Source organism: Centruroides sculpturatus, unplaced genomic scaffold (genome assembly GCF_000671375.1).
Source record: "Centruroides sculpturatus isolate CEXI.00-Female unplaced genomic scaffold, Cexi_2.0 scaffold62, whole genome shotgun sequence".
NCBI classification, from domain to species: domain Eukaryota; kingdom Metazoa; phylum Arthropoda; class Arachnida; order Scorpiones; family Buthidae; genus Centruroides; species Centruroides sculpturatus.
Genome location: NW_019384388.1, coordinates 831,484 through 903,572, shown reverse-complemented (window position 1 = coordinate 903,572; position 72,089 = coordinate 831,484). Strand labels below are relative to the sequence as shown.

Below are 72,089 nucleotides of genomic sequence, written 5' to 3'. Positions count from 1 at the left end.
AACATAGGTCCATTCTGAGGTTTTGCCACAGTCAATATGGGAACAAAGCTGAGATTAAGGATTCTCAAATGTTATGTTATTCTTGTGTGCATTGATCATAACTCTTTATTATAGTGGCTATCTGCACAGGCAATCCTGACCACTATACCAACAATTGTGCATAGACTCAACATTTGTTTATCCTAAGATGTCCCTGATTAATTTTGTCTAGAATTTCTTTTCATAATTGTGTTGGAAAAATTATATATGATCCTTTCATCAGCAGGCATTCTTCTGATATTTCTACTCTATACGGTCAACATGCTCTTCATAATTTGTTCTTTTTGTGCCTTTCTGCCCATCTTCTCTTACTATATTTATTTAATTTTTTACATATTTTTGCCTCCTGTTGCAATTTCCAGATCTCAGCCAGACAAGAGGCTGATGCTAATGCTTTACATAGTTGCTCTCACATAGACTCTTATCCCATTATTCAGTTTGTCACTTTCTGTTTGTTGTAACATTCAGCATGATAAAATATCTGCTGTCCTGGGACTGTGGGGATGACATAAGAGTATTTTGTGCTTTTTGTGGAGAACATTGAGATTAAAGGTTTGTGATCAGTTCGAAAGGTGATCATCAGTCCAATAATACAATTTCTGAATCTTTCACATGCCAAACTAATGTGTATCCCACTTCTTTTATTCGATTTTACTGCCTTTGATAGGTATTGAACCTCTTTGCTATACACAATTGATGAAAATTAATTGTCATCTTGTTTCTGTTTAATAATCATCCATATTGATATATCCATTTTGCCCCTACTCCATATGATGACATATCTGCCACGATCACCATTTGTCTTGACGGATCAAACCATACAAGCACCAGTGTGTAAGTATCTCCTGCAGCTTATCAAATGCTTGTTCTTGTATTTTGCTCCCCAGGTATTTTTTTATGTAACACATTTAAAATAGTTGTTTTCTATGTAAAGTTAGTCCCATTATAAACAGTTAAGTGCCCCGTAGCTTGGCTAACTGGAACATTTAGCATGTTGTTAAACAATGTGGTTTCGAATCCCATATGCAGTCAAAATATATATTTCTGCCTTCTTTCAGATAATTTAACCCAGAATTTACATACAATCTTTTAAGTATTATTATTTAAATATAAATTTCTGTATACAGTATTGAAATTTAAAATATTCAGAAGTTATTACTTGTAAGTGTAACTGGTGCAAGTGTAATATGTGCAAGTGTAACTGGTTTTAGAGCACCTCTCTAATTTAGAGCAGTGCTTTATTTCAATTATATTCACATTTATTTCATTTTATTTTTATTCTGTTTATCTTTGCATAATTTTTATTTCATGTGTACCACTATTGTGCACTTCATATGTTTTAAGGGCTTTTAAGATGCTGGCAAGGGTAAAAAAAAATGTTGCGACCCGGTAGCTCTCTGCTACCCCCCGAACTCCCGGCAGAACTCTGTTAGGTTGCATGTATGCCCATAGTATTATATCTTATCATAATTATGTGGAATATATATTTTTAAAGAGAGCACTAGATGTATCGATCTGTTTTGTCACAACATCAAAATGCAAGCAATAATACTCACGGTCTTGTATCAATTAGACTAGTCAAAAAGTTGCCACATTTTTGTTTTGACAATTCTCCACAAGAATTTGGTGGTTTTTGGTTACTTTTGAAGCACTTTTGACAAATGTACTGATTGAAAATATCTGGCAACTTACCGTTCACACCTCCAGTCGGTTTGTTACGATGTTTAGGTCTTTCGTACATTAGTTGCTTTTGTGCGTAGGTTGCAGGCGAATTTTACAAATAACTTTGTGTAGGCTGTAGTCTTCAGGTGAGGTTTTGGAATAGTTTATAACATTACCAGAAATAAAGAAAATTATATGATGATTTTGATATAAAATGTTTGTTCCAATACTATCTAACTACAAGATCATACGATTGCATGACTTACCAGACTTTTACAGCATTGTTACCCATCATAAGAACTGTAAGTTCTTATGATGGGTAACAATGCTGTAAAAGTCTGGTAAGGCTTAGTAATGTTGAATAATCTTATTACTAAATACTTGTCTAAATTACCAAACTATTTTCAGATATATTAAGGCAAATTCTATTAGCTAAATAATTATGGAATTTTGACCTGATGGTAATATTATTTGTTATCCAATATAGCCCACCGGTGGCAGAATGGATAAAACCACCAAACACCGTAGTCTATTTATGCCCAAACAAGTAGTACAACCACTGGAATTTTCCCCATAGATACTTGTTCTGGGCTGATCTGCCATGGGAGAAATGACTCCAAGTGTCACGTCGCTTTGCTCCATCAATCAACAATCTCGTATAAAACTTAATAAATTTAGGAAATTCTGGAAAGAAAGATTGATCCGGAATACAACTCAAACCCACGACTCTCATATTCTAAACAGGCACACGCTACCACGAAAGATTAATAAAGATAAATATCCAAAATTATAAAATTTAATTATAAAAATACAACGTAGGACACTGAATCCCAAACGACAAAAGAACAGTCAATTATTGGCCATTAAATGATATTAAAACTAGTTTTAAAATCTAATAATAGAAAAAAAAAATTTGCTTAGACATTGATAATTTAAAATATACAATACAGAGAGATGGTTTAGGACAAAAGATTAGTCCTAAATATTTTATTATATTACTATAATTTGGTATTATTTACACAAAATCCATTTGGCAAGAAATTTATTTTTAAAGTAGACAAAATATTTTATTAATCTTGATATTTATTCGGTTGCTTTCATCCATAGTAATGTAATATTAAGATAATGTTTGAAAGGAAAACTAATACAATTTAATGTTTTTATCTCCATAATGGATGAATGAATATCAAAAACATAATTTCAATTAGCTGTTGGGCTAAAAAGTCACCAGTAAAGGTATTTTGTGTATTATATTTCTCCTCCTCTGATTATTTTTAAGCTCGGCGATATACCATTATTGCATTTCGCCACGGAACGGTACAAGATTTAAAACAGAAAAATCTGTCTAAATTGTTCGGACCCGCCTCGAGACCTTTATCGATTCGACGCGGAAATAATTTATAACTAGTTACGGATTTCTCGAGAAAATTTAAGAAATTTTCTAAACGACGTTTCGATTTGCAGCAACTATTGATGGAATCGAAAGCATTATTGGGTAACAAAATTTGCCTGGAAACTTAATTATAAATTTGAGGTATCGTGTTTACAATGGAAATTAATTTAAAATTTTTGTTTCCTGCAAAGGAGTCTCGATGACAATTCACTTTCGGATAGATTTGAATTGTTACAAGAGTTATCATATTTCAAAGAATTTAATATTTATTGCTATAGTTCTTTAAGATTATTTATTTATGAGGCCAAAGAAATTTGTAGTGGTAACTTTTTTGTTTGTAGATGTAATTAAATGTGCTCCTTGGAGAATTTAATACAGTTTATTGTTACAAATAAAAAGCCACTTTCAGATTACTTATACAATTAACAAATCGTACAATGTCATAATTACAAACATCCACGGTTAAAATAAGATTCGAATAACGAATAAAACTGCAATTAATGTTGTTTTCTCGATTATTAAGTAACTAATAATTTTGATTCTCTTCCCGGTGCAGATTTAGACGACAGAGTGGCAAAAGACGGTCTCTCTGGCCTGTTGAAAGAGGAAATTCCGGAAGGACCGTCGGAGAATCCGCCCGGGAGGCGTACTTTTAGCAGTTTCGTATCCATCCGGACCTTCACCACCGCCGACGGGGTAAGCCAGCATCCGAGACGTAAATTCGAATTCGGAATTAGTTTGTAAATTTTTAAGGTCAGAAAACACAAACTCTTAAGTTTGAGGGTACATAGAATGTAGGTAGCAACACACAGAATTTTATATTAATGCATTTTCAATCACAGTAATATATTTTAAACCCGCATTACAGTTGATTCTACTTAATGTTATCCTGTGGTCTATACCGATAACAATAACCGATTGATAATATTGAACAGAGTGAGTTTATAAGTGGAAATTCTGGTTTTATTGAGTGGTTGAAAGGTGACGTGGGAACAATTAATGAATCTTCAAGTACAGAATTTTTAATTAATATGTAATTCATCCCGTATTGTTTGTTGGCTAGCACCTTTAATACCAGCAACGATTAACGTTTAAAGCGCATTATCAGCCAGGTATTGAGGCAACGACGACTTAAAAATGCAAAGATAACGATGGTCGTTAAGTGGAGTTTCGATATCCGGCCTTAGTAACCGGAATTTTGGGGAAAGTAGAGAATTTCTTTGGAAATTGCCATCCCTTATTAACGCTACAGGCTTTTATCCAAAATAATTGATTAATTAATGCAGTGGGTGTGCGAAGTTTACATTCCTCCAACGAGTGCCGCTTTCCGAACGGATTAGTTGACTTCCAGTCTAGGGCTGTTGGACCGTTGGACAGCATCCATTAAAAAAATTCCTGGCTTACGGGAATGAGGTACTTTTATCCATCACTTCGTTTTCGGTTAGAGTCTGTAGTCGTATTTCTGCCGACTGTCTGGTTGTCGACTGTGGCCATTAGGGCTCGATCCACACAACCGAATACTTACGGTCCCGTCAAATGTTTATTAATTTGTCTATTGTACCGGATCGAAACTGGAACTTTACTCAAATCGACACAACCGATAAGTATGTGGCCCGATCTCCGGCGGCTGGGTAGTATCCGTTGGGTGTAAAGTTAACGTCGATATTCGATTGATTAGTCGGGGTTAAGCGTTACATCAAATGCGACTTCGCACCGATTGGTAGGAGGTAACGATTTACTTTTGTCAACGAATGTACAAAGAATTTGGTATTATTGTTAGGTTACGAACTTAAAATGCTTCGAATCTAACAATGTTAGGGCACCGGATATTTTTAGCCATAAATATGGAAATTTTGTGGCATTTTACAACGGATAACGGCTACGAATCCTGCTATCGTTACGGTATTTTAACTTATCATCTGCAATTACAATGTACAGATTGTACTGTGGTTGTTATCGTTAATTTAGAAGTAATTAGACTCTTCTTCCAAAACACAGAAATTTAATTCTTAGGCTAAACCGGAGACCAACGTTTTTGATTACAAGGAACTCCAAAGCCGCGTAACATACGTATCTAGTATACACGCCCTTATCCGGAAAGACAACCCGTGGCAGTAAAAATTAAATTTTATGGGGAGGGAGAAGTCGCCAAGGGTGGCGGGTTCCCCACCCCTGGGCCAAACCGAACCGGGGGCGATAATTTGAAAATTAGCTCCTGTTTTTTAAACGTTCAAATGTCATCCTAACGTTTTCAATGTTAGGCGGGAGTTCGTCGACACGTTTAACGCACGCCGCGCGTTTTATGCGGGGTCCCGTTCGAATTTCGTAAGAAAACCGAGCCTAATCTTACACAAATTTCTCCCGATGGAAATATTGAAATTGTAACGTAGTGTGTTACCTTACCGATCGTCTAATAATCCACCTGTACGAAAAGTAGGCCCGTTTCTATCCTTTATAAGTTAACGTGTAATGCATCGGCGGATGCGGTTCGGACCGGGGGATGGTAGTTCGAACAGCGCCGATTGGGACGGTCCCACTTTGAATTTACAATTATTCTACGACTATATTTCGGACAATTTACTAATGGAGGTTAAAACGTTACCATGACAGTAAATTTTGGTTTTAATCTCTACCGCTGCTGGAAGTTTTCCACTTTTTGCACTGGCCGGTGTATTTGTACAGTATTGTAGCCGTACGTACGTCATTCGGAGCGATTCTACTTTTCTCTACTGTCTATCTCCTCCCTCCCCTCCCTCTTCCCTTACCCTCTTTTCCGCCAGCTAAATACTGTACCTCGTTTATCGCCAATCGCTGGAAATAACAGAAGTCGGTGGTGAGGAGAACGCCTTCGGTCTGTCCTTTTAACACAAAAGTCGACCGGGTTTCCGGCCGCCGTCGAAATCTCCGTTCCCTCGTCCTCTCGATATGTTAAGTAATCGACTTCAGGATCCGTCGGGACGTTAGGCGCTTCGGTCTTAGGCGGGACGGCCCGTAACCGGTTGACCCGGGTCGAGACGATAAAAAACAACGGGAACCGAATAATTCCCAATCCAATGTTAACGGAGGTAGTTGGTGGCTACCAAATCGCGATTTTGGTCCACCCGCCATCTTTTAATAATACCCGGGTCCCCGGGGAATAATCGCCGTTCTTCCACGGCTTCGGTTCTATTTCGTAATTGCGCCAGGCCCGTTTAAAGCGCGTTTTCGGAGGAAGGGAGCGGCGCGGGGTTCCCACGGCGCGGACTCTTCCCGGTAATAATCCCTCGGCGCGCCGTTTGGGAAAAAACGGGGAGGGAGCGGAAGGACGTAACCGTCCGATCGAAAGGTTTACGGCCGATCGAACCGCCCGGACTGCGCACCTCCGCCATTTCCGCCTCCGCCGGCGTTATAACGCCGCACTTTCCTCGAATTAACGCCGCCTTTCTATTACCTAATTAGAAAACGGAAGAGAGGAGAACGGTGAGGGACGAGCGAGGAAACGTCGACACCCTGGTACGCAGGAGCGTGGGAGACGCCACCCATTCCGTGGTCACCAAGACTCAGGCCGGCGGTCGGACGGAGAAGAGGGAGGAGTTCGTCAACGTGGACCAAAGTAAGTCGAAAATCTTCCCCCTTCCATCCCCAGTCTTCCTTTCACTTTCCCTTTTCTTTTGCAGACGATCCGGACTCCTTCGAAGAGAAGTGGCGCGGCTCGACTTCCCTCCGTCCCTCCTACTCGGACATCTTTCGTCGGCTGTTCGGATCCCACCCCCCGCGGGACTGAGGTCGGACCCCTCTCCTTCCTAGACGCACTCTGACGTAAAGCGGATGTAATTTATTAACTCGTGTGGAAAATAAAGATAGTTTGATTAATGGTTGTGCCGTCGGGGATCTTGCAGTCGTCGCTTTTTCTCAAACACTGTTGGAAGATAGTGATTTCTTGTTTGTTTCCAATAAAACAACAAAATCACTAGTCTTCCACACAGGGAGTGAGGCTCCATTCTCTCTTCTGTCTCCTCCTTCGCCCGCTGCAAACACAAGAAAACAACGTCTCAGAAACAAACGCTGGCTAAGAAATCGACCGACCGACTAATTTTCCGCGCGCCTCCTTCCCTTCCGGGTTCGAAGGTCGATTCGACCGGAAGTGGAATAGTCGCGAACCTCCGGAATAAAAGGAGAGGGTGAAAAATCGCCCGCCGGCGGATCGATATCCGAGGAGGGAGGAAACCGCCGAATTTCGGCTCCTTTCGTCGAAAACGGCGGCCGGCGGCGTGACCTTTCCCGACGCGCTCCGGGTTTCGGGTGGGGTCACGGTTTCTACGCCGGACGACGTCGTTCCGTCCCACGTGCTTTACCCGGGGCGTCCTTCGGCCTTGGCTCTTTCCGTACGGAGACCCGGGGCCGGGGCAAAACGTCTATTCTAACGAAATTAGGCGGGTCCGAGACTTACGTGCCGACGTCGGGGTGGAAGTAAAGCCTTACGGATAATAGGAAGACAATCTAATTAGTCGGTGGATTTGGTGGAAGCCTTTCCCGTGACTGGCGACTCACGTGGACGGCGGTTTTCCGCAGTCCCTTCCCGCACCTTCCGTCTCTTTCCACCCCTCGGCCGCCTAATTGACCGTCCGCGCGTGGCGGAAGATTGGAGGACTTCGACTCCACCCAACGGACAGGTGGAGTCGAGTTACTACTCGACTACTACCTTCGATTTTATCTTTTCGGATCGGAACGTCGGCGCGCCAGATGGCGACACCGTCCCGCGGGGGACCTGGTCTTCCCCAAAATCACCCGAAAAATATTTAGCGGCTTGGGCCTTTCCCAACGTCTCTGGCTTACCCCGTAGCCAGCGTAAACTAATTTAATTTAAACTCGGCACGCGCCGTCGATTCCTCCCTTCGTTAACGACTCTATCGATCGGACCGATCTCCGACCTTTTGGAAATTTCCAGAAAAATTGGAAAAACTGACCGGCGGCAATTAGACGAGCGGCCCTAACTAATCGATGGCGCGACCCCAATGCCCGCTTTAAATTAACGGGGGTGGAAATTAAGTGGCGGAGATGGCAACACTACCTGGTGGGGTTCCTCCGGCAAAGTTTTCCGGGTCCGGCGTGGCCTGGTCCCGGGCCGAAACTGAAAGAGAAAGACGAGATTTAGAAAGAGTCTTTGGTCAATACTCGAATAAAGTAACTTTTTTTCCACGTAAATGTTTTTGGAACGGCAACAAACGCCATCGATTAGTAATTGTTTGAAAGCGTTTTCCGGTTGCTTGGCAACGCGCAAACACAACACCGTTCGACGCCGTTTTCTCGGCCCAAAGTAAGGGGAAAAAGCCACGGGCGAGAAAGTCGGGCCGGAAACGATTTTCCGAAGACGGGTTGGAAAAATCTCACCTGAGATCCCGGAGCGGGGGCCACCTGTAACGAGCGGGATGACGGTGGCGCAGGGGGACGTGGCGCCCCCCGGCCAGACACGCCGTCTCCCCGGCGCTAGGCACGACGGGAGCCCAGCCGGCGTCATCCCGGGACGAAACCCGATTGGTTATTTTATGACTAACATCGGGACGCGTTTAACCCAGTTGCAACCATTTGGTTATTGATCTCCGCCGGTGCCATGTGCCATGTGGTATCTGTACCTGGTTCTACTTTGCGTTGCCTAGCAACCTTACCGACAACAAATTCGCCCAGTCGTCTCCTTAATAGCGGCTATCACGCGATGGTAACCTTCCAGTTCTTAACCGGGCGCAAATACTTTTATTCGTCTCCGCCGTCCTCCGACGCTCCGCGCTGGCAAACGGGCACCGACCTTAGAAAAGAGCCCGGCGGTGGCCCGGTCGAGGGAGCCAAAAATTCCGCGGAAATCTCGAACGAATCTGGAAAATTTCCATTAGAAAGTGCAGAGTTGTAAAATACTGAAGTCGGGGCCTAAGGCTAGAAGAGAAAGCGAAATAAAAGCGAAACAAGTGGATATCTACCTCGTGTCGGACGGGACCTTGCGGTACTCGAAGCCGGTCAGCTGTTCTGATGTGTCCGGACGCTGTCCCTACTTTTATACCGTTCGACCTCCGCCGTGACCAATTGCAATTCGCCTTTTAGTCACGAGATCGTCCGGGATAACGCCGCGTGCTTCTATAGCAGTAAATATTCGGATGATCGAATTAGATTTTGAGCTCGGAAGCGGGCAAACATTCGAAGGCGGGGCCTTGTGGGTCCGATATGCTCCCCGCAACAGGTATACTCGCATAATGGTCTCTACCTGTCTATACTGTACCCTGGGTTGCCAAGGTAACGGCGCCTTTTCAAATCCAAACAATCCGCCGTGCGCCCAATCTATATCGAAAACCGTCTGAAATTCTCACCGTATTCCACCCGAATTAAGACGAGAGAAAAAAAATTTTAAGCCTTACCTAATCCCGCGCGACGAATTTTCCGCCGACCAAAAAAATGGACGTAGTTCCGCCCCTGTAAAGGTTTCTTTCCCGCAGACGAGTCTGTCATGCGGGGAAGCCAAACTTCGTATCGAATTACGTCGATGCGGAGAAGTGTTTTTTCGCCTATAAATTTCCGCAAAAAGACTTTTTAAAATTCGCTTATTGGAAAATAAGGGCGTTAACACTATTTAGCATTTGCCATTTTCTCACGAACGGATTAAAATTTAAAGTTTAGAAAAGTGGAGACGGATTGGCCGAAGTCTGCGGCAATAACTCTTACCTTTCGGAGGTGGTTATAACGACTTTTTCAACTTTAGAATCATCACGCCACTTCTTTATTAAATATTTAACTCCTCCGACGGTTTAAAATCGGAATGACTAAATTTTTAAATGGTCGAAAAGTCGGCGGTACACCCCTGTATCGTTTTAATTATCGCCACGTTATCTATCGAACTATCCGCATTATAGATGCAACAGTTTCTCATCATCTCATCACGCAACCTTTTCCTCTTTTTTTTTCCTGCAAAAAATGCAACAACCGTTCTTTAGAAAATAAAGAAAAAAAAAAGTAAAATTTTATAACAACGAAAGTGTAATTTATATATTATTCACGAAGGTTTTCGATTTAGCTTGGCTCTCTCGGAAAATATCGAGAATATATATATGCAACCGGAAACACATTTCGTGCACTTTCGCTTATTTTTTCCTTTTATCGTCATCGACATCGGAAACATTCGTAATAGAGCCGCGCTGTTATAATAGTAAAAGAACAAGGCCAAGATCAGATAACAATAACCCGTACTACCGCTACTACTACTACTACTATAGGATTAATCAGGCCGAAAGTCTTTTTATGAGTTATAGAAATTATAAAAAATTTATCGTCCCAGAAACTTAAATGTTTTATTATGATCGAAAGAAGAAGAAGAAAATAAAATTACATTTATCTTATAAAATAATTATTAAGGATGAAGATCGATAAGCGCTCCGCCCCCCCTTCTTCCTTATAAATTACCGTTTCCACCCCCCCTCATCAATAAAAGTTAGTTATTAAATGAATTAAATGTTCGCTGATTTAATTTGTTATTGTATTCTGTTAAAAATAGTCGTCAAAAGATCCATTGTATGTACTGTAAAGATAATTAAAAGGAGTAAAAAGAGGAATAATTAGAGCAATATTATAATGATTTATAAATCTATAAGTGAAAAATTACGCTGCTTGTTTTCTAGTTAACTATATCGGGCTTTTTCCAATTCTCTAAATATCGTATTAATTAATATATTTTATATTATTTACAGTGTAATGATTTAAAGGCACGCAAATTTAGTATTTTTTTTTTTTCCGGTTTCAAGATCAAAAACCTTTCGTTTAAAAAACCGATAAAACTGGAGTTTAAAATTTTAAGGGTCTTTTTCATTATTTATTGATAAACTGATGTTTTAACGATGGAACGGGACGTATATTTTAAGCGGATGATAGAAAAATCTTTGAAATAATTTTAAGGGTGGAAGTGATCTCGTGATATATTTTTAAGCTCTTATCTTAAGGGTATTTTCGTCCTTAAAAACTCTTAAAAATCACATTTTTAAATTATTTTTCCTCTATTATTCGCTTAAAATATATCGATAAATATGAAAAACACGCGCTCTTGTGATTTTAAGGTTATTTTATTCGTTTTTAAATGAAAATTTTTGAGGAATCGAGAAATTAATTAGAAGTTACTTTTATGTCACATATTTAATAGTTTATTAAACGAAGAAATTATTTAAAAATAATTTATTCCTCCCAAGAAGAAGAAAACTTATTTTTTATACTTCACACAATACTATTTACATAAACAAGATAAACGATAAGTTTTTATTAACGACTGTCAGTCTGTCCGACCGTAAAGCTTTAGTAAGAATAGTAAATGGCTACTAAGATTTGATCAATTAGCATCGTTTCTTTATCACTCTATTTTAGCCGCTGAAAGAGAAATCGAATCCGAAACCTAATTGGGATAATGGGTAGATCAAACTAATTCCATTGGAAGTATAAAGATAATATAAAATCATTTGTTTAAGGACGTGATGATGGTGATAATCCTATATATACTGTATATAGTATCGCTGAAAAACTTAACGTATCTTTATAAATTAGTTTAAAAGTAAAATATGGAATTTTAAATCAAAATTATGTAATAAATATAAAAAGGGATGGCCTAGAGTTCAGTTAATAGTGTTTGTTTCGCACGCTCAGACAAGCATGAATTTTAAACCGAGAACGATACATTTCCTTCATAGAATGTACTAATTATGTATACAGTATATATATATAAACAGATCCTTCGACGGGACGGGAAATTAGTCGTAATCTATATAATAAAGTGTTAATTGTAACATTAGAAAATCAATTTAAGCAATTTCAAGTATATAAAGAGAGAGAAAATGATTAACAGTCACTTAAAGGATGGAGAGGCCTCTGACCGTCCTCCATAGCCTTATATAGGCCTATACACACACACACATGCTGGTAAGCAGGCTATACATACTTTATATAACTTATTTATAGGTATATTCTGTTTTATATAAGAATACGTGCTGTTCTTATATAATTTTATTATATTATACACGCTGTTCTATATTCTATTTCCCTATTAAACGAGTTTTTAAAATAGTTTTTGAAATATTAGATTTTTTTCAATTAATCTTAAAAAATAACAAAATCATAAAATTTGTTTATTGTTTTTCTTTTCTGTAATACTACTCCTTACTATTTCATATTCTTCACAAAAGGATTATTTATAACCCTCTTAGGAGAAGAACAGAATTCGATTCTTCAATCACTTTTAATAAAGGAAAAAAAAAAAAAAAGAGGAACATCGTCCTCAAAAATTTACTTAGAATTATACTCTAAAATAAGAAAAATAAATCGTCGTGGTTGTTCTTTACAGTTTTTATATTTTTTTAATAAGCTTTAATAATTACATTTTTTATCAATGCCTGTTGATGTGTGCACCTCTTTTAAAAATTTAAGTTTTATGGTGATAAGAGTAAGATTCTTCACCTCATCGGATACATTAATTGGTAATTCTTTAACGTCGAAAATAGAAAATTTAATTGTATTGAAAAGTTTAGCTGCCAGCAGTCGAGTCGAGTGCATTCGTTTTTTTATTAAAGACATTTTAAAAAAGCGCATTTTTTCTGTCTTAATAAAGATATGTAATTGCAGATTTTTGCGAGAGTGAAATAATTAATGTCTGTCACGTGTTAAATAAATGGATAATGAAAATAATTAGCGCCGTAAAGTACTTGGCGTCGCTAAATCGAAATGGTAGAGGCGAGCGAATAACTTTTAATGTAGTTTCGGGTGTGAGAAGTGGATCTAATTAATCAAAATGATCGAGTCGCGTTATCCGATACTGCAAATTCCCTTTTTAAATATTGAATTTTTTGGATTTCCTCGCTTAGTACGGTGCCACTGAGAGGTTAACACAGGAAGGGCTTTTACTCGAGTCCCAGAATTTTGAAAAAAAAAAATTATATTTTCTAAAATGACACCATAAAATCGATAGAATAATGTAACAAATATTTTTGAGGCCTTCGTAAATGTCAGGCTCTAAACGAATAGCTTTTATAAGAGATTACTCTGTATATAGCAATGCTTCCCAAATTTTTCGGGTTACGGCCCTCTTTCGGTGCATATATAAATAACTTTTTGTCTCCCTTGCCCTCGAGTCTTCTACTACCCTGTAGGAGCGGTAGGGCCCACTTTAGGAACCATTGGTATAGGGTTCGATCATGTAACAGAATTAAACCTGGTCAATGATTTAAGAAACGTCAATTTGATGTCGAAATCGAGATTTTCGTTGGTTGGATTCACGCGTAAAACTTCTCGATAAGCAATTTATATTTCTACTGGTGTGTGAAAATTTTTACGATGACATTTGGCAATTACACGCCATTAAAACTAATCAGAAAAACAAGAATAGAGTAACAAGTAGCTTCCTGGCAAAGGTACAAATTTTGTAAATTTCTTTCGAGTGCTTAAAATTTGGTGAACGTCGTGGAAACGAAACATAAAAAGCCATTTGAAAAGTGGAAAATATTAGAAAATGGAATTTAAAAAAGTTGCTCCGAAACAAACTAAAAAGTTAGGCCCTATTGAGAATTTCTGTATGTATTAGAGAAAGTGGGAGCGTTACATAAAATGGTAATAAATGTTAGGAATGTATGGAAGCGGCAGTAAAACCCATGCAAATTCCTAAAATTGTTTGTCTACAAACAACATTTTAATAGCAGAAATCGTGCCAAGAAACCGTAACTTAGAGTAGAAGCGATCGGAATCGCCATCGATTACCGTTCCGGTGGCTTTATTATGTTTGCCTCTTTAAGTGGACGTCGGGTGCATCACGCGTCTTCTGTACACAAATCGCTGCTAAATACGGAAAAGGTGATGCAACAGACTTAACATGATCGACGTTTCCGCACAATTTACTGCTTCTATTCTCGTTATATAAGTAGTAAGCATCTTCGTTATCACGCGAAATCTATTCTCATCGATCTAGTTTCGTAACAGTCGTCAAAATGTCTAATCGTCGGTTTACACTCGTAGTGGCCCATCGAAAGTCAATCATTTTTATTTTAAAAGAAATGCCTATTATCTTCTAATTGTTTAGGGCCTCTTCCTAAATACTAACTCGTGCCCCTTATTTTCGCCATCTCGTTGTAAAAGAGGGATGAAGGAGTTCGTTTGTCCCGAATGACAGGCACGGAAAGGGACTTAAAATTTAATCTTTTGGTCCCCTTTTAAAATTTAAACGCAATGCAAAAGTGATGTAAATAAGGGGTGAGAGATGTATCTTTTTCGTATATTTTATGGTTTGACTTTTGGAAAAAAGTAGAGATCCGCACTTGTAATTTCATTTTTACCTCTCGTAGGCCTAGTTACTGTGTATCATATTCCATTCTCGTTCTTATCTCTGTTACTTTACTCCAAATTTTGCCTAAGTCGTTTTCATTTGCATATAATTATACCCTATATTAGAATGTAATATAGGGTATAATTATATGCAAATGAAATTGGGCCTAAAATGATTATAAATAGAGCATAATTTAGGCATAGTAGGATTGTAGATTACGTTAGGCCCTAATTATTGAATTATCCCTCAAGGGTATAATCTATATATAAAATAGATTGACAATTTTATGTCTGTACGCCTTATTAACTGTATCCCCTGATATTCTCAATTATTCCTCCAAATAATAAATATTTTATTGTTGTACAATATTCCCCCATTTTGAGTTTATTATGAATTTCTCCGGCACGTTAAGAATTGTATCTAAATATAGGGAAGTAATAACTATTTATAATATAACGGAGAAGTAAAGTTTAGTTTCGTGTTGTGGGTTCGATGTACATTTTGAGTTAATGTCGCTAATTCCGAGATTTAGTTTCCTGGTGAACACGTGTCGTAAGTAAAAATGGGCGTTTTCGAAACATTTTGTGATTGGTATTAGCTTTTCTCGTGTCAAATGCGTCGGAGTAACGCGTTAGGCATTAAAATACAAATGAGAATGAGATTAAAAATTCACTAATACTACTTAAAACAAATAAGATAAAGATAATTGGAACAGTACCATTACCTCTTATTTTACAGACTCTACTATGTATCAGATTCTGTTTTAATCCTTTACACCAAATCCTTGCTACAGTCGCGTTAATCTACATAACTTATATAAATTGGAACATGTCCCGTAAAGGACTCGTTAGTTTATTATTCCTTATCGTAATTTTCCCTATCTCTTACATCTTATCTCTACAACTGTATCCCTGACACTTTCAGTTAACCACCTAATTATTATATATACTACTACTTGTTACGATCGTTTTCATTTTTGTTCGTTAATGAAGAGTTTAATAGATCTAGTATATAAAATTTTAGTAGCGTTATAACTTCTATAGGGCCTAAGATTAAAAATTTACATATTACACTTTCCAAGTTAAACATTATAAACATTTTTTTTTTCTTTTAACTAGATACTTCTTATATTAAATTACAGTAAAATATACGAGTTAATTAATATTAATAGGATCAGAAAGAATTTTTTTTTTAATTTTATAATTCATCAAATTTATAATTTTCTCGTCGATAATCCGAGTAGTTACGATTAATTAACTGTCAGAGTCACTTTTTTTAAGGGAAAAAGTTCATTGTAGTCTACTATCGTAATTAAAATTAAACACTATCTTACTCACGAAACAATTTCATTATATTTGCTTTAAAGGCTTTTGCTTTGTGAAACAAAAGCTGTTGACTTTTTTTTATTATTTATAATAAATATTAAAAATTTTTTTTAAAAATGCAGAACTCTTTAATGTGCGAGCGTTTTTTTAAACTAAAACATGAATTAAACATTTAATTTGAATGAAATTAGTCTGAGAAAAACTGCCAACCGAAAGAGAAATTAACTAGTAAACACTAAAATTAAAATATTCGGAGTGAGTTTAAGTGATTCAAAAACTTAAATAAGAAACCTTTTAATTTTAATTATTTTGGACTATTTAAACTCTTAAAAAAATTAATTGGATCAATAACGGATTTGAAAGTAACTCGAGTGTTAACAGAATCGAGTGCCTTATGAGAAACAGCATTTAAATGTTGTTCCTCATAAGGCGTATAATCCGAAGCTGAAATGATCTCTACACTTATAATAATATTAATCCCGCGCTATTATTAGAAAAATGTGTATTTTGCTTTAATAATAATAATCAAAACGCTTCCCGAAAATCCAGGCCATTGAAACTTAATAAGTAGTTAGACCAAATGTTTCAAGATCTGAAAGATTATTCTTATATTATCTACTAAAATAAGCAGATAAACTTTTGATTTGTCTGTATTTTGAAACCGTGTATGCGTGTATATGTGTGTATGTATATAGAGAGAGATACTTACTAATGATTAGAAACTTAGGCAATAGTCATAAATTTGATGCTACTGATCGTCGAGGCCCCTAAGTCCCCTTCAGTAATCAGATCAAAAAAAATCTAAGTCCTAAATTTGAATAAAATAGAAAACCCATTAAAATAAGATCTAATTAATTAATTAAAAATGAAAAAGGAAATAACAAAAGCTGTCATAATGTAAATTTTTACTTTCTGTAATTATCGACAGTTATAACTATGCAGAAATAATAATCTTTCGCACTTCAGTGATAATTTTTTTAAGAGTAATTTTGATATTAAGTACTTGGAGAGCTATAAAGTTCAGTGGAACGGTTAATAATTGTTAATACGGACGAATTAAACTTTCCTTTCATACCACCGGATCGTAAATGTAGTAGTAAATGAGAAATGTATGTAAAAAAATGAGTTAAAAAAGCAACTGTAATTTATAATGGGAAAGGAAAAAATGTAGAGTTTGGATATTATAAGATATCGAAAAATATTTAGGAAAGTTAAGTATGATTAATAGGGAGAAAACAAACGAAAACAGTCGATATAAAAGGCAACCACGTGGGATTTACAATTAATATGAATAAAGAAAACGTGAATAATAAAAAATATAGAGAGCGGAAGGATGAAAGAAAAACATAATTAATACAAATATCTTGATAAAAATGCAATGCACGAAGGAAATTTTATATATATATTAGACAAACATGACATGGCCGGAAAAGAAAGAAAAAAAACTATTTTTTAACGTGGATGGCAAAGTAAAATAAAAAAAATGATAAAAATGCATAGAAAACACAGAAAAAACTCGAAAATATCAATAAACGAAGACGGTAGGAAGAACACGTCGAAGCTATGAATAATCTAAAATAAAAATTCGGATGAAGATTTAAAATTTTAGTAGTATTGAATTTATGAATGGAATATTCGGGGTAACATAAGTGAAAGTCAAACAATAAAAAGGGACGTGTTGCATTGAAAGTTGGAAAGAATTATTTCAAAGTTTTTTTAAGGTCGCAAATATCAGTGATTTATTGAAATTCTACTCAAACTACAGAAAGATATATACAGGAAATGGATTCAATCTTCCCTTCTCCAGGGAATAAAGCCCAATATATGGGTATATATAGAGAGAGAAATTTCAAAATTAAAATATATTGCGTGCGGAAATGAGAAATTATAATGAAGAATAACAAAATATTGCGGCAGTTCGCAACGAATCGCACTTTACACACGAGAAACTAATTAAAAAAATATAACAAACACGCAGTAGATAAAAAAAAACCCCCAGCTTGTAGGGATTCGAATCTTTAGGGAATTCATTCGATTTAGAATTTTGATTTATCCGAACTTAACTTAAATGAATAAAAATGGAGTAAGGAGAAAAATGATTATCGGCGTTTTGAAATTTTTCATATTGAAAATAATTTAATTGTGTAATTAGAATTTTAAAATCTGATTGAAAATAAATTCGTTTATGGCGAATTTTCCGTAAGAAAAAGGAATTTTATCGATGGGGAGGGGAGGAGATAAATTGAACCTAAACCAATAACAGATTTATTCTGTAATCAATCAAACGCATTAAAGTGGAAAATAAAAACGATCGATAAATCTAAATGTTTAGAAAATAGTTCGTCGGTAGAATTCGAGAGTCGAATTTGATTCCTTCTTCCTTTTTGTGTAGAATAAAACTGCGAATATATCAAAGATATATGCGAAATTTTTGCCTCGAAACGTTTAGAGAGAAAAATGCTATTCCAGCTAAACGTATGACATCTCTTACACATTTATATATAAAAAAAGAGCTGTCTGAAATATTTCTTCCATTGAAAAGAAGAGTAAAAATGTAATTTTTATGATAAACAAAGGCCGGAATAAACGAGAATCGTACACATTTCTATAGGGAAATAAAAAGCATTTCATCCCGTTATCGATCCGAACACGTGCAGGATGTTTGGCAGAGTAAATAATGTTACGAGTATCGTAACTAGATACAACACCGCTTCATTAAGATAAGAATTACAAACCATCCAACTAATTACTTTTTCGTTAGTTACTACATTAGTTTGAGTATCTAATTTCGACCGCTGGCCAAAGATATTCTTATTAATAACTTCTATAAATAAACCAGGCGGCAGTTTTATATATATATATATATTTTTTTTTTTAAATAAATTTCCATAACAGTTTGATACAACAGGTAGAATGGTTGCTATGGAGACGAATGAGCTCCGAGTTCCGTGCACAACAATCGATGCTAACTTCACCCATTGGTAACATTAATTAGTCTACGTAAATAAATACACTTAAACGTCGATAATTTTTAATAGGAATTTACGCAAAAATTTTAAGTGGGTAATTCGGTTTTTAAACCATTCGAATCGCTTTCGAGTGGAGAGGTGGATGACTCTCGCAATCATCTCTTAGGAGAGGAACACCCCCTCTTCTATAATTGTTGGAATTTTGTGTGATTCATAACACGTGGATTTGGAAAGTATGAATACCGGAAAAGTTTATATGAAGTATTGGATTTTGATTCGTAACACGCGGATGTAGAGAAGCTGATTCGTATTGCGTAGAGGTAAACTCGTAAGTGAATGGCTTATAAGTATTGTAGCCCCCCAACCTTCGCATCCGAATACTATCAACGGGGTTTATTATTATGTCGTCGCACTTGGTGGCCGATTAGACGGATAACGGGTTTCGTTCGCCAGGTACTTTTACTATTTTCGGCGCGATTAAGAAAATATAAACGGAGGGATTTTTGTTGTAATTTAAACAAAATTTAAAAGGTGCAGCCAAGCTATTTATGGGCAAGTACATGGAACTGTTTTGTGTGACTGAGAGCGGTTTTGTTGCAATTCCGCTAAGCGCGTGCCAGTTTGCGCCGTCCGTTGCCGTTGCCGGGCAACGGTCTCGGCAACACAGAGCGAGCAAAGCTAATTTGCATAGCTGCAGCGGAAACAAAGTTGACCAGACCGTCAAAGGGGAAAATTGCATTCTTTTTAATTCTCATCCATTTTCCCGATGTAATTAACCGTTTGGGGGAAGAGGGGAAAAAAAGAAGTATTCCGACGTTAAAAGAGAGTTTAAACGCTCCCGAATTTATAATGAAATACCTCCTCTCGCCATTCTCGAATTTAAAACCGTAAAGAGAGAGAGTGGGATGCTCTTAAATCAACTAACGTTTACGGGAGTGAAGAAACGCTTTGCTGATTTATGCCAGTTAAAAAGAAAGTTGGAGCCAAGTTTCCATCCGATTTTTCGATTTGTGTTATTGTTTAGCATAAACATTTATAGTTAGTCTGGCCGGCCACGTGACAGTCTCGCCTCCACACATTCGATCAATGAAAGTCCAACAAAGATGCTTGTCCTTCTGTTGTCCATTATCGAACGCCTTATACTGTCAATTTTCTACGTTTAGATGTCTTTAGAAATTATTAATTTATGTATACGTACTTTAAAAAATAATAATAATAATGTAGAGGTGTGATAGAAACTAATTCTATGGGCTTCTCGAAACTGTACAGCAGTACTGTACATTAACTCTTTGTTTAATATAATTACTCGTTTTAATAAACTGTAATAATTTTAATCTGCTTAATTAATTCGAATATATAAAATTAAAATGAAATTTAATTAAGTATAAAAAGTTCATCTAAATTATACAAATAGAGTTAAAAAGCGAGGAATTTTTTTTCCTTTCCTTTTTTTTTTAAATTTTGTGAATGGAAAAGAAACTCTTTGATGACTTGTAACGGAAGTAATCAATTTCACTTAGCGCGTGCAGGAAATGATGTAAATACCGCTAGACTATTGGTGGATTTTTGAAATGATATCGACAAATTAATATTTAAAAAGTAATGCACGTGACATAATTTAAATTTTTATTTGCCCTTTTTCAATTTTTATAGAAGATTTCACTAGAAACGATTACGTACGAATGCATTTATATACAAATTATAATTTATTAATTTGAATTCTCCGATTAAATATTTACTTCCCTCCCACGTACGTTATTTATCCTTAATTCGTCAGAGTTTTGCATCTTGACGTGATTTATGAGATTAATTAGAAAAATCGAGAAGTAACAAAAAGGAAGAAGAAAATGCGAATTTAAAATCATTTGACAGATTCTGAATCGCTAACGATGTTTACATTTCTGATGTCTGCTTCATTAAAAGAGAACTCGTTTGTAATTTCAAGTATTTTTCATTTGCATGAAAATGGAAAGACAGAAAAGAATTAAGGGGAAAAAAATGCCCGCCCGTCTAGAATTTATGAAAGAAGTTTGAAGAAAGACTCGCTAACTTATATTAGGTCCATTACACAACAATATAATCTTCATTGAGTCGAAACAATTCATTTATCTTCGATTACGAATCGTCGTCTACTACATTAAAAGCTAATTTTCGATTATGAAGAGAGTTGATTCGTAAATCAATGCCCTTTGCCGATTTTTTTAGACATTTGCCGATCTAAACAATACCACTTTTTTGCCCTATTTAAACCAGTGATCTTCTCTCACGGATAATTTCTCTTTTAAAATAACAAAAGAATTTATGCAGATAACAGAAGACTGGGCGAATTCAATGAGGAAGGAGTACTGCAACTGATCCGTTACTATAACTATTGATACATTCTTAATAGAAAATAGAGTTGTTGGACTTAAATTTTCTTTTTATACTTTAGGTCTGCTATAACAAATTTTATTTTATGGGGCAACTTTATATATTTCTCTCTATTTATGTTTAAAAAAAATAGTAGTAGTAGTAGTAGTAGTAATACCAAACAAAATCTGTCGAAGAGCATAGGCTATGGAAAAGGTTTTTGGGTAAAGTGAAGTCAATTCTGCTTCTCTTTATAATGTCGTTCCTATGGAAACGTTACGTCCAACGACAAATCAAAAGGCTGTTTATCTATTTTACGAACCTACACTTTTGTTACTAAATGCAACGTTACGACCGAGAACTGTATTAAAATTACCCTTAGAGCCGGCTAGCATTTTCGTCATGGAAATATGCAAATTTTGGCCTAGCCTATTTTTTTTATGTATAATCCGTTATTGCATTTTTGTTTCTATTTTTGTAAACACGATATCTACTTATTTTTTTAGAATGTTTTTATAGTACCGTACAGTACGGTAAATTAAATTTGAAATTAAAAAAAAAATACAAACGTTAATTTTGTTTTGTATTATTTCCTTTCGTTTTAAAAAATAAATAAGTTTTCGTTTGTTATCTTACTTAAGAATATAGTTTGTATACCAGCCCTTAAAAAAAAGAAAGGAAAAAAAAGGAATACAATTGATGTAATGATTTCATCCGGTTCACGATGTCTTAGTGTTTGCTCAGAAAATACAATAAAGTTAACGGATTAAAGACACAAATTATGAACGAAATTATAAGAAATAATCCCTAAATCGGTCAAACAAACAAGATAAAAGCTTTAAAATAGTCGTAAAAGATGTTCACCTTTTATCTAGCAGATAACATCTTTCTGCAGTCCGTCATCCTGGCACAATCCTGATAAATTTGTCGGATAACACAAACTGTTTGACTTTCTTTATCCAAAGATGTGTTAAAACGACACCATTCCATCCAAAAGCAATGATTTTTAAGATGCACATTCCGAACATCACGGGTGTGTTGCTCACAAATACAGCATGTAGTCTGAAGATGCTAGGGAGGAAGCTACCCGGTGCTCCCTCTGTTGAAGATGAGAGGCTGAATGATGCTGCTGATTACAGAAACAAGCATCTGCAGCTACATCCTCTCTTCCGATCATAATTCATTCCTTGTTATTCTTATCTCCTGCAAATAGGTAAATTATCATCATTAATGATTTAATAAATTAAGAAATAAATAAATAACAAATCATTATATAAAATATTTACAAATTTATAAAATGTATTCAAACATATTATATAATTTTTTTTTAAACTTTTGCCTCTAAATTTCCGAACTAAATGCACATTTTGTTATTTAATTTAATTAATAAATAATTTTATTTCTATTTAAATAATAATAATAAATTACTATTTTATTCTTCGGAAGTCTTTCTAAACTTCAAAATATAAATTTAATTAGCATCTAAGTAAATTCGATCATTCCTCGGTTAACCTAGTGATAGTAACCTATAATAAATCTGTAATAATCTATATATATATATCGCTAAATTATTAAGTGAAATCAATTAATTACATTTATCAATGATTATTATATTATAATAAATTTATTATATAATAATTTCCCTATTAATTACTATAAATTTTTTTCCGTTTTAATAAGTCAACTGGAGGGTTGGGAGAGGTGATTGATGGCTCTAATTTGGTCGTATGAATGTTTATAAAAATATGAAATGCATTTTAATTATCTAATGATTATTATTTTTCGATTTATGGAGTGTTTTTATTAATATATTAATTCTAAATTTAAAAGTTCATTTGGAAGTGATGTTAGGAGATGTACATGTAAAAACAACGTTCAAAATGCCATGTCAAATTTTACGCTTTTTAGTCTGTTCAACGTGCAGTGCAGACCTCTTCACTGATGACAAAAATCGATCGAGTAAGGAGGTCAATTTTGGCAACTTTACTAGCTAGTGCCATCTATTGATGGAATTCATAAATAATTAATATTCAATTTTTGTTTAAGTTGCCTTATTGTAGGATATACTTTTGCTTAGATTTCGTAGAAAATTATGTAAGGTTCCGTTATAAAAATCGAAGTGAATAATCCTTTTCATGAATGTTTACTGTGGGTAGGTGTAATTAGTTTGTATGAAAGTAACCGCTACGCTTATTTATTTTTGTTTTTCCTTCCCCCCTTGTTATACAAATGTATGGGTGTTATTCGTTTTGTATATGTTAAAAGAACGGAATGTACGTTTGATGAGAACCAAAATGGAAATTTCTAGCGATGTTTATTAAATCAAACTTATAAAGGTTGCCAAGGCGATGTATAAAAGACCCGAAAGAGTCGATAGTTCATTATGAGGATGCCTTAGACAATCTTGTTTACATAAGAGAATCGAGGACATTTCTGATAGAATACATAATTTCCTGTTCAAATAAAACTCCCACGTATAATAATTATAAACAACGGTATATGATGATGAAAAAATATAATTAAATTTAGTTTTTACAGAATTCGTTTCTGCGATAAATATCTAACTTTATGTGGATTTGCTACGAAAATTAATCATTAAAAAATAGTTCTTAAAAATTGCTTAGTTACGTTCGCATTCGACAGATGGCGGCATTTAAGTAAAATATTTTTATATCCGTTAGATGGCGTTTTAGTCATTAGATAGACGGCTCAATTGTTTTCTGGAAAATCCAACAATAGAGCAATGTGATTGGCTGTTTAGTCTAACGTTTTAAAAATGTCGCCATTTTGGATCTATTTAATATGCAAACAGCATGCAAACTGATTAAATTGTGTGTTTGTATGTGTTTTTTTTTTATATAAACACTACAGCTTTTTTTTACGTCCAGTGTTTTTGTTTTCAAATCAGATTAAATAAAAAGATGGATGGAATATGCTAGATATAAATTTAAACGACAATGCATTAAAATATATTTTTATTATATTTTGTTAAAAAAATTATATATTAAACAGAATATTTGTGTCAGTATTGTGTTGGTATTGATATTTACAATAAGCGGTATTTTTATTTTATTACTTTGTGCAATATAAATTAAAAATGATTTTAAAAGAATCCTAGAATTAATTATATAAATAAAAGTAAATTAATAAAAAAAACAAAAAATTATGCCTATATAATTTACCTTCTACTAGGCCTATATCGAAATAAAATTTAATTAAATATATCCTTATCAAATAAATGCATTTTTTTTTTTTTCAGTTCTTGAGAAAGCTCTGATATTCAGAAATAAACAATATTAATTTTATTTGTTTAATGGTTAAATTTAAATTAATCTTAGCTATTTTATATAATAATATATGATATAGTACGTTTTATTCAGGTTCTAACGTTTATAAATATTGATGAACTAACTTGTAATTATTATTAATAATCTTAAATAAGGAATATAACTATCTTGATAATATATTTTCATCTTGTGTATTGTGTACATAAATAATTGACATTACATCAATTATTTATGTGTACTGTATATACTGCATATATATTTTATAGCAAGCAAAGTCATTAAGTTCACACATTTCTCATTGATCAAATGCTGAAAGTAAAGTTAAATTACACCTTTTTTACCTACAGATAACTTAAAAAATATTTATTTTTTCACGTAATTGAATCATTAACAATATTCGATAAATTAAATCACTCAATATACAGTTTTTTTATAAAATAATTTGAATATCTTACTGTTTTTTCGCTTTCAGTCAGATGGCCAATTGCCGAATTGTTGATGTTATAATGTATTTCATAAAACAAAATTCCGCAATTCTTTAACACTTAAGAGTATAAATAATTCTTTAAATAATTAAACCAATTTCCATTTTCAACTGAATTACTGTTTAATAATTTATTAAAACTAGAATTAACGATAATATTTATTACAAATGATTATTTTATAATTATTTATTAAACATTTCAATTTAATATATTAGCGATTCAGAGATTTTTTCTTAAACACGAGAAAGATATTGCAAATATTTTAAAAGAAAATAATCTTATTTAATTAGAAATTATGCAGTCATTTATGGATTTTAAAATATTTATTAAGTACATAAAACTAAATATATAAAATTCTGGAAAATTAATGATTTATAAATATCATATAAGAGATAGGAATATAACTGATATATAAAATGGCAGAAAGATTCTTTTCCCTTTGTGTAATGACTAAGTTATAGTGATAACGCCAATTTTTCTACCAAAGGATAAATTTCATATTTTAAAATTTAATTATTGACTTTATCGCTAGATGACAGGACAAATAAGCAATTCGTATATTATTTACAACACTACTTTAATATTGTATTTGGAGTTTAACATACAATAAACAGAAATAAGAGGGGGGAAATCGAAAGATTTGAAAAGAATCCATTACGTTGAAATAAAATATTTATAAAGGAAGAAAATATNGCTGTTGACTTTTTTTTATTATTTATAATAAATATTAAAAATTTTTTTTAAAAATGCAGAACTCTTTAATGTGCGAGCGTTTTTTTAAACTAAAACATGAATTAAACATTTAATTTGAATGAAATTAGTCTGAGAAAAACTGCCAACCGAAAGAGAAATTAACTAGTAAACACTAAAATTAAAATATTCGGAGTGAGTTTAAGTGATTCAAAAACTTAAATAAGAAACCTTTTAATTTTAATTATTTTGGACTATTTAAACTCTTAAAAAAATTAATTGGATCAATAACGGATTTGAAAGTAACTCGAGTGTTAACAGAATCGAGTGCCTTATGAGAAACAGCATTTAAATGTTGTTCCTCATAAGGCGTATAATCCGAAGCTGAAATGATCTCTACACTTATAATAATATTAATCCCGCGCTATTATTAGAAAAATGTGTATTTTGCTTTAATAATAATAATCAAAACGCTTCCCGAAAATCCAGGCCATTGAAACTTAATAAGTAGTTAGACCAAATGTTTCAAGATCTGAAAGATTATTCTTATATTATCTACTAAAATAAGCAGATAAACTTTTGATTTGTCTGTATTTTGAAACCGTGTATGCGTGTATATGTGTGTATGTATATAGAGAGAGATACTTACTAATGATTAGAAACTTAGGCAATAGTCATAAATTTGATGCTACTGATCGTCGAGGCCCCTAAGTCCCCTTCAGTAATCAGATCAAAAAAAATCTAAGTCCTAAATTTGAATAAAATAGAAAACCCATTAAAATAAGATCTAATTAATTAATTAAAAATGAAAAAGGAAATAACAAAAGCTGTCATAATGTAAATTTTTACTTTCTGTAATTATCGACAGTTATAACTATGCAGAAATAATAATCTTTCGCACTTCAGTGATAATTTTTTTAAGAGTAATTTTGATATTAAGTACTTGGAGAGCTATAAAGTTCAGTGGAACGGTTAATAATTGTTAATACGGACGAATTAAACTTTCCTTTCATACCACCGGATCGTAAATGTAGTAGTAAATGAGAAATGTATGTAAAAAAATGAGTTAAAAAAGCAACTGTAATTTATAATGGGAAAGGAAAAAATGTAGAGTTTGGATATTATAAGATATCGAAAAATATTTAGGAAAGTTAAGTATGATTAATAGGGAGAAAACAAACGAAAACAGTCGATATAAAAGGCAACCACGTGGGATTTACAATTAATATGAATAAAGAAAACGTGAATAATAAAAAATATAGAGAGCGGAAGGATGAAAGAAAAACATAATTAATACAAATATCTTGATAAAAATGCAATGCACGAAGGAAATTTTATATATATATTAGACAAACATGACATGGCCGGAAAAGAAAGAAAAAAAACTATTTTTTAACGTGGATGGCAAAGTAAAATAAAAAAAATGATAAAAATGCATAGAAAACACAGAAAAAACTCGAAAATATCAATAAACGAAGACGGTAGGAAGAACACGTCGAAGCTATGAATAATCTAAAATAAAAATTCGGATGAAGATTTAAAATTTTAGTAGTATTGAATTTATGAATGGAATATTCGGGGTAACATAAGTGAAAGTCAAACAATAAAAAGGGACGTGTTGCATTGAAAGTTGGAAAGAATTATTTCAAAGTTTTTCTAAGGTCGCAAATATCAGTGATTTATTGAAATTCTACTCAAACTACAGAAAGATATATACAGGAAATGGATTCAATCTTCCCTTCTCCAGGGAATAAAGCCCAATATATGGGTATATATAGAGAGAGAAATTTCAAAATTAAAATATATTGCGTGCGGAAATGAGAAATTATAATGAAGAATAACAAAATATTGCGGCAGTTCGCAACGAATCGCACTTTACACACGAGAAACTAATTAAAAAAATATAACAAACACGCAGTAGATAAAAAAAAAACCCCCAGCTTGTAGGGATTCGAATCTTTAGGGAATTCATTGGATTTAGAATTTTGATTTATCCGAACTTAACTTAAATGAATAAAAATGGAGTAAGGAGAAAAATGATTATCGGCGTTTTGAAATTTTTCATATTGAAAATAATTTAATTGTGTAATTAGAATTTTAAAATCTGATTGAAAATAAATTCGTTTATGGCGAATTTTCCGTAAGAAAAAGGAATTTTATCGATGGGGAGGGGAGGAGATAAATTGAACCTAAACCAATAACAGATTTATTCTGTAATCAATCAAACGCATTAAAGTGGAAAATAAAAACGATCGATAAATCTAAATGTTTAGAAAATAGTTCGTCGGTAGAATTCGAGAGTCGAATTTGATTCCTTCTTCCTTTTTGTGTAGAATAAAACTGCGAATATATCAAAGATATATGCGAAATTTTTGCCTCGAAACGTTTAGAGAGAAAAATGCTATTCCAGCTAAACGTATGACATCTCTTACACATTTATATATAAAAAAAGAGCTGTCTGAAATATTTCTTCCATTGAAAAGAAGAGTAAAAATGTAATTTTTATGATAAACAAAGGCCGGAATAAACGAGAATCGTACACATTTCTATAGGGAAAAAAAAAGCATTTCATCCCGTTATCGATCCGAACACGTGCAGGATGTTTGGCAGAGTAAATAATGTTACGAGTATCGTAACTAGATACAACACCGCTTCATTAAGATAAGAATTACAAACCATCCAACTAATTACTTTTTCGTTAGTTACTACATTAGTTTGCGTATCTAATTTCGACCGCTGGCCAAAGATATTCTTATTAATAACTTCTATAAATAAACCAGGCGGCAGTTTTATATATATATATATATTTTTTTTTTTAAATAAATTTCCATAACAGTTTGATACAACAGGTAGAATGGTTGCTATGGAGACGAATGAGCTCCGAGTTCCGTGCACAACAATCGATGCTAACTTCACCCATTGGTAACATTAATTAGTCTACGTAAATAAATACACTTAAACGTCGATAATTTTTAATAGGAATTTACGCAAAAATTTTAAGTGGGTAATTCGGTTTTTAAACCATTCGAATCGCTTTCGAGTGGAGAGGTGGATGACTCTCGCAATCATCTCTTAGGAGAGGAACACCCTAATTATAGAAGGAACTCTTCTATAATTGTTGGAATTTTGTGTGATTCATAACACGTGGATTTGGAAAGTATGAATACCGGAAAAGTTTATATGAAGTATTGGATTTTGATTCGTAACACGCGGATGTAGAGAAGCTGATTCGTATTGCGTAGAGGTAAACTCGTAAGTGAATGGCTTATAAGTATTGTAGCCCCCCAACCTTCGCATCCGAATACTATCAACGGGGTTTATTATTATGTCGTCGCACTTGGTGGCCGATTAGACGGATAACGGGTTTCGTTCGCCAGGTACTTTTACTATTTTCGGCGCGATTAAGAAAATATAAACGGAGGGATTTTTGTTGTAATTTAAACAAAATTTAAAAGGTGCAGCCAAGCTATTTATGGGCAAGTACATGGAACTGTTTTGTGTGACTGAGAGCGGTTTTGTTGCAATTCCGCTAAGCGCGTGCCAGTTTGCGCCGTCCGTTGCCGTTGCCGGGCAACGGTCTCGGCAACACAGAGCGAGCAAAGCTAATTTGCATAGCTGCAGCGGAAACAAAGTTGACCAGACCGTCAAAGGGGAAAATTGCATTCTTTTTAATTCTCATCCATTTTCCCGATGTAATTAACCGTTTGGGGGAAGAGGGGAAAAAAAGAAGTATTCCGACGTTAAAAGAGAGTTTAAACGCTCCCGAATTTATAATGAAATACCTCCTCTCGCCATTCTCGAATTTAAAACCGTAAAGAGAGAGAGTGGGATGCTCTTAAATCAACTAACGTTTACGGGAGTGAAGAAACGCTTTGCTGATTTATGCCAGTTAAAAAGAAAGTTGGAGCCAAGTTTCCATCCGATTTTTCGATTTGTGTTATTGTTTAGCATAAACATTTATAGTTAGTCTGGCCGGCCACGTGACAGTCTCGCCTCCACACATTCGATCAATGAAAGTCCAACAAAGATGCTTGTCCTTCTGTTGTCCATTATCGAACGCCTTATACTGTCAATTTTCTACGTTTAGATGTCTTTAGAAATTATTAATTTATGTATACGTACTTTAAAAAATAATAATAATAATGTAGAGGTGTGATAGAAACTAATTCTATGGGCTTCTCGAAACTGTACAGCAGTACATTAACTCTTTGTTTAATATAATTACTCGTTTTAATAAACTGTAATAATTTTAATCTGCTTAATTAATTCGAATATATAAAATTAAAATGAAATTTAATTAAGTATAAAAAGTTCATCTAAATTATACAAATAGAGTTAAAAAGCGAGGAATTTTTTTTCCTTTCCTTTTTTTTTTAAATTTTGTGAATGGAAAAGAAACTCTTTGATGACTTGTAACGGAAGTAATCAATTTCACTTAGCGCGTGCAGGAAATGATGTAAATACCGCTAGACTATTGGTGGATTTTTGAAATGATATCGACAAATTAATATTTAAAAAGTAATGCACGTGACATAATTTAAATTTTTATTTGCCCTTTTTCAATTTTTATAGAAGATTTCACTAGAAACGATTACGTACGAATGCATTTATATACAAATTATAATTTATTAATTTGAATTCTCCGATTAAATATTTACTTCCCTCCCACGTACGTTATTTATCCTTAATTCGTCAGAGTTTTGCATCTTGACGTGATTTATGAGATTAATTAGAAAAATCGAGAAGTAACAAAAAGGAAGAAGAAAATGCGAATTTAAAATCATTTGACAGATTCTGAATCGCTAACGATGTTTACATTTCTGATGTCTGCTTCATTAAAAGAGAACTCGTTTGTAATTTCAAGTATTTTTCATTTGCATGAAAATGGAAAGACAGAAAAGAATTAAGGGGAAAAAAATGCCCGCCCGTCTAGAATTTATGAAAGAAGTTTGAAGAAAGACTCGCTAACTTATATTAGGTCCATTACACAACAATATAATCTTCATTGAGTCGAAACAATTCATTTATCTTCGATTACGAATCGTCGTCTACTACATTAAAAGCTAATTTTCGATTATGAAGAGAGTTGATTCGTAAATCAATGCCCTTTGCCGATTTTTTTAGACATTTGCCGATCTAAACAATACCACTTTTTTGCCCTATTTAAACCAGTGATCTTCTCTCACGGATAATTTCTCTTTTAAAATAACAAAAGAATTTATGCAGATAACAGAAGACTGGGCGAATTCAATGAGGAAGGAGTACTGCAACTGATCCGTTACTATAACTATTGATACATTCTTAATAGAAAATAGAGTTGTTGGACTTAAATTTTCTTTTTATACTTTAGGTCTGCTATAACAAATTTTATTTTATGGGGCAACTTTATATATTTCTCTCTATTTATGTTTAAAAAAAAATAGTAGTAGTAGTAGTAGTAGTAATACCAAACAAAATCTGTCGAAGAGCATAGGCTATGGAAAAGGTTTTTGGGTAAAGTGAAGTCAATTCTGCTTCTCTTTATAATGTCGTTCCTATGGAAACGTTACGTCCAACGACAAATCAAAAGGCTGTTTATCTATTTTACGAACCTACACTTTTGTTACTAAATGCAACGTTACGACCGAGAACTGTATTAAAATTACCCTTAGAGCCGGCTAGCATTTTCGTCATGGAAATATGCAAATTTCGGCCTAGCCTATTTTTTTTATGTATAATCCGTTATTGCATTTTTGTTTCTATTTTTGTAAACACGATATCTACTTATTTTTTTAGAATGTTTTTATAGTACCGTACAGTACGGTAAATTAAATTTGAAATTAAAAAAAAAATACAAACGTTAATTTTGTTTTGTATTATTTCCTTTCGTTTTAAAAAATAAATAAGTTTTCGTTTGTTATCTTACTTAAGAATATAGTTTGTATACCAGCCCTTAAAAAAAAGAAAGGAAAAAAAAGGAATACAATTGATGTAATGATTTCATCCGGTTCACGATGTCTTAGTGTTTGCTCAGAAAATACAATAAAGTTAACGGATTAAAGACACAAATTATGAACGAAATTATAAGAAATAATCCCTAAATCGGTCAAACAAACAAGATAAAAGCTTTAAAATAGTCGTAAAAGATGTTCACCTTTTATCTAGCAGATAACATCTTTCTGCAGTCCGTCATCCTGGCACAATCCTGATAAATTTGTCGGATAACACAAACTGTTTGACTTTCTTTATCCAAAGATGTGTTAAAACGACACCATTCCATCCAAAAACAATGATTTTTAAGATGCACATTCCGAACATCACGGGTGTGTTGCTCACAAATACAGCATGTAGTCTGAAGATGCTAGGGAGGAAGCTACCCGGTGCTCCCTCTGTTGAAGATGAGAGGCTGAATGATGCTGCTGATTACAGAAACAAGCATCTGCAGCTACATCCTCTCTTCCGATCATAATTCATTCCTTGTTATTCTTATCTCCTGCAAATAGGTAAATTATCATCATTAATGATTTAATAAATTAAGAAATAAATAAATAACAAATCATTATATAAAATATTTACAAATTTATAAAATGTATTCAAACATATTATATAATTTTTTTTTAAACTTTTGCCTCTAAATTTCCGAACTAAATGCACATTTTGTTATTTAATTTAATTAATAAATAATTTTATTTCTATTTAAATAATAATAATAAATTACTATTTTATTCTTCGGAAGTCTTTCTAAACTTCAAAATATAAATTTAATTAGCATCTAAGTAAATTCGATCATTCCTCGGTTAACCTAGTGATAGTAACCTATAATAAATCTGTAATAATCTATATATATATATCGCTAAATTATTAAGTGAAATCAATTAATTACATTTATCAATGATTATTATATTATAATAAATTTATTATATAATAATTTCCCTATTAATTACTATAAATTTTTTTCCGTTTTAATAAGTCAACTGGAGGGTTGGGAGAGGTGATTGATGGCTCTAATTTGGTCGTATGAATGTTTATAAAAATATGAAATGCATTTTAATTATCTAATGATTATTATTTTTCGATTTATGGAGTGTTTTTATTAATATATTAATTCTAAATTTAAAAGTTCATTTGGAAGTGATGTTAGGAGATGTACATGTAAAAACAACGTTCAAAATGCCATGTCAAATTTTACGCTTTTTAGTCTGTTCAACGTGCAGTGCAGACCTCTTCACTGATGACAAAAATCGATCGAGTAAGGAGGTCAATTTTGGCAACTTTACTAGCTAGTGCCATCTATTGATGGAATTCATAAATAATTAATATTCAATTTTTGTTTAAGTTGCCTTATTGTAGGATATACTTTTGCTTAGATTTCGTAGAAAATTATGTAAGGTTCCGTTATAAAAATCGAAGTGAATAATCCTTTTCATGAATGTTTACTGTGGGTAGGTGTAATTAGTTTGTATGAAAGTAACCGCTACGCTTATTTATTTTTGTTTTTCCTTCCCCCCTTGTTATACAAATGTATGGGTGTTATTCGTTTTGTATATGTTAAAAGAACGGAATGTACGTTTGATGAGAACCAAAATGGAAATTTCTAGCGATGTTTATTAAATCAAACTTATAAAGGTTGCCAAGGCGATGTATAAAAGACCCGAAAGAGTCGATAGTTCATTATGAGGATGCCTTAGACAATCTTGTTTACATAAGAGAATCGAGGACATTTCTGATAGAATACATAATTTCCTGTTCAAATAAAACTCCCACGTATAATAATTATAAACAACGGTATATGATGATGAAAAAATATAATTAAATTTAGTTTTTACAGAATTCGTTTCTGCGATAAATATCTAACTTTATGTGGATTTGCTACGAAAATTAATCATTAAAAAATAGTTCTTAAAAATTGCTTAGTTACGTTCGCATTCGACAGATGGCGGCATTTAAGTAAAATATTTTTATATCCGTTAGATGGCGTTTTAGTCATTAGATAGACGGCTCAATTGTTTTCTGGAAAATCCAACAATAGAGCAATGTGATTGGCTGTTTAGTCTAACGTTTTAAAAATGTCGCCATTTTGGATCTATTTAATATGCAAACAGCATGCAAACTGATTAAATTGTGTGTTTGTATGTGTTTTTTTTTTATATAAACACTACAGCTTTTTTTTACGTCCAGTGTTTTTGTTTTCAAATCAGATTAAATAAAAAGATGGATGGAATATGCTAGATATAAATTTAAACGACAATGCATTAAAATATATTTTTATTATATTTTGTTAAAAAAATTATATATTAAACAGAATATTTGTGTCAGTATTGTGTTGGTATTGATATTTACAATAAGCGGTATTTTTATTTTATTACTTTGTGCAATATAAATTAAAAATGATTTTAAAAGAATCCTAGAATTAATTATATAAATAAAAGTAAATTAATAAAAAAAACAAAAAATTATGCCTATATAATTTACCTTCTACTAGGCCTATATCGAAATAAAATTTAATTAAATATATCCTTATCAAATAAATGCATTTTTTTTTTTTTCAGTTCTTGAGAAAGCTCTGATATTCAGAAATAAACAATATTAATTTTATTTGTTTAATGGTTAAATTTAAATTAATCTTAGCTATTTTATATAATAATATATGATATAGTACGTTTTATTCAGGTTCTAACGTTTATAAATATTGATGAACTAACTTGTAATTATTATTAATAATCTTAAATAAGGAATATAACTATCTTGATAATATATTTTCATCTTGTGTATTGTGTACATAAATAATTGACATTACATCAATTATTTATGTGTACTGTATATACTGCATATATATTTTATAGCAAGCAAAGTCATTAAGTTCACACATTTCTCATTGATCAAATGCTGAAAGCAAAGTTAAATTACACCTTTTTTACCTACAGATAACTTAAAAAATATTTATTTTTTCACGTAATTGAATCATTAACAATATTCGATAAATTAAATCACTCAATATACAGTTTTTTTATAAAATAATTTGAATATCTTACTGTTTTTTCGCTTTCAGTCAGATGGCCAATTGCCGAATTGTTGATGTTATAATGTATTTCATAAAACAAAATTCCGCAATTCTTTAACACTTAAGAGTATAAATAATTCTTTAAATAATTAAACCAATTTCCATTTTCAACTGAATTACTGTTTAATAATTTATTAAAACTAGAATTAACGATAATATTTATTACAAATGATTATTTTATAATTATTTATTAAACATTTCAATTTAATATATTAGCGATTCTGAGATTTTTTCTTAAACACGAGAAAGATATTGCAAATATTTTAAAAGAAAATAATCTTATTTAATTAGAAATTATGCAGTCATTTATGGATTTTAAAATATTTATTAAGTACATAAAACTAAATATATAAAATTCTGGAAAATTAATGATTTATAAATATCATATAAGAGATAGGAATATAACTGATATATAAAATGGCAGAAAGATTCTTTTCCCTTTGTGTAATGACTAAGTTATAGTGATAACGCCAATTTTTCTACCAAAGGATAAATTTCATATTTTAAAATTTAATTATTGACTTTATCGCTAGATGACAGGACAAATAAGCAATTCGTATATTATTTACAACACTACTTTAATATTGTATTTGGAGTTTAACATACAATAAACAGAAATAAGAGGGGGGAAATCGAAAGATTTGAAAAGAATCCATTACGTTGAAATAAAATATTTATAAAGGAAGAAAATATATATATAACATAAAAAAAATAAATCGATTTTTTTGATAGTTTCTAAATTGATAAATTCTATATTGATTTTCTGCTTGTAAGTTACTGTGCAAATTTCAAAATTGAGTTTATTTAAATAAGAATTTTCAAGTTTCGGTAATGATTAAAAATTAAGTACAGTAATTCGATTAATAGTAGTTAATTAAAATGAAATTAATTCGAGAAAGAATATAACTAAGAGAAATAAAAACTTGATGTTTACAATATTAATTAATTAATAATCAGTGGTGCTGAATTGATTTTTTTTTTTTAAATTTAAGACAGGAATGTGAAAATTTAAAGAATATTTCCCGAGAAATGTATACAAATTGTAAACATGTTTATACATTTCTACACATGTATGTATATACTGTAATAATTGTATAATTTTATTGATAAATTTGTACGTATATTTAATATGTACAGTCAGCCACAAACAAGCACAAGAACAAAAAAGAAAAAATTTCAAACGAATTTTACAATGAAGAAAAAGTGAAATAAAAGAGAAAATCTTGTAAAAACAGAACTTGTAGACAAATTATTATTAGCACAGTTTGATTAAAATTGATCTTATTACTCATTACTTTAATACCTAGTCGAAATTTCATTTTTTTACTAAATTTTTTAAAGTGAATTTATCCGGAAAGTTCATTGGCATCTTTCTTTGAAGTATGATAGTTCGCGAACATTCATTAATTAAAAATTCTTTTAGACAGGTAATTTGAGAGAGAGTTTCGTGCAATACTTAATCTACAGTTTTAAATATTCACTTCTTAATAATTATAAAATTTATTAAAACAACTTATTAAAATATATCGATGTTACAACAAATTACGTAAACAAGTTTTTGTTAAGTTTTACAACTTCGATAGATGACCATTTGTTTAGGTGAACAACACTATCGTGTGTGATGGTGAACGGCGCGACTGGAAAAGTAATTCTGGGATTTGATAACTTTTTGTTGGATACGGTCGAACGAAGTGTGGTTCTCAACGTGTCGGTAGATCTCGCTGTTAGGCACGAAATTCCGTCTTTATTGCTCTTTTTAACAAAATATTTCCCTTTGGCATGAAATGTGAGGTAAATGTATGGATTGAGAGCGCTGTTGCTAGCCGATATGACGTCCAACAGCGCTACTAAGTTAGAATCTAAAATTTTCTGGTTGCTAAAGGCGATGACAAACTCTTCTATTATAGAAGGAACGTGAGTGATTATAAATGCCATTAAAATTGTTAAAGTCATCTTTAAAGTTTTCACCTTAGCTCTGGGTAGAGTAGAAGCTGTAGTATAATGTAAATCCATAGCGGACGATTGTTTCCAGATTTCGATCAGTATCCTAGAATACAAACTAATTAAAAGCAGAAGAGGAATGAAGAATATCGATAAAAATACAAAAATCGTATAAAGTTGTCTGTAGCTTTGTGTCTGGTCTTCGTGTAACAGGGTGCAATAACAGCGGCCTCCGGAGTGTTTTATCTTTTTGTAGAAATAGAGATTCGGTAACGATGGCAGTAACGAGAATAACCAAGCCAAGAGAGCCAAACGGGCCGGTTGTAGGCATGGTGTAAGTGGATGGACGACAGCAAAATGTCGATCTAGAGCAATACTCACTAATAAATATCTAGAAGAAACCAAAGCGAAAGTCTGCAACACTTTAAAAATCCTACAAAAGGCATCGTCGGCGATCCAAGAACGATCCATTATCTCCCAAACTAATTGTGATGTCATAGTGACGAATGTGACTAAAAGATCGGCCACTGCCAGGTTGAGAAAAAGTATAGTAGCCTTTGCGTAACGATTCCTGCGATTGGGAAACAGTCGACAGCATACGGTGATGTTGCCAATAAGAGAAATGACGATCATAGTTATTATGATGGCAATTTTGATAGTTTTATGGTATTGCGAACCGAAGATGTCTTTTACAGTCGAATTACTGTTGTCAGAAGCGTTGCTAGAAGCCATTTTTACACCAGCAAAATCAAATTAGCCATCAGCGATTTGTATTTTTATACCTAAAAAAACAAACAAGAATAATTGATATTAGTTAAGAAAAATTAACTTTACAAGTTTTTATGATACATTTATTAGAAATAATGGAAACGGAAATTTTCTTAAATTTTAAAAAAACAACATGTATTTCGTTGGTTAAATTGCGAATTTAAATAAATAAATTATATTCTCTTGAACTTCATAAATCATACATTTTCTAACTTATAATTATTTAAAAATTAAATAATGTTATATTCACTTTACATTTTAATTCCAACTAAATAAATATTCCAGAGGTGGTACCGAAGATGGAAGGGATAAAGGTAAGCGTGTCAATATAGCAATATTTACTCATCCTTTCGATACTGTGCAAACGTTCTTTATTGTTAACTATATTTTGCGCCTTATGTCCATAAACCGCATTAATTAGGTTGTTCCAAAGGAAGATTTTACATATAAAAGGAATCCTGTATAAAATTTATAACGTCGTAGTGAATGTCTATTTGTTTTATTACATTATATCTATTATTTATGAATTTTTTATGGGATGGATATATTAATATCAAAAGTTTAAAATATAAAAATTCATTATAGATAGCGCAGCATATATGTAATTTACGAAAAAAAAACAATAATACAAAAATTATTTTAACATATAGAGAGATATTTGCACAAAATTGCCGTACTTTGTGGTTCATAATATGCACCGAATTATTCAAATAATAGAACTATGTCAAATATTCATTCTGAAGTTGTATTGTTAAACTAGGCAAATTACCTAGATCGCAAGTTGGATCCTGATGCATCATACATGCCGTAGGTTGATTTTGAAGGGTCAAATTTGGAAAAAAAAAGCGCATCTTAATATGCAATTACATTAATTAATCGTGAAATCGCACCTGGATATCCTTCTTAATCTCTTCTGACCTTTACGTCATTACGTGTGAGAGAATTATAGTAAATATTGACGATAAATGTAACGAGAATACTTATACGGATCCATAATTAGCACGCACAATTATAGCACCTTTTTAACTTTCTGCAATCACGTGATCATATACATCGAATGTTTGGTCAAAAGTTATTTACGGTCGCGTAAATTTTACTGGAAAATTAAATTCCTTTCTTTCATACAAAAGGTAACAGAAAGAATCAGGATTGCCAGTTTTAAACAACACGAAAACAGCCAAGCATCTACATCTATATATATATATGTGTGTGTGTGTGTGTGTGTGTGTTTGCGTCAAATACATTGTTAAAAATATTTTTAAAATAGAAATTGCGAATCGCGGAAATTGAGGAAATCCAAAATGGCGTGGAAGACTTATTAGATTACAATGCCAAACGCCGTTAGGTAGAATAAGAGTTTTATAGTTTCTATCGATTCCTTTAATATTCCATCAGAAAGTATTTCTCTGTTACCAAAATAGTACAGACACAGAATGCAAGTAAATCGGGAGATTGTTCATTCACTTATGAAGCGTATAATTTAATCTATAGTTCCGAGGAGCGCATCGATTTATTTTGCTTCCAAAAAAATACATAAACAATGGAAAATACGAAGTAGAAAAAACTATTTCCCACGAGGACACCGAAAAAAAATAATTCACAAATTGGGTTCGTCTCGAAGATCGCGGGGAAGAAACAGACGTAAAAAAAAAACAAGGTTAACAGTCGGATCACTCGAAAACCGGTTGTTGACACAGATCGATTATCCGGTAAATGAACAATCGAATCAATCGAACAGTCGTACATCTCCGAGCGGATCTAGAAATATATCAAACCTAATTCATAAATTGATACCTTTCGTTAGATGATGTCCCTCGAGTGATAAAGTCAGTTCGATATCTGTGCCATTTTACTTTTATATATTAGTATAACTGAGATAGATAATTCGACTGATAAAATACACTACAAAAATATGGAATAAAGATTAAACAATTTAAATAATTAAAATAATTCTTACGATCTGGTATTAAGCGCTTAATTAATAGTCTTAATCAAAAGTAAGCATGCTGTTGATATAAAGATTATATTAAGTGAAATAGTCAGTTCGTTTGTCTGGATGAAATTATTATAAAAATTACTATAATTAAAATATGTATTTCAGAATGTGTATAAAGAAAATACTTCAAAGTAAACCATTTGTACAATTTCAATTCGGTTGATAAATTCTTATATATTATAAGTATTTTTATTTTATATACATATAACTAATAATAAACAATTAATAATATTTCGGAGCTTATCATATAAGCATTTATTTGCTATGTTTAGAAGAAATAATATCCTCGATATTGCGGCGAGTATTTTCCCCCCTATTTATAAATTTTTGTAATTAAAGATGATTTACTTTTATCATAAAAACAAAATTCATAAATGTTAGGTGGATATTAATAGGCTGCATCTAGGCAACCAACTCGCTATTCTGAATATGAATTTTTATTATGAAATTGTTTTTATCTATGATCGATTACGAGAATCTAAACAATTGAACGTTTTCTTTTTACCTTACGAAACAAATTCTGAAAGACTGGATATAAATAAAACTTCTTAGATCGAAATCCAAAAATATATGTCAAAATCAAATCAAAATTTTACCAAAATTTCGTCCGTTATAAAGAATTTTCTTTATTGTTTTCCTTCGAATATAAACAATAAAGACTTATTGAACTAATTACACTTTCTATTTTTATTATATATATATTTTCTTTTTCAACAAAACTTCCATTTATCTTTTATCAAAAATGATATTAAATGTCTTCTACTAAACCGTAAATACTATTATAAAAAAAAAATATTGTTTATTCCTTCACCAGCCTATAAAAATAATTTTAGACAGGTACTATTTATAAAAACTTTTATGTAGGAGGTAAAATCGAACATTTCACGCTTGACTTCTCGAAATTTGTAACCAGAAATATTATTGTATTTTTATGAGATTTTTGAACTTCGCTTCGAATGATTATTAACCTTGAAAAGTAGATATAATTTCTCTCCATCGAGACCACACGATTATCAATAAATTAATGCTTTTAATTAAAGTTATTATTTAACAGAACGTTGATCCCGATTACTCGAGAGATTTCATTCTGTGCTACTTATTTTTATATATATGCTTGTTTATTAATAAAAATATATTTTTCGTAATATCAGAAATTAAGAATAATTAATGAATCATTAATTGTTTGTTCTCTTATTCTAACTATTGTATGCAATTTTGGATTTGTAATTACTGGTAGATTAATTGTTGTAATTTATTCTGGATTTGTAATGATTTTGTTTTGTATTACGAAATGAAAGTTTGTGTGTTTCTTCTCAATTTTCAAATTGTATATATGCATACTGTAATATATAATACAGTAAACTCTCGATTAAGCGAACTCTAAAAAGACTAATCTAAATTGTTCGCTATAGTGGATGGTGACTATATCGAGAGTGCACTATACGAGTGTTCTGTAGGTAAGTTAACAATATTCCTAACAAAATTTCATTCTAACGTTTTGTGTTTCAGTGCTTTGTACATTAATATTTTCATAACAGTTTATAGTCAATATATGAGCTAAGACTATATATATATATACAGTGAAACCTATGTAAATGGGAATTGCACGGTACTGAATATTTTTTTCGGTTTGGCAGGTTTCCGTTTTGAATAGGTTTTGTTTTTTTTAACATAGAAAATCACTCCGTTCCGAAAAATTTAGGAATTTTTCCATTTAGGCAGGTTTTCGTTTTATTTTAGGCAGGTTTCACTGTACATACTTTTAAAAATTGTTACGTCTATTTATCATATAAAATTTTGTGTGTTGTAATGCACTTTTAGCATTTCCGAGCTATCGTATATATTTTTTTTATTACATTAAGATAAAATTTTAAGCGTTTTACGACTTCAAAATACTTTTTAGAATATTTTTAAAAGATGTACTTAAAATTTTCAGTTTTTTTTCTCCAATTTTATTATGATTTTATGTCACATTTTTAGACACAGTAAAAGTTTAAAATGCTTTTTCCTATTAAAATACGTCTCATATTTTACCCGTAATTTAGATGGAAAAATTGTTTTTCTTTTGTCCTCGACCTTAAAAATATTAAATGTCATTTATATAATCATTTGTCATTTCGATATTTCTAAAATTTGGAATTCTCGTAAACACACAAGCGCTAAACACTTGCAGACTAAAAGGGAAAGGGAGCACTAGCGATCTATTTTCGTTTACCTAAATATTTTGGACCTCTAAATTCAAAATGCAGAGGGTCAAAGTTCTATGTAATTAGGTTAAAATGTTTATATATATAGGGCCTATATATTTTTCATATTCGTACTTTTATTTTAAACTAAAAGAAAAAATATTAAATAATTATACTTACTCTCTTATATATATCACCTTCATTTAAAATACACTTTCGGATGAACAGCTTAATTAGCAAAGTCATCTCGTATAGTTTTGCTCCGATACTGAAAATATGAGCAGCATCTATAGATTTTTAAATGCATAAAAATTAATTTGAAAGTTAAAAACGAAAACAATATTTTAAAATTGTTAATACTTTATTTAAATACATATTTCACAATTCAAGTGAAAATCCTATTACAAACTGGGAGATTTAAGAAAAATTAAATTGCATAATCAATCCTCTATCTTATATTAAAAGAAAAAAGTCTTTCAGGTATCCTATCCTTTCAGCACTTTTTTTCTTTAATTTATAGTTTAATTATTGTAGTTAAACTGATTTACGTATACATTACGTATAAGCAATTTATCTAGAAGAGCGTAAAATTGCATTAAATAATTTTTTAAAAAATAAAATAATACCTATAATTCAAACAATGAAGAAAATAAAATATATTAATCTCAACTCTTACGCGAAGGATTTATTTCGAGATTATTTCATAAATATAAAAAAAAAATGGAATTTATCTTTTAAACTTGATGTATGAATTAAGAAGCTTGAACAATGGTTTCTGCAAACTTTGCGAGAATATAATGCTTCGGGCTACATAGCCTATCCTTTGTGGATAAGAAGTAAAGTGTGAAGTCAAAATAAAAGAAGCTCGTTTAATAATAAACCTCGGGCGGTTGTCGATAAAAAGAAAGTTTCGAAAAAATTCGATTTATAAAAAGTTTTTTTGTTTTTTTAAAATTACAAACTATTAAACGACAACATTCAAAACAAAATGTACTCAAAAAATATGTCATATATCTTTAATGAAGATTTAAAAACACATTTCGGATAATTTTAACCCGACTTAAAATATGAAATTAGATTTTACAACTTACTATAAAAGTAAAATTACATATTAATTAATTATAAATTTTTACAAATTAATAAGAGTTAATATTGTAGATTTTTAACTGAATCATTACGAAAATTTAGTGTTTAAATTCTAATATTCTCAATTAAAAAAAAAAATTCGAACGAAAATGATCTGAAAGAAAGTATATTACTTACGTGATGATTAAACAAGTCATTCTCTTCATGATCTTCTAGTGGAAGACTGAAGGAGGAACGAGATGCGACAATACTTTTCACCAACATCCACCGATCATGCGCAGTTTTGTTTTATCCCACTTCCAGTTTAGATTCTTTCATATTGATTAAAGTCAGTGACCTGTTTCTAATAATTCTTCACAAGTTACTATTTTATAGAGATGAAAAATTTCCAAGTTAAAAATAAAAGTTTATATCACTGGCGATTAGTGAAAATTTGAATAAGCTGTTTGAAAACATTCTGGAAGAGTTCAACATTATGTAGATATCGAGTAAATCTTACATTTGCTGTCAATAATTCTCGATTATGTGACGTGTCCATGGCAACTAAAATACTTTGAATTAAACGGCCTTGACCTTAAAAATTGCGAAAGCAAACTCTTTTCTGCTTCATTCTTTACATTAGAATAGTAAAATGATTTTAAATTCAGACATTACCATGCCTTATGTTTTATTCGAGGACTTTAAATTAATTGTGTTAATGCGAAACTTTCCTTACGAATTAATTATAAATTCAATTATGGTTTATGTTGCAATCACTTATTTAATTCATTAGATAATAATTTAACCCAAACGTTCAAAATAACCTAATTTCGACTCTTCCATTCTTTAAACAATCGTATTTTCTTATCACGTCGACATTCGAGTTAATTAAATATGGGATTTATGTTAAATAAATCGAAAATTTTTTAGTTATAATTGGTTTAAAAGCAATAATGTGACTAAAAATATGTAAGAGAATATTTCAAAAGTATACTTGGTTTATCCGATAATTTAATATAATTATAAGTTATATAGGCCTATATAAAGATTTTTGTTATCTTCTAAACGCTCTTCTGCAACATCAAATAACCCCGATAACGTTTTTATTTTTAATTTATATATATATTAGGATTTAAGCCAAATTTCTAATATCTTCTACTTTATATAACATGTACTGTAATATTTTTTTAAATATGTAGTAACATACTTCATAGCACTTAATCGGTAGTCGATTTTATAATCAGTAATCGTTCGATAAAACTATAAAATCCGTATTAATTAATCAAAGTTAATAACGTGATAACCAAGTTTATGGCAAGATAATTTGATAAACATCTTAATGAATTTGGAAAACTGTTTTCGAAAGTTTGTCTCGGAGGGAAGCCAAATTTAAATTATGTAGTCCTATTACATGTATTTTATATTGAGATCTTTCTGTATGTGAAGCCATAAATAATTGGAATAAACGTGTATTTACGAATATCTATTCACAGTACATTCACTTCAAAAGTTACCGTTAAAATATAATGTTTCTATAATAGTAATATTATTATTTTTATGTATTTATCAGAGACATAGNAAATTTAAAAGTTCATTTGGAAGTGATGTTAGGAGATGTACATGTAAAAACAACGTTCAAAATGCCATGTCAAATTTTACGCTTTTTAGTCTGTTCAACGTGCAGTGCAGACCTCTTCACTGATGACAAAAATCGATCGAGTAAGGAGGTCAATTTTGGCAACTTTACTAGCTAGTGCCATCTATTGATGGAATTCATAAATAATTAATATTCAATTTTTGTTTAAGTTGCCTTATTGTAGGATATACTTTTGCTTAGATTTCGTAGAAAATTATGTAAGGTTCCGTTATAAAAATCGAAGTGAATAATCCTTTTCATGAATGTTTACTGTGGGTAGGTGTAATTAGTTTGTATGAAAGTAACCGCTACGCTTATTTATTTTTGTTTTTCCTTCCCCCCTTGTTATACAAATGTATGGGTGTTATTCGTTTTGTATATGTTAAAAGAACGGAATCTACGTTTGATGAGAACCAAAATGGAAATTTCTAGCGATGTTTATTAAATCAAACTTATAAAGGTTGCCAAGGCGATGTATAAAAGACCCGAAAGAGTCGATAGTTCATTATGAGGATGCCTTAGACAATCTTGTTTACATAAGAGAATCGAGGACATTTCTGATAGAATACATAATTTCCTGTTCAAATAAAACTCCCACGTATAATAATTATAAACAACGGTATATGATGATGAAAAAATATAATTAAATTTAGTTTTACAGAATTCGTTTCTGCGATAAATATCTAACTTTATGTGGATTTGCTACGAAAATTAATCATTAAAAAATAGTTCTTAAAAATTGCTTAGTTACGTTCGCATTCGACAGATGGCGGCATTTAAGTAAAATATTTTTATATCCGTTAGATGGCGTTTTAGTCATTAGATAGACGGCTCAATTGTTTTCTGGAAAATCCAACAATAGAGCAATGTGATTGGCTGTTTAGTCTAACGTTTTAAAAATGTCGCCATTTTGGATCTATTTAATATGCAAACAGCATGCAAACTGATTAAATTGTGTGTTTGTATGTGTTTTTTTTTTATATAAACACTACAGCTTTTTTTTACGTCCAGTGTTTTTGTTTTCAAATCAGATTAAATAAAAAGATGGATGGAATATGCTAGATATAAATTTAAACGACTATGCATTAAAATATATTTTTATTATATTTTATTTAAAAAAATTATATATTAAATAGAATATTTGTGTCTGTATTGTGTTGGTATTGATATTTACAATAAGCGGTATTTTTATTTTATATACATATAACTAATAATAAACAATTAATAATATTTCGGAGCTTATCATATAAGCATTTATTTGCTATGTTTAGAAGAAATAATATCCTCGATATTGCGGCGAGTATTTTCCCCCCTATTTATAAATTTTTGTAATTAAAGATGATTTACTTTTATCATAAAAACAAAATTCATAAATGTTAGGTGGATATTAATAGGCTGCATCTAGGCAACCAACTCGCTATTCTGAATATGAATTTTTATTATGAAATTGTTTTTATCTATGATCGATTACGAGAATCTAAACAATTGAACGTTTTCTTTTTACCTTACGAAACAAATTCTGAAAGACTGGATATAAATAAAACTTCTTAGATCGAAATCCAAAAATATATGTCAAAATCAAATCAAAATTTTACCAAAATTTCGTCCGTTATAAAGAATTTTCTTTATTGTTTTCCTTCGAATATAAACAATAAAGACTTATTGAACTAATTACACTTTCTATTTTTATTATATATATATTTTCTTTTTCAACAAAACTTCCATTTATCTTTTATCAAAAATGATATTAAATGTCTTCTACTAAACCGTAAATACTATTATAAAAAAAAAATATTGTTTATTCCTTCACCAGCCTATAAAAATAATTTTAGACAGGTACTATTTATAAAAACTTTTATGTAGGAGGTAAAATCGAACATTTCACGCTTGACTTCTCGAAATTTGTAACCAGAAATATTATTGTATTTTTATGAGATTTTTGAACTTCGCTTCGAATGATTATTAACCTTGAAAAGTAGATATAATTTCTCTCCATCGAGACCACACGATTATCAATAAATTAATGCTTTTAATTAAAGTTATTATTTAACAGAACGTTGATCCCGATTACTCGAGAGATTTCATTCTGTGCTACTTATTTTTATATATATGCTTGTTTATTAATAAAAATATATTTTTCGTAATATCAGAAATTAAGAATAATTAATGAATCATTAATTGTTTGTTCTCTTATTCTAACTATTGTATGCAATTTTGGATTTGTAATTACTGGTAGATTAATTGTTGTAATTTATTCTGGATTTGTAATGATTTTGTTTTGTATTACGAAATGAAAGTTTGTGTGTTTCTTCTCAATTTTCAAATTGTATATATGCATACTGTAATATATAATACAGTAAACTCTCGATTAAGCGAACTCTAAAAAGACTAATCTAAATTGTTCGCTATAGTGGATGGTGACTATATCGAGAGTGCACTATACGAGTGTTCTGTAGGTAAGTTAACAATATTCCTAACAAAATTTCATTCTAACGTTTTGTGTTTCAGTGCTTTGTACATTAATATTTTCATAACAGTTTATAGTCAATATATGAGCTAAGACTATATATATATATACAGTGAAACCTATGTAAATGGGAATTGCACGGTACTGAATATTTTTTTCGGTTTGGCAGGTTTCCGTTTTGAATAGGTTTTGTTTTTTTTAACATAGAAAATCACTCCGTTCCGAAAAATTTAGGAATTTTTCCATTTAGGCAGGTTTTCGTTTTATTTTAGGCAGGTTTCACTGTACATACTTTTAAAAATTGTTACGTCTATTTATCATATAAAATTTTGTGTGTTGTAATGCACTTTTAGCATTTCCGAGCTATCGTATATATTTTTTTTATTACATTAAGATAAAATTTTAAGCGTTTTACGACTTCAAAATACTTTTTAGAATATTTTTAAAAGATGTACTTAAAATTTTCAGTTTTTTTTCTCCAATTTTATTATGATTTTATGTCACATTTTTAGACACAGTAAAAGTTTAAAATGCTTTTTCCTATTAAAATACGTCTCATATTTTACCCGTAATTTAGATGGAAAAATTGTTTTTCTTTTGTCCTCGACCTTAAAAATATTAAATGTCATTTATATAATCATTTGTCATTTCGATATTTCTAAAATTTGGAATTCTCGTAAACACACAAGCGCTAAACACTTGCAGACTAAAAGGGAAAGGGAGCACTAGCGATCTATTTTCGTTTACCTAAATATTTTGGACCTCTAAATTCAAAATGCAGAGGGTCAAAGTTCTATGTAATTAGGTTAAAATGTTTATATATATAGGGCCTATATATTTTTCATATTCGTACTTTTATTTTAAACTAAAAGAAAAAATATTAAATAATTATACTTACTCTCTTATATATATCACCTTCATTTAAAATACACTTTCGGATGAACAGCTTAATTAGCAAAGTCATCTCGTATAGTTTTGCTCCGATACTGAAAATATGAGCAGCATCTATAGATTTTTAAATGCATAAAAATTAATTTGAAAGTTAAAAACGAAAACAATATTTTAAAATTGTTAATACTTTATTTAAATACATATTTCACAATTCAAGTGAAAATCCTATTACAAACTGGGAGATTTAAGAAAAATTAAATTGCATAATCAATCCTCTATCTTATATTAAAAGAAAAAAGTCTTTCAGGTATCCTATCCTTTCAGCACTTTTTTTCTTTAATTTATAGTTTAATTATTGTAGTTAAACTGATTTACGTATACATTACGTATAAGCAATTTATCTAGAAGAGCGTAAAATTGCATTAAATAATTTTTTAAAAAATAAAATAATACCTATAATTCAAACAATGAAGAAAATAAAATATATTAATCTCAACTCTTACGCGAAGGATTTATTTCGAGATTATTTCATAAATATAAAAAAAAAATGGAATTTATCTTTTAAACTTGATGTATGAATTAAGAAGCTTGAACAATGGTTTCTGCAAACTTTGCGAGAATATAATGCTTCGGGCTACATAGCCTATCCTTTGTGGATAAGAAGTAAAGTGTGAAGTCAAAATAAAAGAAGCTCGTTTAATAATAAACCTCGGGCGGTTGTCGATAAAAAGAAAGTTTCGAAAAAATTCGATTTATAAAAAGTTTTTTTGTTTTTTTAAAATTACAAACTATTAAACGACAACATTCAAAACAAAATGTACTCAAAAAATATGTCATATATCTTTAATGAAGATTTAAAAACACATTTCGGATAATTTTAACCCGACTTAAAATATGAAATTAGATTTTACAACTTACTATAAAAGTAAAATTACATATTAATTAATTATAAATTTTTACAAATTAATAAGAGTTAATATTGTAGATTTTTAACTGAATCATTACGAAAATTTAGTGTTTAAATTCTAATATTCTCAATTAAAAAAAAAAATTCGAACGAAAATGATCTGAAAGAAAGTATATTACTTACGTGATGATTAAACAAGTCATTCTCTTCATGATCTTCTAGTGGAAGACTGAAGGAGGAACGAGATGCGACAATACTTTTCACCAACATCCACCGATCATGCGCAGTTTTGTTTTATCCCACTTCCAGTTTAGATTCTTTCATATTGATTAAAGTCAGTGACCTGTTTCTAATAATTCTTCACAAGTTACTATTTTATAGAGATGAAAAATTTCCAAGTTAAAAATAAAAGTTTATATCACTGGCGATTAGTGAAAATTTGAATAAGCTGTTTGAAAACATTCTGGAAGAGTTCAACATTATGTAGATATCGAGTAAATCTTACATTTGCTGTCAATAATTCTCGATTATGTGACGTGTCCATGGCAACTAAAATACTTTGAATTAAACGGCCTTGACCTTAAAAATTGCGAAAGCAAACTCTTTTCTGCTTCATTCTTTACATTAGAATAGTAAAATGATTTTAAATTCAGACATTACCATGCCTTATGTTTTATTCGAGGACTTTAAATTAATTGTGTTAATGCGAAACTTTCCTTACGAATTAATTATAAATTCAATTATGGTTTATGTTGCAATCACTTATTTAATTCATTAGATAATAATTTAACCCAAACGTTCAAAATAACCTAATTTCGACTCTTCCATTCTTTAAACAATCGTATTTTCTTATCACGTCGACATTCGGAGTTAATTAAATATGGGATTTATGTTAAATAAATCGAAAATTTTTTAGTTATAATTGGTTTAAAAGCAATAATGTGACTAAAAATATGTAAGAGAATATTTCAAAAGTATACTTGGTTTATCCGATAATTTAATATAATTATAAGTTATATAGGCCTATATAAAGATTTTTGTTATCTTCTAAACGCTCTTCTGCAACATCAAATAATCCCGATAACGTTTTTATTTTTAATTTATATATATATTAGGATTTAAGCCAAATTTCTAATATCTTCTACTTTATATAACATGTAATATTTTTTTAAATATGTAGTAACATACTTCATAGCACTTAATCGGTAGTCGATTTTATAATCAGTAATCGTTCGATAAAACTATAAAATCCGTATTAATTAATCAAAGTTAATAACGTGATAACCAAGTTTATGGCAAGATAATTTGATAAACATCTTAATGAATTTGGAAAACTGTTTTCGAAAGTTTGTCTCGGAGGGAAGCCAAATTTAAATTATGTAGTCCTATTACATGTATTTTATATTGAGATCTTTCTGTATGTGAAGCCATAAATAATTGGAATAAACGTGTATTTACGAATATCTATTCACAGTACATTCACTTCAAAAGTTACCGTTAAAATATAATGTTTCTATAATAGTAATATTATTATTTTTATGTATTTATCAGAGACATAGTCAATTAAGAGTAGGATGCATCCTTCCAAATATATATTAGTCTGGCTAGTATCGTAACATAATTTTTAAAAATTGTACAGAATATTTACAATTTATAAACAGTTTATTTTTAAAATATAAAACGTTTCGTAAGTAAATGAAGAAAATTAAATGTCTTTTAAAGGAGAATATTTTAAAAACCGAAGGTAGAAAAACTGATTATTATTATAAAAAAATTCAAGAAAGAAAAATATCCTTCATGTAAAAAGAATTTTTTTTTTTTATAAATTTAAAAACTTTTACAATATTTCAAAACTACGTCACTTGATTTTTGAGCCATTTCGTAAACTCCCCAAGAAAAATAATTTTAAAAAATCTTCAAACGTTTTGTCGATACTTTGAAGTATCGTTGAACCATTTATTTTCGCTAAAAAAAAGAATTTAAATTGTGATAAAATATTATTTTAAATTATTAAGGTCGAAAATCTTATAAAAATCAATACGTTTAGTTAATTAATCTCTTGTTTACCTTACGAAATTTTTATTTATTACTGAATTAATTTCAAATAGCGTTATCAATATTAAAAAGAACTCTGGTAGTTCGCCGACTTAATTTTGTTATAATATGAAAATTCCTGTATTCTATCGGATTTATTTTTAGTGCGAAATTAATTGATACCTGGCTTTCAATACAATTCGTTCACCCTTACTTTTATCAGATTCTTTTTTTTTCATTTCTTAAGAGATAGCAACTATCATTTGCTCGTGGCTAAGGACCGAGAAATTATGTGCATTGGCAACATGACTTCATCAGTAACTCACTTTGGATGAAAGCAGATGGGAATCATTGATATATATATAACAAATTTAATCCTTTCTGAAATAATATCTTCAAAATTCCTTATTAATATAGACAAAACAGAATTTTTAAAAATTTTAAATAATCCGAAGAGAATTATAAAACTGCAGTTATTGTCCTGACTTGATAGAACTAGTTCTTAACGAACGACTGAGGGAAACGAAATGAGAACATGTCCCCCCCTCTCCAGAGAGAGTTGTATTTTAATCTATTCACTATTATGTCATTTATATATGGTTTAAACAAAGAAAATTGGAATGAAATTTTAAGAAAATAAATCGATATCTCATAAAATTTAAAATAATTTTATCAAATTAAATTTCGTATATTTATATTTGGATGAAGTACAGTGGGAATATCATAGAATATTAATAATTCCAAAACTGAGTTAGTAGTAAAGAGGTAAAAAAATAAATAAAACTAGGTCAAATTTGCAAAAGAGCAAATAGAAAATGTTTTTTCTCTCTTATAACAAGTGAAGAAAATATAATCCTTCTGAACTGATCATCATTTCACAAGAGGTTAGCGGATATCATTAAAAAAGTAATGACTTATCTGAAAATGTTATCAAATTTCTTCCATGAATTCTTTTGCATCTGGAATGTGTATTTTTTACCTTGTAGAACTTATAGAATATTAAAAATATTCTATAATTAACTGTCAAATGAGGTTTTTTTTTACATTTTACTAAAAAATCTTGGATTGGATTTTTAATTCAATAAATATACAAGTTATCGTGTCACGAGATGCTTCATTTATATCGTGTATCAACACTAAATAATTTATTAAGATATCGGAAATAATACGAGTTTTTCAACCTAATCACTGTCATTTTATTTAATTTTTAATTGATTCTACTGTTTAAGAGAGATATAAAATCCTAAACATGGCTAAAAATACATGAATATATTGGAAATTTTGTAATGAAGACAGACACTTTCGAGAAAACCGGGGTTTTTGTTCATTTCAAATGACAATTTAAAGATATCTTGAAACTGCAAAATTTATCAGTATTCTGGTAAAAATAAAAATGATTTATTTTAGACGAGTCGGAGTGATGTATAGGTCAAAACTAGAATAGTTACGTAACAGAAAACTAAAAATATATCACCCAAAAAATAAAATTAAAAATTAAATTTTCTAATTTTTTTTAATCTTTTCTGACTTTAAATCGTTTTATTTAATTATTCAAAACTGCGGCTCTTCTACCGGTAAATATAACATACAAATGAAGATATAAAGCCGCCCTCTACTATATTGTAAAGGCACAGTACAAAATATTATGCAAAAGTAGATGAACAATAATTACAGTTTAGAATGTTTCATCGTGATTATTACTATTATTCAAATACTATAATATCTGATCGATATCTGGTGCAAACATTAATATATCTATATTATTATTATTGTAAATAATAATGTACATATTTCATTATTCTAGCTTTATCTTGTCTCCTTATAGGTTATGACCTGCTGTCTTCTCCTAAGATGCGAGTATGCTGTAATCTTATCTGAATTTTTTACCTACTTATATATATATACCTGATTTCTATAGCACATATCATTGTAATGAAACTCTGGATAAGATAATAATGAGAGATATGATAAGATGTATTTACCATGTATTGACTATACTATTCTACATTACTGTAGAATATTATACATAGCAAATATAATATGTGTAAAGTATATTAAATCTATTTATTTTACTTTATTCTACATCACAGAATAATTTTTATGATACAATATATGAGGTATTTTTTAGAATAATTTATAAAATAGTATAAAATAAAATAAGTAATTTGAATTAAAATTAAAGATGATTTGAGAGTAAACACGGATGATCCGCATTCTGGTGTCAACTTAGAAAACTACCGAATTAGAGCCACCCCCCAAAATACTATTTGCATTTGTCTTATTTCGTTTGTCTTTCGCATCGGTTTGGCATGAATTTGGAAGAATTCTAAAAACTGAAAACATAAACATTCATTATTGCAATGCATCTCAATGCAAGAGCAAACAAACGAAAGTATTTCATTTCATCATCTTCCAAAAATCCGAAGTTATGGAAACGTGGGTGACAATTTTTTAAAATTTGGAAAGCATCAAAAATACTTGTTTGCGCTTTGTATTTCCATACGACTGATTAGCCAAGTAAAATATATTTTTTAGAAGTAATGTACAGTACGGTATGAAAAAAATATTACTTGAATGTCACTTTATAACAGGTTTTTTGATATCGTTCTCTATGATTTAATTTATATCTTTGTTCAACAGATTAAATATTTATATTCGCAAAGGGTTTGTAGGTTAATACGTCACCAAATAAGGCATCTTTTATTTAATAATGCATTACAATTATGCGGAAATTTTGTTTAATACTGTATTAGTAAAGCAGCGTAAAGCCTAATAATTAAATCTTCTTTGACAATTTTAATGACTAGTTCTTTTATACAGAAACGTTTAAGTTAATTAACAGCATTTAATAAAATTTGTTTTATATAGCAAAAATAATATAGGTTGTTCATTAAATATCTAACATAGAAATTTTTGAATTCCTCCTTATAAGACATTTGAAAATTAATAAATTGTTTGCTCTTATAACCAGATATGTTATGTACTGTACAATACGTCCCCTTTTTATTTACTGGTAAATTTTTCTAGAATATTTTTATGAAATGGATTATTACATTAAAAATGGTGATTACACACAGATTTTTAAACAAATCTTTTCATGAGTATGGAAACAAACCCACAAATCTGTTGCCTGAGACCACACAAAATTTAAATAGTTTGCTTCTTCGATAAGACACCGGTTTGTTTCTGCCCGAATAGGCTTATAGATCACTTAGGTGTGTCCAAAAGCAACAGCTACTTATTAATATTGGATTTATATATACCACGGTGGCAAAACTGCGGTTCTTCTAGACCCTTATTGTGACTCCCATATACGCATATTGTATATATGGGAGTATATAGTATATAGGCTTATATATATATAACACAAAAGTCGAACCCCTACCTCTAAGTAATAAGAGACAGAGTCCGATATACGGGAGCCACAGTAAGAGTCTAGAAAAGCCAGTTTGTCCACCATCGTATATAAAAATCCAATGTTAATAAGTAGCTGTTACTTTTGTAGACACAATTAAGTGATCTATAAGCGTATTCGGGCAGAAACAAACCGGTGTTTTATTGAAGAAGCAGTACTCTTGGAAAACTGAACTTTGTGTGGACTCGAGCAAACAATTGTTAGGGTTGAACAGGTTTGAAAAGACTCATTAAAAGATCTGATTAAAATTTTTTGTAATCGCGAGTTTTAGTGTAACCTAATAATCCATTTCATGAAAATATATAAAACGCTGTTGCAATACAGGATATGGTTCTCACGTAAGCGGTATATGGCTCCTTTCGTGACAAGGTTTCGCCACCCCTGGTGTATACAGTATTTACATTGCTAAATATAACGATAAATAACGATAAGCAGTGATGCCTCGTACTTCAAACTTAATTTTTTCCATTAGAAATAATGGAAAAAATTAACATACATGTGATTTAATTATAACAACTGTGACATTTAATACGATTGCTAATTTTAAATTGTATTCTTTGTTTAAAAGCTTATTTTACGATTTGAGTGAATTTTTCATTGCCGCTGTTCTAACTTTGTAGCATCGTTCGAGCTCCAAAGCGAATCTTTGTCGAATTTAGCGTTCGAACTCTGAAAAGTTCGAAGTACGAGTCACCATTGTACCACTTTCAGCCGCCATGTTGTTAAGATGGAGCTGTCACTAAAGTTCTTTTCAATAGGAAATATGTTTTTTTGTATTCAATGTAATACAAGTGACAAGGAGCCAAAGGGCGTTCTATAGATTTTGAACTCGTTATATTGATAAACTGCCTCTCTCCTTATTGAATAACAATAAATTTACGTCCTAGTTTTCGTCTCATTCACTTCTTATGTATGTTCATTTATCAATAATAAAATACTTACCGATAATACTTCGTTCTTCCAGAGTTTCTTCCGATTCTTGAACTTTAACAAAATGTCCGCCGCACGCGCTCCGTCTAAGAAAAAATTCGTCTGTCGTCATTTGATTGGTTAAGACACGAAATCGCTTTATTACGGAACAGAATATCCGTAATTGTCATTATTTGGTCGATTTAAAGTTTAAATAATTTAAGCGTAATTAATTTTTATGCATATACATTTTTTTTTTTAATTTAATTATTTTGCAAATCACGTGATAAATTGGCTACTTCGTTTGTCGGCAATTCATTGGTTCTTCTTTTACTATTTCCCTTTGTATTAAAGCGGTAATTTAATTGGTTAATAGATGAAACTTTTAAATTATTTAACGAAATAAAAAATTTGTTACTCAATTTAAAATTTAAATAATTTAAACGTATTTTATTCGTATACTTGTATTAAATAATAATATAAAAAATTTAGAATAACAATTTTTCAAAATTTAAATTTTAATGATTATTTGTTTTGTATAATTCACGCGCTCGACTCTGCAGTTCGTCTGTCGGCATTTCATTGGTCGAAATTCAAATTACTCTTACTCAAGTTATAGAACAACTACTCTCATTGATTCTTTTTAAAATTTAAATAAATCAAAAATGGAGGATTGTAATAATTTGATAATTGTATCGTTTAGAAGAGGAAAAAACTTTATTAAAATGATTCTTTTTTTTTTAATTTTTAAGTAAATTTAAAATTTTAACATATCTTTACCGACTTCATTTTTTATGTGTTCATGAAAATATTCGTCAAGAACTGGAAAATTGTTATTAAATATTCGATTCCGCTCTGCTAAACGATTTTAAAAGTTTAGTAACCTCAGCGGTAGAACTCTCCAGAAAAAAATAAATAAATATATTTTTATATATTTTTTAAAAATGGAGTGTTCTCCTGACAACAATTTGCACTTAATTTAAGGTTTCTATGACAATTTTATATCGCCGTTATGCACGGGAGAGTAAAGTATAAAGAATTTAGACGAAACACTTTAATGACTTCGAGCAACGAATTGATTTAAATTCCTGAGATATAGAAATATTACCAGGCCTCTGGAAGATCCAGGAAGTTCCCCAACACTTACCTTTATAAGGCCCCCCAGTACATTAAAAGAACACAGTGTTTAAGGTATTTTATTATATTTTTTAAATAATAAAATTTGATAAAACATGAAGGATTTTTTTTTAAACTACGGTATACAAGAAACATATGGAATGGATATTTATAACGAACGTCGTAAATGTAGAGGCCCTTCGCAAGATGTTAAGGCCTTATAAATGCGTGGCTCGTTTAGATCCTACCAAAGCTGATATGTAATCCTGGTATACATCGTACATGGCTCATTTAGCCCGTCATAGGGCCTAGATGTTACCGTATAGTGATTACTAGTAGCAGAATGTCAACGAGACACGTGGATGACCTGCCTCCCGGGAGAATTTTCTATGATAAACTAGCCCGTATTTAGGTGTTACTAACGCGAGGAATGGGCGGCCTGCCGAGTGGATGCCTCCCGAAGGGCCTTCTATGGAAACTGGACCCTATTTAGGTGTTACTAACACGAAGAAAACACGGAAAACTCCACGTGATCAGCTCGTTGGCGAGGCACGACCATGTGTTCGGTGGTTTTATCCACTCGGGCATTAGTGGGCCAGAAATATTCAAAAATCGACGAATTTTTTGTTTTAGATCTCTTTCTTTTTTGGCATAAAAACTATTAAACCAAATTATCTTGTTTAGTGCTAATATACTAACAACAGTTCAACGATTTAATCACTTGAACACGTGTATAGACGTTAAAGTATTATTTCAAGGACTCCAGACAATTATATAAAATTTGTTTAAATTTTAAGTATATTTGTATATGGATATACGAATTTTTAAAGCTTGTCACGTTTCTTTAAATCCTAATTGTTAAATATGATAAAAAGTAAACACGACGCTATTATTTTTTTACATATTTTCATGAAAAATACATATTGTTTGCCAAAGATAACATGTAGTATTTTTTTTTCAAGTTATAACAATAGAAGCAACAGCTGCACTTTATGAACCATCAGAAAACAATGAACCGATAGGATTTAATTATTTAAAAAGGAGAAAAATAGAAAATCGAAGCTTAGTTGCTGAATTTTTTACTGACGAAAATGGCTTTAACATACGTATGTATATATTATACGCCACACATTTAATTATGAAGATTCGCCATTTCTTACCGAAACTTTAAATGACCCTTTACGGTAAGATTTAAGAAAGGACTTTTACCTTCTCCCTCCTATCAAATGTTTGGAAGACGTTCCAAGTTGAATGACATATTGATAATGTTTACGATCTCTATCTAGAATTCTCTCTACGGATAATGCATTTTACAATATCCTTTAAGTTTTCTCTATTATATCCAATAGGTTTTTGCTCTTATACTGTATTTTTATAAGAGAGAGAGGGGGGTGTTTACATTCAAAACCCTGCTACACGGGGATTGGGCATAGAGAAAGCCCCAAAATTTAACCTTTCGTGAAAAAGATCACGCTAAAAGCTATATAAATTATTGTTTCTTTCGATAAATAAGTCTAAATCTACTGTTAAGTAGTTCATTTTACTTTCCCTGACGTTACACATAACACGGGGAAAGTATGGCAATCAGTCAAAATATGAACCACTCTCAAGATTTTTACACTTTTTGACCCAGAGGTCCTTAAAACGTCAAAAAATTTGAGAGTTTTTTCTGTATGTAAGAACGTGGGTATATGTATGACACGTTTTTTTCACCCAATTTGAACCTTAATAGCTCCTGAGCCTTTTGTCGAAATTGTCCGAAAAATTACAGGGAAGTTTATGTATTAGGGAGATTAATGCTATTAAATTTTTGTGGTTAAAGGTCAAGGGGTAGGAAGATAGAAAAGGTCACTTGTCACTTGACTTAATGACGATTTTACTCGTTATTATACAATTTTTATACAACTCATCTCATCTTCAAAATTAATCTTTTTGTCATTTTATAATAATTAATAATATAAAAAGATTTTAAAAATAGAATCCCATAACAGATGGCGCCACACGCAATTTTAAAGTTTGGCCGGGAATGTTACGAAACTCATTTCTAGATTTTTAGTTATTACGTAGTGTTTTTTAACATATAAATATTTTCATTTAATCTATAATTTTATTATACAATTCATTAAATAAAATTAATTAATTTATATACAATAAAAAAACATAAAAATAATTAATGAATTTATTAACTGTTTCCATTAAGTTTTCATTGCTCCAAGCATTAGAAGCGAAAGATTATTTATTTGTTTATCTAACTATTAAATTATAATATAAATAAAAAAAACCTATAAAATTTAATTAATGTTTTATATAATTTTTTTCGTCTGAAAGAATTATATTATTGGTTTATTTACTTCTTAAATAATAACTTCTAAAAAAACAAAATACAAATATAAATTATTTTTCGAATGAATTATTATATAATAGAGGATAAATATTAAAATAAATTATATTTGCTCTTTTTTTTAGCATAATATAATTCAATTTACATGAAATGTCGATGGGATTATGTTAAACATCATCAAGTAAATTTAGTGGAATAATTTTAAATATCAGATTTCTATTAATTCTAGAAACAAAGAATAAGCAAAATGCACGTTCTATAGACTAAATAAAACCCCTTTTCTTCGAAATTAAAATATATATTTATATAATAAAAATAAGTTTAGAAGAATCATTCTTAAACAGAAACCTATCGACTTTTTGGAACTATTAATTCTATAAATAGAGAATCGTTTAAATATTTTCATACAAGAATACCTTCCAAAGTATTTTCTTTAATAAAATATTCCACAAATGTTATGTTTTTCCCTTTGAAAAGTGTCATCACGTTTGCCCCTGTCAATGACACTTTGCCTCGTGACTTAAAAGTCTCCAGATGATGATTCTTAAAAAACGTTTTTTAAATACATTAACTCTATTTTTTTATATAATAATATGTAAAAAATAATAGAAATTTATTATATATTTTCTCAATTTAAAAACTGTTAGAAGTAAATTATATTTTTAATTCGTATAATCATAATTATCTGTGGATAATTTAGGGAGGGGGAAAGAAACGTAAGTTATGTGGGAAGCGATTTGCAAATTTAATATTTTTTTTATATAAAACCAACGTTTTCTTATGAGATTTTAATTACACGTATAAAGAGGTAGCAGTGTTTTTGAAGAGGAAAAAATTAATAATAATAAATACTGTGGATAGTCTATAAAGAATTGTTCTTCTGTAGAAGCTTCCACTGTAGACAATACATTAAAAATCGATAAGATATTTAATTTAATTTTGATAAAATAGAAACGGATAATTTATTTAAAATGCACTTAAGAATATTTTCTACTTTAAGTCCAGGAGAACTTTTACAGTCGAGAGGCAAAGTGTCATTGGCAGGGGCATAACCGATGGCGGGTGTTAAGCGGAAGTTTTTGTCGAATTTTATAATAATAAAAACATTAGATAAAGATGAAAAATATATATATACTAAAATAATAATATAATGAGAGTAAACGTATTAAAGTTCCTCGCATCGATAAAATTGATTAATGGAGTTTTTAACTATATTAAAAATACAGTACACGTCTTATTCATTTAATAAATTTCACTTTCTAGACTGTTATATATAACAGAAAGTATGGCCATTGGTCAAAAAAATGACTCCCTCCTCCAAGATTTTTACAATTTTGTACTCGGGGGATCATAAAACGTCGAAAAATGCAAAAGATTTGAGGGTTTCTCTGTATGTATGGATGTGGATGACACGATTTTGTTCACCCTCTTTGAAGCTTAATAACTCCTGTTCCTTTTTGTCGAAAATCTCTGAAATTTTGCAGGAAGGTTTGTATATTAGGGAGGTTAATGCTATTAAATTTTGGTGGTTAAAGGTGGAGGGAGTGGTGAGATAGAGTAAGTCACGTGTCGTATCTTGAGTGGGGTCTGACTTACTCATCTCTAACTTCAAAATTAAGTTTTGCCATTTTATTTTTATTTTTTTAAGGTGAAGTTGAGAAAATTATATCAACATCGCTTAGTAGATTTAATTATAAATTCATTTATCTAGTTTAAAATAAAACATTCGCCAGCTAAATTGTTTGGAGTTCTTTCTTATTAAATTATACACATATTATATATCATCTTTTTAAGATGTTTTACCTCCTCTATTATTAGAAAAAAAGAATTTATTTATTTATTTTTTAACTTTAAACGTTTCGAGTAATAAGATTTGTTGTTTTTTTTTTGTAGAATGAACACAGAATACCTTAATGCGCTTTATATTTTGAGAAATGTCGAGTGAAGATGAAGCTGTCGCATCTCGTGACCCGCTTAATCCCGTTCTATCCTCCTATATATATATATTTTTTACTGTCGGCAACAACCGGTAAATCGGTTAACCGGCTTCAAATCAGTAGAATTAACGTTTTATCATCGGCATTTGCTAAATCCGCGATTTACCAGAAACCCGGTTAATCGGTTTTGTCGTCGGTTTGACACTGTAAAACCTGTCCTAAACGGAACCCGAATAAAACGTAAACTTACCTAAACGGGAAAAATTCTTCGGAATAGAGAGCTTTTCCACGTTAAAAAAAAAGTTTTTTACTTAATTAACGGGGGAACAAACAGATTAGATGCTTTATAAGAGGGTAGTCCAAAAGTCCGTTAACCTATCGAATAGCTGGCGCGCTATTCATAATTCATTCTCTTCATTCGAAGCGATTGAACTGCGGGCAGCCGTCCCAAGCCTTAAAAATACATCGCGGTTAACTGACTTTTAGGCCACCCTGTACGTATTAAAGCAAGTTTAACGACTGGAAACGGACTTAATGATTAAATATGGAGAACAGAGAGAACCATTAACTGGCCTATATCTTTCATAAAATATCTAAATTACGTACAAGATGTATACAAGAATTAAAACATACAAAACGCATTAGACAAAGAAAGTTTCTCTACTAAAACGTTTGATCTATTCGTCAAATGAATGATAGTTAATTTTGCAATCCTTTCAAATACCAATGACATTTTTATTATCAATAAAACGTAGACCTAGATTTTACGACGATGATAACTGACGTCATAACTTTATACACCTTCCAACCAATACCCGATACGGTTACGCAACAAAGTGCTATTGACCGAGAAGTGTTACCTTACGAAATATCAAAGGAATTATTGTTACACATTCCTCCGATAACAGCTATCATAAATAACAGAAATATTCATAATTTACTTGGGATATCAATAACAATACTATATATTATTTTTATGCAAAATTCTATACACTTTTCGACGATGTTATAACTTAGATTAATGTTTATACACAGTATTTGTGTTAGGAAGTTAAATAATAGATGACATCGATGATAGAGTAACCGGGGTAAAAGCGATCAATATCTGGAAAACGTAACGGTAATCATTTTTATGTGACGCTATGAATATTCTTGTTGCATGTTTAAGGAAAAGACAATTAAATGCTTACGTAATTGAGATATTTTCTAAAGAATAACTACAAAATACCGTGTATCGAAGCATTTTCTGTACAAAAATAAGCAATATTTTGTACACAAAAATCAAAACATGGAGTGATCTCCGCACACGTGGAACCCCATTTAACTGAATGCCTTTAAGAAAACTTTCCTCCCACTCATTGCAAACGCATGTTAACACATATGTGTGTTTCTAATGTCACCTGCATCACAAAAGTACTCCTTGCTATGGAGTACAAGCTGTAAATTAAGATAAAGCAAAACTGGGCTATAGAACAGATCGATTACACTGTTGTATATAATAATAAACCTAGATTTACAAGAAATTAAGACATATATCCTCTTGTAGATTATTGAAATACAACATAAAAACTAATGTTAATACACAAAACATGTGAATCAACTAGTAGTAGTAGTAGAATCAGGAAAAAAAGTATCTGCTCCCGAATAGATCCAACCCACATCTAAATTCTACATCTATTATACATTCTAATGCGACACGAATATACTATTATACTTTAAAACACGAAAGCTGCACCATGATAAATACAAGTAAACGTGACAACATACTATAAAATTTTAACGGGTGCCTATAAAACTTCGACCGTAACGCCTATTTTACAGTTAGAAATTCTCGTTTCTACAACCAATTTCTATTTTATATAACAGAAAAAGTATAAAAAGAAAGATTACTTCATCTCAGTGTAATATCACATGTTACTCTTCTAGTTATAACTCATAACTAGGAAAATAACATTAGAAATTGAGGGAGTGAGAGAGGGTGATAAAAACAATGGTATTAGTAAGTAAAATGTACCTTTATTGTCTAAGTATTTAAGATAATTAAACTGCTCGGGCTTAAGTTAAGAAGGATGAGGACCCAAACAATACTTTTGTAGGGTGTCGAAGAATACCCATGCCAATACCTTGATTATAAAACACTTCACCTAACATACTTAATAACAGGGGTGTTCTTTAAGAATATTTGGGACATATATACAAACATATTTTGACTTTTTATATAGAAATAAGAAATAAAATATAGGGCACTATCAAATATATATATAAACGACCCTCTAAAGAAGACGACTTTAGCATGATTACAGAAACTGGAAGCGGATCGATAGATAAATGCCCTATTCAACAGTCAATGCATAACTTATGTAAATAAAACAGCAAACAAATCTGCATTGTGTCATTGAACGAGTTAACAAACTTGATTTTAAGTATATTAAGTTAACTTTACTTAAAAATTCATTTATTTATATAAAAGGGAGCTGCTCCTACGTATTACACTTCACACATTTGTTTATATTTAAATATTTATATCGACGTTAGGAACGGATTTTACACCGAAAAAGCTAGAATAATATATTTTCCTTATCGGGAGTTTGATCACAAAATTGAATTAAGAAGTTTAAAGACTTAAATTTAGCTTATCCTTGGAGGCATTCGCTAATTAACAGACGTTATCGCTAGTTAACAATATCTATAAAACATAACACAACTGTATCGATTATTTAAATTATTATTAATATATTTAAGAATTTACTTTAGAAAATATATTGTTATATTAATAAATTCTTAAGAATTTTCGCCGTTTACAACGGAATCAAATCTATAAATTTGAGAAAATTTATTTACTTCCATCTTCTGTACTAAAACTAGGCCATTTAAAGCTTGCTTTAAATGAATATTTTACTAATGCCATTGATTATAGGATTTTCTAATTTATTTCATAATTTATCAGCTTTTCAAATTGTAAATTGGATGTAGAAATATAACAAGAAACACATTACACTGTTTATAGAGGCTTATAATGTCACATAATCATCTCCACAGAGCTTCTAAATACATGTTACATACATTTTTATGCTTAAACACAATGCATATATATGTCGGGTGGATAAATCTTTTCATGAAGGAACCACCAGAAATACACCAGAGCTGCATCGTCTATTTATATTATATACAGTTAAATACTATAGTTATCACTATTTTATAGTAAATATTACCTTTATTATACTGTTAGGTAAACAATCATTTAGTTCCTTCCACTTTATGAATGTAATCTTTCAGTTGCCTGTTGGATAAATTGTTCCAAATCTAAAAGTATTGATGGTTTATATAACGAACCATATATAAATGTAAGATTTAATATATAAAAAACTGTTTGTTCAGATAAAATAACTTGTAAGAGTTATAAATCAATTAATTATATGAAATACCATAGAAATTTGCATTTTTAAAGTCTTTTATACATTTCACAACGCTTGCTTCCGTCTAGGTACACACTGCTCAATAGCAGAGGCGGAAACTTTAGCTATTTACCAGTATATGAGCTTAATTCACATTAGGCGTAGGAAGGACAAAAGACACTACTTACACTATCGCATTTATTCTGACAGTAGGATAGCTTTACTGCAAAGTCTGAGGTCCGCTTAAAACTCGTCCATCTCATACACCACATTCTCAGACACTTAGACAACATTAGAATAGATTTCCAATGGATCCCGGGTCATGCGGGATTCTCGACAATGAGACAGCTGACCGTCTTTCCAAACAAGCTGAAAAGTCTTCAGTCACTAGTACTTTCAGTTACATTTCTACCCCGTACGTCAACAATCACGTCAAGAAGCAAATCTTCATTCTCTGGCAAGACAGCTGGGACCGTGACACCACTGGTAGGCTCACCTACAATTTCATCCCCAAGGTTGACACTACTGCGATTCTTCGCCACTTTTACCCTAGTTACACCCTCACTCAGCTACTTACAGAACACGGCAACTTTAAGCAGTACTTGCATACACTTAATCCAGGGAGCAATCCGCAATACGATTATGGTATTCAGCAGGACCAAACACCACTTAGTTTTTCGCCGTAATAGGGATAGTTTTAGGGAAAGTTTTAGAATAGGGATCACATTAGGGATAGTTTAATGAGAGCTGCTATTCTTGAAGGGTACAACTGGCCTTGCAACCCGCACCAACTCATTCACACGCGTACAATGTTCCATCAGCTATTCGCATTCATATCTCTTAGTGGGGATCTTGAGAGCACTTACTCTAGGGGCACGGATGGCAATTAGCTTTCCCTTGCTTTGTTTCAATTGTCGGTGTATAGCTGCTTTCAACTTTGTACTGTAATTCTTATTTTCCGTCTTCTTTTTCAGTCTAAATTCGGTCAGTTCTAGTTGTAAATTAGATTAGGGTTTGTTAGCTTTAATGGTCTGGTTAGGTTCGTCCTAGGTTATGGTAATTAGTTTAGTTAGTAAGTTAACGTTAAAAAAATAAACACACAAAAAATATAAATAAATAAAAATTTAAAAATTTTGGGATCTTGCTCGTTTGTCTCTGTCGGTCCGTTCGTCTCTAGTTTGTCATTGTGTTCGTTTGCTTTTCGCGCTGTCTGTCTAGCTGTTTAGTAGTATTAAGATTCGCGATCGCATTCAGTTTTATTAGTATTAAGTAGATATAAGTCTTCCTACTAACAGCCACTTGGCACTAACTTCTACACTTACCTATTCGTGCGGCACTGAATCATTGGTGTTCGCTACACTCAGGTTTTCTTTTAGACCCTTCGGGGACTATGCCCTCGCAGCCTAAAAACTGCACGCCAACATCAAACATAGAGGGTACTGTAGCCATACGCACGCCGTTCAGAAGGATCCTACCTTTCTCTACCGTCTATCTCCTCTCCCCTTTCCCTTACCCTCTTTTCTGCCGGCTAAACACTTTGTGTACGACCGATGTATGTATACATTTGAATAGAAAAATTGCTGGTTGAAACGTACAGTCTTTCCAACATAAGTTGGTATTAGACTAAACTACTTTTCAACCAGTTGTAGCTATTAGTTGTAGTAAATAGTTGTTTATTGCAGCCCCCAGGCATTTGATACCCCTTTCCCCTTACAAATGGTTTAAAAGTTGTTTAATCTGGTTTGACAACTGCTGACTTATATTGGAAGGACTAATGTCATTAGGTAACAAATATAATATATAATTGTTTTGTATTCAAAATAATAATTTTTTTGGTTATAATTTACTAATCTGTAATCTTAAAAGCTTGGGAACAATTAATATATTAATCAATAATGTATATATAATAATGTATAAGTAATATATATAATCATTATATATTAAAGAATTTTAATTCACATGTTAATTAGTTTATAAAACATTATTTTTAGTTATTCTTTTATCTGAATAAAAATACAAACTCCCATCTTTCAATTAACATTACTCATTTTAAAAAACTTAATGTATCTTGTCAATGACAATTAAAGAGTACAGCAAAATGTATTCTGTAAGAATAAAATATAAATAATTTTGTTTATTACTTACATATTATTAATTTATATTAAACAACAGTTTTTCATGTATTTATATTTAAAACTACTTTATTAGCTTATTTAATAAGCTTTGTAAAATAGTTTAAACAACAGAAAACAAGAAAATAATTATTATTATTGTAAAATTTTATTTCCTTGTTTTCAAATGAATGAATTAATATTTATTAAGTACAGCCGACCCCCGTATAACACTGTTGATTATTCCGTTTTATACGAATTCCATGTTGTATGAGTCACTTAGATTTTACAAATACGTATGCCGGGCTGTGAACGGCTCATGTATTTGTAAAATCTAAGTGACTCATACAACATGGAATTCATATAAAACTGAATAATCAACAGTGTTATAGAAGGGGTAGACTGTAAACAAAAAATATTCACTACAAATTTTTTATGTCAAAACTAAAGATGAAATACACAAGAAAAAATATTTAACATCTTTTAAGAAATGAAATGAAAATAATTACAACTTTCATCAATGACCTAAATTTTATATCCAATTTCGTAAGAATCTATTCGTAACTTTAATGGAAAACAAAATTGAATATTATAAACATACAGTTTTAAATATTTTAAGATCTTTAAATGCATTACCTGGATTATTTTAGACTTTTAAACACCAGAATTTTTACAATTTTTTGAACTTCGAGATGAGTTCTTCAGAAATGTTTTTATATAAAATAATAAAGCACCCTAACCATTGATGAAAATTAAAATTTTGTAATAATATTTATAGTGAACTGATCTTCTCCAACAACTGCTTAAGGTAATTAATAACCAGTTACTTGTGGATTAATCTAAATCCTTTTTAACTGTTTCTCAAACACCCGAGTATTTTATGAATATCCGTCTTCAGTGAATATATACACGTATTTGATGAATTTTGTATCTATGAATTGTCTACTCTTGAAAAGAATAGATTTGCAATTTAAAATGTATATTTTAAATTATGAATTTCTACTGTATACCTCCAAAGACAGACATTTACTACAGTCCGAAAGTAATTTGGTGTTTGAGAAATGGTTAAATGGAAAAGTATACCAATGAAGCAAAGATTTTTAGTTAATTGTTAAGTTCTTAGGGTGTAAAGATCTCTAATCATAGATCGCCGTATAATATATAACAAAGAAACGGTTATAACAGTCGGACTGGACACCAGTCACGTCCTGCTCATCTGACTGACCTGAACAAAAGACATCCCCGAATCGCACGCCCACACGTAGGTGTAACTTGATCGGTTCCATATTGAACTCCAGTCGTTAGGTTTTCACGTGTGGAAAACACCTGACCCAACATTAATTAATAAATATTTATATAAATGAAGACATAAGTGGATGAAGGTGTTATGTTACAAAATCAAAGTTTCCAGTGAATTGTTGCTCAAGTTTTCAGTATATAATTTTTTTTCTGTGTAAATATATTCATAAAATAGTGTGTTGTAGTGAATATTATAGTGTCATTTAATTTGAGATCTTTGGTGGTATGTGAGAGAGAAATTCATTATACTTTCATCCACAAAGGACAATTATGACAGTCTACTTGTATCTTCAATTGTTTATCTGGAAACACTAATGTATTAGAGATAAAACTAGAGGAATTATCATCAAAAATTATATCACAACAAATTAATAAATTTTGTTTTTAAATTCTTTACAATGCTGAATTCACTGTTTTGATCTCTAAGTAAAGAGATAATATATGTTTTTTTGCATATAAATATAACTGTATTAAAAGATTAACAAAGTTTTACATTTATAAGTTCTGTCACAAAAGTAATGAGACTTATCTTACTAAAGATATTAGAAAATTTTATTGTAAAAAGGAGCAATTATTTATTGCGACAGTATCACAATGCCAGGCTGCATTTTTTGGTCACACTATTCTTAATTTTCGTAGTATGTTGCCCCTGTAAATCATACTTTTCCCGTTCACAAACGAATTGTCTAGCTAAACTCCATTCAGGAGCAAATTTTTGAATTGAAATAACATGAATTCCAGTCCAAATTAGAAGTTTGTATATAGTTAATTGATGCCACTAAGCTTTCTATACCAGGTCTCAACTTTCATCTATCTCTGTTCTGAAATTAAAGACAGATTGACAAACAGATGCCAATGGGAATTTATAGGTATACAATTTTTGAAAATTGCAATCCAATTATTACTTATTAAGTCTATCTCCCTGAAAATAGTTTTTTGAAAAGCAACATACAATTTCTATCAATTTTTTTTTTCTATACACCTAGAAGCATTTGCAGAAATTTTCTTCTGTGAAAATATACTGGTAAGTATCAATATATTGGCTATGATTCTTTGAATATTTCAAGTAATTTTTTGACTTAAAGAGAAAAATGTTGCAAGATGACTATTGCACTCTCCTGAAACTTCAAACAAAAATTGATATTTGCTCAATATTCTCATGTTATACTTTTTACAGGGTCAAGAAGCATATTATTTATTTCACAATTACTCTAAATAAAAATAATAAAGCAAATTATAACAATTTTGTATAGTTTATTGATTTTAGCAGACAATATGATCAATTGAATCCAGAATGACAGTAAGATATAAATTTATATAACTAATTTTCCATATCTAAAGTTTCTTTGTGGTACATTGATAGCATATTACATTAATATAAAATGGTCAGCAATTTAGTTTGTAAAATGTTTGGAAAAAAAGAGTAAATTTCTGGACTGATGTGTAACCATTGAAAATAGAAGGAAATGTTACAGCTAATATGATGCTTTGTAGCCTTTAGCTTCTATGATTGCTACAAATATTCACTTGAAGAGAGGATGAATCTGTTACAAAAGCCAATTATAGGCATGCATCAAAGAAAAGTTTGGAATAGATTAATAAATTCAAACTATCCAAGTGTCAGATAGACAATATATTGCCTGAACCATTTGGATTCCTATACAATTACAGATGCTCTTCAACTTACAATGTTTTGACATATAATGGCTGATGCAAGTGAAATGGAAGTGTGAAAACTGTTATAATTTCAATTCAAGCCACTTGCACCTTCTAGAACCTTGTCTGGAAGTGTGATTAAGAAGATATTGATTGTGCTGTTGCCATAGCATCTCTTTCATCCAGCAACTAATATTCCATCATTTCCTTTATTTATTTTTTTTAAAACTTTTATAATAAAATTCTATTGCATACTTTTCTGGTGATGTTACAATATTTGAAAGACTACTGTGTGTGTAACATTAAAACAATATACTTCTGTACGTTTTATTTTGTTTCATTCATTCTTTCTTTCCTTTTTTCTGTACACTTTATAATACAATGTTACTTACTGTATAACCTTGCATATAGCATTCTATTATTTACAGTACTTATTTTTATTTTCAATTTGCAATATTTTCGACTTACGATGTGTTTTTTGGAACATAACCCCATTGTAAGTCAAGGAGAGACTGTATTTATACCCTACTGTTTCTAGACATTATATTCTTTACACATGTAATATTGGATAAATTCAATGAACATCAAACAGCTCTTTAGTGAACCACAATGTACTAAAGTGTGTTCCTATATTCACTGATGAGTTTATTGGTGCAGAGACCAATGCAGTTTGCATTTGTTGGGCTGCAGATACAGTGAGCTTTGACAAAGCAATATGGCCACCTTTACAATTATATTATTAACACCATTTTTACTACTTGTGTATATTAACCCAGTTATTTTGACAAAATAAGTCCGCAAATGTCAATATAGTTCTGTTTGCTTCCATCGTCTCGTTAGGTTGCAAAACATTCCAGCAAAAGCCTAATAAACCATTCACCAGTGCATTGGTTGTGGCTGAGACTGATGCATATTGGAATGTTCCCACTAGTTAAATGTACTTGCATATCACTTATTGATATTCCAGTATAATTTGAATTTTCATAATAAAATTTTGATTTATTTCAGAAAGTATACATCAATATTCTTCAAAATCAATTTATTTTCTATCATTAACTCATACACAATTTTTTTAATACAAACTTTTATGTATAGCCGACCTATCATAAAATGTATAAGGCTAATACCAATATGTTAAGAATGGCCTACGTTCTTCTTTAATTCCCAGATCTTCCATAATTTCTTGCTCAAATGTCATTAGTTTTGGAATAAAAGTGATTTCTTTAATGACTTCTTTTGGTGTGTCTTTTGGTTGATCTAAAAGAAAAAAATATATAGTTTAAGAAAAGTATTTTCTAAACAATAGCTATTTCATTAAGTGATATGTTATAATTAATTATAATTACCAACGTATAATTCTTTAGATTTATAGTCATAAGTTTCAAACGCCTTAAGAGGAAGTGGTATGATATAACCTGTTCTGACGGATACTCTCACTTTTTTTCCATCTTCAGTATATCTCCATTTCACTTTAGTTGGCTTTCTGGAATGGTATTATATTCTTGTCATTACAACTCTTACTTATTAATTTCTAATTCTATTCTTTAAAACATTTTGCCATCAAGTTTACACTTGACCTTTTATTCAATTTAATGTTTTGGAAAATATATTGGCATTATATTTCTCATCAAGTTGTTTTATTCTTTAAATAAACAATTTGTACAACTGGATGCAATTCAAATAAACACTCTAATAGCAAAAATCCAGCAAGGAAAAATAATTTAATAAACAAAACAAACATTTTCAATTGTTTTAAATGATCACCATCAGGTTTACCTAAGTAAATTCGAATGGAGACTGTAATTGGAATATCATTTTTAAATAAATGGGATTCTACAGTCTAAGATGACAAAGATTTTTTAAAACATATATAATAAATACAATATTTAAAAGTAAAAGTATTATTAAATTAAAACTGTAAAAGAAATATTTAGCCTTTATCTTTTGTACAGTATATACAAGGTATATTATCACATTCCACTCTATTATATTAATAAACAATGACAAACAAATGATAACGAATAGAAGAATTTTTATTTAAAAATGAGTAAATTATGACCTATTAATAATTTTAATAATCTAAATTAGTAATTAAAAATTAATTTAAATTATTAATAATAAAATCTTTATTTGTCATCTCAGTACAGAAGAACCCCATTTACCTGGAGTAATGTGGATTGATGTTATCTCGGATAACTGGAGACGTGGATGAAATGAAAGGCAACGGCTATTTTGGATTAAAAATTACAAAGATTTATAAGTCTACGGTTCTCATAAACCAGTAAAGAAATGACAGTTTTTATTCTTAATGTAATACTAAGGTGCAAATTGTTTCACTACCATATCTGAATTTTATCAGTTTCTAATAAACCATTAACATTCAATAAATATTTCAGAAATCCATACCAAAATTTGCAAATATCATAACTAAAGAGTTTAATAATATACTAATTATACAAATTCAGTACCTTCATTCTATCAAATTGGAGACATTGATTAGCAGAAGGAAACTAAAATAGAACATTTGGTTAATGTTTATCATTGTTCCAATAAATTTCATTGTGTACCCATTTATTAAGTAATAATGGCAAAGGTCTATTCTCTAAAACATTTGTTTAACTTTAATAAATCTGTTACAGCCTATATTATTAATAATTACATTTGAGTGAAATTTTAATATGCTCTAAATTGGATAATTAATTAAAATCTTATTAATGAAAATATTTTATTAAATCAGAATTATATAATAGTATTCATTATTATTAATTTGCATACAATGTTATTTATATTATTAAAAGATTTTAAATTCAGAAATTGTCATACTGGTACTATGTTAATGAAAGCTCACAAGAATAATTCAAATTTATGGATTTATAAAAAAAAGAATTAAAAATATCTCAAACATCTCTTGATTATTAGCAGCATTTTATTTTTGCATAAATTATTAGAAAAATAAGTGACAAAGTTTGAATATCTCTAGCACTGATAAAAAATACCTGACAATTAAAAATAAAGTATTCCTACTTAATTAATGTTTACTGGATATAATCTACTTATAATTTGCAAGTTATACATCAAAAGCAATACTCATTTATTGTAAATTAGTAAAATAAAAGAAAAATGTACTAAGCTGAGATATTAGAGAAGTAATTGTAACATTACGAGGAAAGTCCTTGCATCAAATAGCTTCAGAGCTAATAACTGAAAAATTAATTAACAGTTTCTGATATAAAAAGCAATGTAGTGTAAAGTGAAGCCTTTCAATTATATTCATGTTATTATTTTTGATAATTGCTATGCTCTTAAGAGGATTTTTTAGGTTTATTTATTTATTATTTTTGCTTTCGCATCTACTTTTAAGCCTGACACTATTGCAAACTTAATAGAGTGTAAAAATGGGTGTGATTTGCTTTAAGGCAGTGGTCTGGAACCTAACCTACCATATTTGTGTATACCTTTATATATAGTGGTA

General features: G+C 30.6%; 4 protein-coding genes and 1 long non-coding RNA gene across 7 annotated transcripts in view; 1 reads left to right on the top strand and 4 right to left on the bottom strand.

Annotated features, from left to right (window-relative positions):
- LOC111618162 overlaps window positions 1-6,946 on the top strand; it is a 119,521-nt gene extending 112,575 nt beyond the window's left edge. Inside the window, exons 5-7 of the mRNA XM_023359624.1 lie at window positions 3,651-3,790; window positions 6,533-6,686; window positions 6,751-6,946. Coding sequence (XP_023215392.1) covers window positions 3,651-3,790; window positions 6,533-6,686; window positions 6,751-6,857 — 401 coding nt within the window. The 3' untranslated portion in view covers window positions 6,858-6,946. The remainder of the gene's footprint in view (window positions 1-3,650; window positions 3,791-6,532; window positions 6,687-6,750) is intronic.
- An 11-nt stretch (window positions 6,947-6,957) lies between these two features.
- LOC111618165 lies at window positions 6,958-9,148 on the bottom strand. The gene is made up of 3 exons (XM_023359627.1): window positions 8,465-9,148; window positions 8,145-8,204; window positions 6,958-7,101 (listed from the first exon to the last, which is right to left on the bottom strand). Exons 1-3 carry the CDS (start codon window positions 8,589-8,591, stop codon window positions 6,986-6,988), a joined length of 303 nt encoding a protein of 100 aa, XP_023215395.1. The 5' UTR covers window positions 8,592-9,148; the 3' UTR covers window positions 6,958-6,985.
- Window positions 9,149-36,033: 26,885 nt separating this feature from the next.
- On the bottom strand, window positions 36,034-43,087 carry LOC111618160 (gonadotropin-releasing hormone II receptor-like). Of its 3 annotated transcripts, XM_023359623.1 has the most exons (4): window positions 42,702-43,087; window positions 41,619-41,725; window positions 36,516-37,270; window positions 36,256-36,445 (listed from the first exon to the last, which is right to left on the bottom strand). In XM_023359623.1, the coding sequence occupies exons 3-4, from the start codon at window positions 37,218-37,220 to the stop codon at window positions 36,407-36,409; spliced, it is 744 nt and encodes a 247-aa protein (XP_023215391.1). In that variant the 5' UTR covers window positions 37,221-37,270; window positions 41,619-41,725; window positions 42,702-43,087; the 3' UTR covers window positions 36,256-36,406. The 3 variants fall into 3 exon arrangements, with proteins under 3 accessions (XP_023215390.1, XP_023215389.1, XP_023215391.1); XM_023359621.1 differs by having other exon boundaries at window positions 36,035-37,270; XM_023359622.1 differs by lacking the exons at window positions 41,619-41,725; window positions 42,702-43,087 and adding an exon at window positions 37,512-37,704 and having other exon boundaries at window positions 36,034-37,270.
- Window positions 43,088-47,214: 4,127 nt separating this feature from the next.
- Window positions 47,215-55,052, bottom strand: LOC111618161. Its single transcript, XR_002755533.1, has 3 exons — window positions 54,796-55,052; window positions 48,588-48,753; window positions 47,215-47,611 (listed from the first exon to the last, which is right to left on the bottom strand). It is a non-coding gene; the product is annotated as an uncharacterized LOC111618161 (long non-coding RNA).
- A 14,587-nt stretch (window positions 55,053-69,639) lies between these two features.
- LOC111618158 (probable 39S ribosomal protein L24, mitochondrial) overlaps window positions 69,640-72,089 on the bottom strand; it is a 43,609-nt gene continuing 41,159 nt past the window's right edge. The window contains exons 4-5 of the mRNA XM_023359619.1: window positions 69,964-70,100; window positions 69,640-69,874 (exon numbers count right to left, since the gene is read on the bottom strand). Coding sequence (XP_023215387.1) covers window positions 69,738-69,874; window positions 69,964-70,100 — 274 coding nt within the window. The 3' untranslated portion in view covers window positions 69,640-69,737. The remainder of the gene's footprint in view (window positions 69,875-69,963; window positions 70,101-72,089) is intronic.

Coding starts and splice junctions, on each gene's coding strand:
- LOC111618165 (XM_023359627.1), bottom strand. CDS start 8,591: ATGACGCCGGCTGGGCTCCCGTCGTGCCTAGCGCCGGGGAGACGGCGT. Junction 8,205..8,464: donor CCCCCGCTCCGGGATCTCAG/GTGAGATTTTTC, acceptor TTTCTCTTTCAG/TTTCGGCCCGGGACCAGGCC. Junction 7,102..8,144: donor TGCCGGAGGAACCCCACCAG/GTAGTGTTGCCA, acceptor TTGTGTTTGCAG/CGGGCGAAGGAGGAGACAGA.
- LOC111618160 (XM_023359621.1), bottom strand. CDS start 37,220: ATGGCTTCTAGCAACGCTTCTGACAACAGTAATTCGACTGTAAAAGAC.